This window comes from Trifolium pratense, linkage group LG4 (assembly GCF_020283565.1).
Source record: "Trifolium pratense cultivar HEN17-A07 linkage group LG4, ARS_RC_1.1, whole genome shotgun sequence".
Lineage (NCBI taxonomy): Eukaryota > Viridiplantae > Streptophyta > Magnoliopsida > Fabales > Fabaceae > Trifolium > Trifolium pratense.
The window spans coordinates 29,339,045-29,409,664 of NC_060062.1; the positions used below are offsets into that span (position 1 = coordinate 29,339,045).

Sequence of the window (70,620 nt, forward strand, 5' to 3'; positions counted from 1 at the left end):
ACTCCCGGAATAAAGTTAAACATTTTGATCCGACAGCCTTCAACTTCTCAACACCATTTAGTTCATTTTGGTTCTCATGCAGATCATCAAGTGCTCCAACTTCGTCTTTCAGGGGAAGAAGATTTTCATATATCCTGATTATTCGATCATTTGAATTCGTTAGAAGATACTGTCCATTTCTGCTGAATACAATGTTCTTCACTATAGAACCACCAGAGATAGGAACCATGGCACGCACTTCACCATCTTGCCAGTCGATTACAACAATTTCCCCTTTTGAGTTTCCCGCGTAAACCAGGTTTCCGTATTTACTAAAACATGCAGCAGTAGGTGTGAAGGAGGTACTTCCATCAGAGCACTTGTTACGCATGGCAAGGTTTGGTCCATTTGATTGCTCTGACACGGAAACTTTAAGAAAAGTTGTATTTCCTGTGTTCAAGTCAACAATCATCGGAGTACATGAGAGAGGACATGTCAAGCAGATGGATGGTTTTGAAGAACCTGGATGAAGACGAGCTTGTAGAGGGGTTTGTTGCAAAACTAATCTTGTTATTTTTTTACCACTCATAACATCCCACAGTGATAACGACTTGTCAGCAGCAGATACCAGAATTCGATTACCACACTTCGACCAACAAATACTTGTTATGGGGGAAGAACATTCATCATCTCGAAGCTCTTTAGCAATGCCCCTGGTTTCAAAATCCCAGATAATGCAACTTCCATCATTGCACCCAGCTGATTCAGTTGATCAAATCAAGCACCAAGAGTGAGAATGTAGACATTGTATAAATACGCATACAGGGTGTATAAATAAGAGTAATTCATAAAAGTTCAACACTTGCTATAATATTTATTCAATCCACACATTCAATATAAGTGTATGCTTCGACAAAAAACTGAAATGTAAGCCAGAAAGAAATACATTATTAATAATATCTCTTGGAATCTAATCCCAAAAGAAACAAAGCTGTGTAAATCAAATCAATGAACTTTGCTTTTCCATATAGATTACCTGCAGAAAGCATACATCTTCACCAAACCCACAGTAGCAGAAGTTTTAATTCAGTAACAAAAAAGATGCAAGCGGCATATGAAAATAAGTATAAATGTTACAGCTAGCACATAATTAAAATAAGAAAAATGAACTAGCAGGCATAATACATATATCTCCTTATATTCGTAAACATCAACTTATAACCAGATAAAGGTGTAACTAACTCTCCCCTCTTACGGAAACTGCTCTGCACATCAAAGTAATTGCAGGAAACTACTGTACATGACAGTTTATAAGGACTTACTATTCCGTGTGGAATAAACCTTCCAAATGGTTGGTTAACTTGGACTTAGATCCAGGAATTAACCCATTTAACCCAACGTCAGGGTCCATATCATTATCATATTGTGAAACTTTCCAACAGAACTTTCAAGTTTCACCCTTATGCATTCTACATGATATTGAAACCCCCCCAAGGGTGTGCTAATGAGTGCCATCTGTATAGCTTAAACCCCACTTGCATCAGCATATATCTTGTCACAAACCAAATTTCTTCAAAGAATTAGCATTTCCATTTACCCAATCCCACTTAGTGGAAAAGGCTTGATTTTATTGTAGAGAAATTAAATAGAGTATCACTTGCAAAGAAAATCTGCTTAAACATTTTATGGTACACTAGTTTCTCTTTTCACTTGAATAGCAAAGCAAACCCATTACATTACCCATCAATACAGCTAAGGAAAATTTCTCTTTTATAATTTATAATGATGAAATCAACATCTCCAGTGGTTTCATGATCAAATATTGACTTCTTTGGTAGCCAGAAAAGCAAAACCATGATAAACAATTTGCGGAAACTGAAATCAGGCAGGGAAATTTTCCACTGGGCAGTTAGTTAGCACAACAAATTATTAGGTTTTTCCAGTGGAAACATGCCTAATACTACCAACATGAAAACAGAGAGTATGCTGAATTCTGCAACAAGTATAGCTAGAATTAGAAGGATATTAATCTGCAATCATCTCCTAACATTGTTTTAACTAGGCAAACCAATCGAACTTACATATCTTACACACAACACAACAATTACCAAGACATTCAAACAATATCCAACAAACTAAATCATTCATACCACGTCTCTCCATAACACAAGAAATAAAAAATTGGAAAATTAAAAACTAATGATGTGATTAAGCATCACCCGCATACAAAGTCAGCTTACATTCTCCACAAAAAGTTTATCAGCTGCTCTATTTGCCAGAACAGAAAAGCAAAAAAATAAACAAAGCATTAACTTGAAATCAAGTCAAGCTACTAGAAATTAAACACCGACTCTCGTCCTCTTAGGTAAAACCCTTAAGACTCTACATAACCACCACATACAACAAAGCCTATTTCTTTTTGAACCAACTAAGGAAAAAGTCTTTTTTAGATAAAACCCAAATGTATCCTCCTACACCGGAGACCGCTCGAGATCAACACCAATTTTTCACAATTTATAGAATCAGAACCTCCCACTAAAGATAGAAAAAAAAAAAAAAAAAAGTAATTTACTCACTAATTCTCCATTCAAAAGAGACTAACCAATGTGCATTTATGGAACAACCCATTATTCTAAACCATGATTATTTGCATACATCAACACAACACCCAATTAAAAAAATTGAAAATAAACATGTAGCACCAAACACTTCAAATTTCACATGGAAAGGTGTATGTATCTGCTATCGGACACATGTAGTTACATTCAATGACTTGAATTTTCACAAATTATTAGGGACAGAAAGGGGGAAGAAATAGTTACCGGCAAGAAGGGTACCACGACGATTAAAAGCAATACATTTCATACACCCATATTCCAAATACTCCTCTATCACTTCGGGGAAATCACCCTGCAACGGATCTTCAACATGATAAATAATAAGAATGTTAGAATTAAGAACAGATCAGTACGAAATAAATAAAATTAAAGCTAAATAAATATTAGGTCATTATTATTACATTTTTGTAATGGTTACGGTAATGAATGGAATGAAAATGCGGGAAAGGGGAAAGAGTGGAAGATAGAGAAATCGGAAGAAGAAAGTAGAGAACTAACCGATAATGGAGGCGTTGAATGTCATGAACGAAGGTAGTAGAGAGAAGAATGAAGAAAAGTGAACGGAGGGAGGGAAAAGGGATGGAATGGAACAGAGGAGAGAAGAGTGAGAGAGGGAAAGCGGAAGTAGGAAAGAAAGATGAGAAATAGTCAAATACTAGAATACGGAAACTGTGTCTCTTTCTTTCATGTTTGATATTTTATCCAATAATTTATGTATTTCATCTATAAATAAATTAATTATTAAACGAGTTTAAAAGGATAAATTATCCAATCGAAAAAAGGTGAATTTTATTTTTAATTTTTTTAATAAAGGTGAATTATTTTTTATAAAAAATGACTAGAGAGTAGAAGTTATTTTTATAAAAAATATCTATCATAACTATTTAATTTTAATTGTATTTTCATTTTTTTAAGAATTTAATTTGTATATATAAATAAACTGTGTGAAATAAAATTGCATGTGCACTCAATCTTTTATCCGAATTATTCCTCTTCGTCATTTTTTCTTATAATTTATCAAAATAAATGTTATATTTAATTTTGAGCTTTTTTTTTGTGTTTACACTTTTTTTTAGTATGTTGGAAAAATGCAACATGTGTATTCACGTGTTCCCTCCCAACAATACGTATTACTTCCTTCCTTCATTCCAAGTAATATAGCATAGCTTTACACAATATGAAAAACAGAGGATTGTGATTATTTTGAAAACACTCATGTTACAACTAGCAGTTTAGTCCTTTGTTTGTAGCCATAATAAAGACAACTAAAATACCAAACCTTCACATCACTTATGAGATTAGCAAATCATGAAAACTCTATCTAACAACTAAGATGACCGCGCTTGAGGTCGACTCTTCCAACACCATAACAAACTGAAGGCCAAGTTCATATTTAATTCGCCAAAAAGCGACAATGAATAATACCCCAACTCCAACCACATTGTTGCCTCCAGTTTCAGAACAGCCGCATCAAACTACGCAGATCGGTCTACCTCCAATACCATCATAAACATTAGATGTACTTCATTTCCACCACCCCAACTTGCTTCCTGAGCTGAAGATTTTATAAAGGGAGGAGAAAAAGGGCAAAGAGATGGGAGATAAAAGCAAATACTGATGATGGTATACCAATACCATTGCACAACCAACTTAAAATGTGGTGCACCTTATACCACCTCATATTTTGATCTTGTTCTTTCTATTTTTCATGTGTTCTTCACAGGTTAGAATATCAAAATGTTCAAATGCATGTAGAAGAAACCCTTAATGCAATTAAAAAAACTATACAACAATTTTACACCTGATAGATGGTAGGTGTCTCTTATACAACAGAACATGACAATAAGAAAATGTAAACCAACGTTGTCATTCTTCACTTAATCTCCTCTCATGTACAAGTAATTGAACTGTACAGTTGAACTCTATTTAGCTTCCGGTACTCGTCAGCCAACTGTACAAAGTTAGAGATACATTGTCATCAGCAATTTACAAATGAACAGGAATCAAACAACTATTACAACATGAAACAGAAATCCATGTAAACCATTTTTTAATATAACAAGAATATTATGTAAAACATGCAAAACATGCAAGTGTGTGTAACGCATCATGAGGTTATTAAATCTCTCCAAAAAAAAAACATTTAGCACCTGGATAGAATAAAATCGAATATTTATACCCCAAAAAAAAAAGAATAAAATCGAATATTTTGGTTTTTCTTAGTTCCACTTAATGTAGGAAGTGCTTGGTAAACATATTAGAACATGATAGGCATAACATATGAAATCTAATGTATGTTCTGGACATCTTATAAATATAAAGTAGAACATGATATGGGGATTAAAAAGTCTTATTAACTTTTAGTTTATAAATACAGTCACAATTATAAATTTCATGAATTTGCAAGGTCCAAGTCCAAAGAAAAAAACTGACAGAGACTAAAACCAAAAAGTGTTATATTTGCAGGGACTAACATCATATTTAAGCCGAATTATTTTCCTGTATTCCGACATTGTATAAAATAGATCATTTATAACTACTACATGAATTGGAGAGAGAGAGAGAGAGAGAGAGAGAGAGAGAGAGAGAGAGAGAGAGACAGACAGACAGAGAGAGAGTAATTAAAAAACGAAACCGTATCGACACCGTACACATATAGTGTCAGACAACAACAACAACAATGTTGTCAAAAGAACATTTCTCATTAAAAAATGAATAAGCAAATGCACAGCACATGAGGGTTTGTTTATTATTAGATGAGATGTAAGAGAGCAGATCTTTATCATACAAACATGCATAAATGAGTTGAAATTAAATGTCATTAGAAAACCACATAGCTTTATATTTTTATTTTTATTTTAATTATTCAAGTAATCAAAAATATTCATGATTGATCCCCTACATATAATAGACTCTTTATTTCATCGAGAAGAGAAGAGATTCTTCAGAAGGTGCTGAGTAATGCTAGCAAGACCATTCTCAAAACTCATAGAATGTCGGAATACACAAATCCCAGACTAGTATTTCCCAACTAAGTTCTAGATAAATTTTCAAGTTTAAAGGTAAACATACTGGACACTTATAGTTATACTCACCAGGATCATCAAAATTTACTCTTTCTCCTGTAGAGAATTTGCAGTAGAAAAGGGCAGCAAGAAAATATAAGAGTGATGTAAGCAACAGAAATCCTCGGAATGAACCAAATAGCTCAACAAAAAAGCCAGCTCCGACTGTTCCAATTATAGCAGCAACTGTTCCAGCAGTATTTGCCATTCCTAAAACAAGAAATCAAGACAGTATTCATTGTAAGGAATCTTAATCTAGGTACAAAGACAATTATTTTCTCACCTGTTACAAAATTTTGCACATATTTCACCCTATTTTACCCATAGTCATACATGCCACTACCAAGAGTAAAAATTCCATATAATCTAATAGTTCCAATGTGTTGTATGTATTAGCCCAGGTTTCATAAAATTCCACTGAAGGGTTTCGCCAGTGTTTATAATACCACCAAAGTAAAGATTGGCCAATTATATTCAAATAGGTTCGTTCAAATGTCCAACATAGAAGCTCGCCAATTTAGTTCCTATACTAGCAAATGGAATTACCAAATTCTAAATCAAACATATAGCTACCAGATTTATCTTTTACCAGCTGCCACACAGGGTGATGTAATACAGGTTAACAATTTCAAATGCGTTTACCAATGAAAAGGTTTGGTAAATGTGATTAAATGTGTTTTGAACGTCAAATTATATATTGTATACAGTATCAGGAGGTTCTCAAGATACAGTGGAAATCATACCATGTATAACACCAGAATACTGTGGTGCGATCTCCTGTGATAAAAAAATAAAATGAATATAAATTAGAGTGACAAGACTTCTAAACATGTATATATATATATATATATATATATATATATATATATATATATATATATATATAAAATATATTACATGACAGAAATCAGAAACCTGAAAGTTCACAAGAAATCCAGAGTGACCGAAAGATTTCAAGCCAAAGGCTAATGTAAGCCAAGCTGAAGCAACCGAGGGGTTTCTTGCTGTTGCTAAACCAATGAGGCTAAGTCCAGGACCAACAAAACCAATCGACTGCAGTGAAAGCTCAGAATTAGCATTATCCGTTAAAACTAATGCACAGTTAGAAGAATCAATACCCGACTGTAAAAGGAGTAATGAAATCCTAAACAATAACAACCAAAGCATTACCCTATTAAGTGGAGTAGTTACATGAATAAAATGATGTCATTGAACTTCATCTAAAGCCAAAGATTTAAAATTTAACACAATATCTTTATTTTAAAATACACCAAGTTTTTTCATGTTTCAAAAGCACCTAATTCGCATTGCTTTAAGCCACCCAGTAAGGCAAACTGATAGTTTAACTGCTTATTTCTTGATGCTTACACTTAAAAGACAAAATTTAAGCAAAGACAATTAAAAGTTTGAAGGATAAAGAAAGAAGAATGCTATTGGAAGAAGTTACAAATTGAGATAGCGACAGAGCTGGTATTTATTTATACATAAGTAGCAGACATACAACAGTAAGGAAATATTATTTTAAACAAAATCAAACATACAGTTTCAAAATTCATCAAATCAAGGGATAAATTAGAAGTCCACAGTCTCATTTGTTTTCAACTGTATTGACATACCTGCATAATCTTACGAGTCAAAGTCACACTGGTACCACTTTGTATCATCATATCTGACCAAAAGCCAGCAAGGTAATTCATGATAGCCATCACAACCCATGGAACGGCACTAAACCATGCCGCCTGCCTGATATCCACACGATATACCTATAATGGAATTTCATTTGTAGACGTTTATGTGTTGATTTCTAAATATTTTTATGGCTTGAAACTTGACAATCGCAAAGCTATATATAGTAAGCCTTACTGAGTTGAAGTATATGGGCATCCAAGAAAGAACAACAAAAAACCCCTGTGAAGTAATGAAAAATAATGTTAAAAAGGGAAACAAACATGAATTTGCATTTGCATGATTAAGATTCCTGAGTCGCATTTAATTTAAGAAACATGCATTATATTTTTCTATTCAACAAATGAGAATAGAAGGTGAGGATTACCTCATGCAATAAGTGAATCCAATTAGGTCATCACAAATGGTAATTTGCTATATGACTATTGTCAGCTATAATTACAACATCAGCAGCAAAAAATTAAACAGATGGTATGAATGTGAAGCATTACCCAGCTATGCATGGCGTTTGCAACAATTAGAGACCATGTTGGCATCTTTGAAAGCAAGCGTCTGAAGGGAGGAATACCTTTAACTTTCTTTGACTCTACCGGAAAAGAATGTTGTCTTTTATTCAATATATACTCCAGCTCATATTTTGATATCTGAGGACTTCTGTCAGGAGTGCTTGATGCCGCTGACAACCACACCAACACCCAAAGAAACCCAGACAAGCCGAAAATCACAAATGGACCAAATATACCTCCTTGTGACATTAGAATGGGAGCAAGCGTGAGCCCTATCGCACATCCAAGCTGAAATCCAGCCATTGAAATTCCAACAGCCCTTGCCCGTTCAGTTTGAGGAAACCATCTAAACAGAACGACCAAATATTAGTCATTAATCATTATCCATTTCAACTATCAACCCAATTAAAAACACATATAAGGCATATGTACAAAACAGAAACCATATTGAGACAATCTAATTACCATTTCAAACTTTAAAACTGTACAAACCAACCCAATCGTCTAAGAAACATGCCTCTCTTTCGCCTGTCAGGCTTAGAGCTCGAGCGACTGTAGACCATTTGAAATATATGTTGAATACACAACCAACCGGAACCGGGTCAAGGGAACAAATCATATGCAGACACATTTCTGGTGCATATATGAGAATCATGAACATACTTGTGCCTTAATATTCCTAATCAATACCACCTGACATCAAGCCAATATATTCATTCCTAAACCTTAGCCCGCATTAATGAGGCTCACATATTTAACAGTTTAAAAGTGGAACCATGGAAAGAAAAAACACGCACTGGCTAGACATGATATCTAAAACTCTACTCTTATCATTGGTCAAACTTCGCTAGAAAAACAACCAAAATCCGAATACCTGGCTACCATGTTATTCATGGAAGGAAGAGCTACACCTTCAGCAAGACCAAGCAAAGCACGGACCGCAAGTAGAGCCAAAAGTGAGCTCTCTGCAGCAAAGGGAGTAAGAAAAGTAGCAAGTGACCACAATGCCACACCCCAAGCCATGACCACTTTGCCACCATAGTTATCCACCAACATCCCTCCACCTATAGGCGATAACAAATACCCCCACAGAAATGAAGACTGCATCAAAAAACCACCAAAGCATCAAACATCAATAACACAGTCAATTCTTCAAACACTTGGTGTGTATGTGAGAATAGAAACACACACAGTTACAGTTATACACCTGAACAATTCCAGCAAAAGCTCGGCTCCAACCATTAGCGAGCGATAAAGGAACAATGGCAACGGACATGACTACACGATCAGCGTTGCAGAGAGCGAGAGCAAGAGCGAGCATCGCCACCACTTTGACTCGTTCAGAAGTGATGAACTCAGTGAAACTCGGTTGCAGTTGTTGTTTGTGTTGGTTGTTGTTTTCGGGAGCTGATTTGAACTGAGCGTCGTTGGAAGAAACACGGAGGCGGAGAACAGGGCGGAGAGAGGCTGAGCCATTGGGATATTGGATTCTCTTCTGAAATTCGAAACGTGTGAGGTTGGGTTTGGGGGAGTGGAACTTGGCGACTGCGCTGAGGTGTTTTTTGAGTAATGTTGGTGGTTTTGCGGCGGTTGCTCCGCCGAAAACGATGGCGGAGGACATTGATGTGGTGGTTGAGACGGAGTTAGTTGTGGCGGTTGACGTGTTTTTCTGTTACTGCGTGATAACGGGTTGTCACTTGTTAGTTGTTAGGATGGTGTGCTAGTTATGAATTACCGAAAGGGTTAGATGCAATTTTGCCAAATTTTACCTACTGTTTTGATTAAATCGAAATTTACCCCTTTTTTAAAACGCGGACTTTTATCCTCCTGTTTATAATTTTTTGGATTTTGCTCCCTCTAAAATTCTGTTTTCGAGTCACAACTTAAAAGCTTCTTACACAACTCAATTTGGATCAATAATTCACCAAACTTATACCGAAATGACTGTAATCGAGTTATATTTCCACATAATCAAACCCTACTAAATTTGGAGTTACGAAGAGAAATTAATTACCGTTTTAGTGAAGGTATGTCCCCAAAATTTTGCACAAAATCTGCTTTCGAGTCACAATTTCAAAACTTCGCACAGAATTTCATTTGGATCCTTAATTCACCAAACTGATACCGAAATGACTGTAATCGAGTTATATTTCCACATAATCAAACCCTACTAAATTTGGAGTTACGAAGAGAAATTAATTACCGTTTTAGTGAAGGTATGTCCCCAAAATTTTGCACAAAATCTGCTTTCGAGTCACAATTTCAAAACTTCGCACAGAATTTCATTTGGATCCTTAATTCACCAAACTGATACCGAAATGACCGCAATCGAGTTAGTTTTCCACGTAATAAAACTCCACTAAATTTGGAGTTACAGAGAGAGATTAATTATCATTTTAGTGAAGGTCTGTCCAAATTATTTATTGTACAGAACTACTACTGGTATTTTTGTCATGTCTCTCCCCTGTAGCTTATTTTTTAATAGTATTTACATGTCCGGAAAGCTAACGAAATTACCCTTGTTGTCATTTAAATTTCCTCAAATTTGGAGTTACGATGTGTTTGGTAGACGATGTTGAATTTGAAGGTCAGAAGTAGATTTCTATAAAATTAGTAATTAGACAAACCTTCACTAAAACGGTAATTAATCTCTCTTTGTAACTCCAAATTTACTGGGGTTTGATTCTGTGGAAATATAACTCAATTACGGTCATTTTGGTATCCATTTGGTGAATTATTGATACAAATTGAGTTGTGTGTGAACTTTGAAGTTGTGACTCGAAAGCAGAGTTTTTGCAGAATTTTGAGGGACATACCTTCACTAAAACGGTAATTAATCTTTCTTTGTAACTCCAAATTCAGTGGGGTTTGATTTTGTGGAAATATAACTCGATTATGGTCATTTCGGTATCCGTTTGGTGAATTATTGATCCAAATTGAGTTGTGTGCGAACTTTGAAGTTGTGACTCGAAAGCAGAGTTTTTGCAGAATTTTGAGGGACATACCTTCACTAAAACGGTAATTAATCTCTCTTTGTAACTCCAAATTCAGTGGGGTTTGATTTTGTGGAAATATAACTCGATTATGGTCATTTCAGTGGGGTGTGAAGCTTTGAAGTTGTGACTTGAAAGCAGAATTTTAGGGGGGGCAAAATCAAAAAATTATTAAACAGGGGGATAAAAGTCCGTATTTTAAAACAGGGGGGACAAAACTGCATTTAAGCCTTACCGAAATGACCTCATCTTTTGCTGCTGAATTTAAAATAGTTTTTAAATTTTTTCTTTTTTTGAAAAAAAATAATATAGTAGGTTTTTAATTTTGGTAAATGGTAATAGCTGAATTTGACATATAGTGGTGAAAGATTTTCGTAGTATGTTAAAGATCCTATGTGCAATCTTCAACTTCATTTTAAATTTAAAAAAAATAGCTGAATTGTACATAGTTTTTTTTTATTTTTATTTGGGTAACAGCTTAGTTCAAAATAGTTAGTGTATGGTTAAAGGATAATCAATCATTCAATTCCACTAAGTTGAGCTTGTCCTAAATGGTTATATTGGTTGAGCACGTCTTGAATGATCAAGTTACTTGAACTCGTCCTGACAAAATAAATTGGTGTTGAGTTCGTCTAGAAGGACCAAGATGTTTTTCAAAAAAAAAAAAAAAAGACCAAGATGGTGTTGAGTTTGTCTGAAAAGACTGAGTTGATTGAGTTCGTCCTGAATGGTAAAGTAGATACAAAGTGTGACTTGGCTGATTGAGGTGAGTCAGACATGACCTAAATGGTTAAGTTAGTGCTTAGTAGAACATGGCTGGTCAGGTTAAAATAGTACAGGTCATGTGGTATGACAATTCATAGCAGTCCACTAAGCGCCAAACTTATTAGTATTAAGGTGTAGACGTTTATACTTTATCGGGTCTTCCTGTAATAGTCCATAATCTAACCAAACATTGAGCTTGTAGGCGTGAGCATTTTTTCTTCATCAGGTCAACATAAACCTGTCCACAATTCATCAACTGTCATGCTTGTTAAGATGTACATGGTCGGTTATGTCTATTTAGATATTTAGGTAGAATATTGAAAATAGACCCAAATAAAAAAAGTTTAAAAAAAAAGAATAATCTTCTATTTAATTTCCAAATAACATCACTAACATAAAAAATAGTCATATTATAATCATGAACATCAAAATAACTTCTGACAATTTAAAAAGGCTCATCCTTTTAACATTTTTTTTTACTCAGATTACTTTTATATTTTTGAGAGTGGACCTTATTAAGTTATTATCCTTATCAGCACATATATTTCTCTTTTGTTTTTATTTTTTATTTTTGTGGTTGTTTAAGTATAACTATAGGCAAAATTACACTACAAGTCCTTTATCTTATTTTTTTGTAACAGTTTGGTCCTTTATCTTTTTTTTGTAACAATTTGGTCCTTTATCTTTTTTTTTGTAACACTTTGGTCCTTATCTTATTTATTTATAAAAAATAAAGGACCAGCGTGTTACAAATAACAAAAGATAAAGGACCAAATTGTTACAAAAAAGAGGATTAAAGTGTTACAAATAAAAAACATAAAGGACTAAAGTGTTACAAATAAAAGATAAAGGATCAAAGTGTTACAAAAAAAAGATAAAGGACCAAAATGTTACAAAAAAATAAGATAAAGGACCTGTAGTGTAATTTTGCCTATACTATACTTAACAACAATTTATGCCCTAATTTGAGAATTTCTTTTTGACACCCTACTATTTTTCTCACGTGTCCGACTAATTTACAAAAATACTCATGTTTGCTACTTAAGTAAAAGATATAATATGTTCCTTATGTAGTGGATGGGTAAAAAAAATTCAAATCCACCAATGTATAAGACACCCTCAGAACATGTGAACTTTTTTTTCCCATCTGCTACTTAAGTAGCAGGACGCATATGCAGGTCGTCCATTACTTAAGTATCAGATGACTTTGTCGCAGTATTTTCAAAATAACAGGAAGATATAATACAAAATATGTCAAATGTTATTAATTTTCATTACAATACATTGGGATATATCTGATAGATAGAAAAGTTACATCGTTAGTTTCTATAGTAGTTGGTTGGTCTTGAAAAGTTACATCAAAATTAATAAAAAAAACAAACCCAAAATAATATATACGCTAAGACATCCCCTTTTACAATTGCAGGATGATCGGCTTTAACTTTGGGCGCATAACCACTATCTTGTAAAAAAAAAACCACTTTATGAGAAGATATGGTTATCGCAAAACCACTTTCTGCAACAAAGGCAAGGATATTTCGGCTAGTCATATCGTTCCCAAATTGGCCATAAAAGTCCATCGTTGATGAGTATAACGATCTCAAACATTCTCTTTAAAGGAGACCGAAGGGATCGTTATGTCTAATCAACGATGAACTATGCGGCCATTTACACATGAAATAACAAAAACTAAACAAACTAAAATTACTAAAAAAGAAAAGGCTTAAATGCACTTTTGATTCCCCTATTTTCAAAAAAATGAAGTTTTGGTCCCCCTATTTTAAAAACCAACTTTTTAGTCCCCCAATTTTAATTTTTTTGGAGTTTTGATCCCCATCCCATTTTAAGGCTAATTTTGTTGATGTGGCATTGCCACTAATGCATTTCAGCGTCCACGTGGACAAATTTAATATCCATGTCATTATTTATTTTTAATTCAATAAAACTTATTTTATAAAATATTATAATTATTAAAATTATAGTATTTTTTAAAAAGAAATAAATCAAAAAATAATTCAAAAACATCAAAAACAAACAATCACAACATGGAAATGATCCTCTTTGATTCAAATCGTATAATTGCATATTGAAAGCAAGTTTTGTGTTTCAAGAACCTCCAACTTTCATCATCATCCAACTTTATATAAAATCAATCTAGAATTCAACTTCAAACTTAAAACAATTTATGGGTTTTCATTCAAACTCATCCAAAGTCATAGATAGTTTAAAGAGTATGAGTAATTTCTATTGAAACACAAAATCATCTCTAATTTCTTTTCGTTTTTAAAAATCCAAAAATTGTTGAGTTTGAACGGAAACGATAGGATTGGTGAAATCCATAAGGAAGGATTCTCTCTGACGGTGAATAAAATTCTAGTAGTTGAAAGTTTGATAATTAGGTTTCAAATTTCATATTTTATAAGATTTAACAAATATTATTTCAGTTGAATATATAATTTTAATAATTAAAATATTTTATAAATAAAGTTTTATTGAATTTCAAAATATATAATAATGACATGAATATTAAATTTGTTCACATGAATATTGTCACATCATTAGTTACAAGGTCACATCAACAAAATTAACCCCAAAATGCGATGGGGGATCAAAACTCAAAAAAAATGAAAATAAGGGGACTAGAAAACTGATTTTTAAAATAGGGGACCAAAACTTCATTTTTTTTTTTTAAAATAGAGGGACCAAAAGTACATTTAAGCCAAAAGAAAAAAAGCAGAGAAGAGAAGTGGGAGAGGTGTGAGACCTCAAAAAACTGAAGGGGTCTATTTATTGCTAAGACATCCCACATCGGTTGAGAGATGACCTGAATATTTGTTTATAAAGTAGAGACAATTCTCACCTTACAAACCGGTTTTGTAAGGATGAGTTAGACCCAATACTCAATTCTAAGATTTATAGCCACTTAGCAAGCCTTTGATGGAAATAGAAGACTTGTTTGGTAAACTTTTTTTTTTTTAAAAAAAACTTATATCTTATTTTACTAGCTTATAGATTATTTTCAAATGTTATTTCAAGTAGTTTTTGAGCTTATAACTTATCATTTTTTCTTCTAATTTTACCCGTGCCAAACATATATTTTTTATGTGATTTTATGCTTATAAGCTACTAAAGTTAGTTCAACTGTTAATTTTACCAAACACTACAATTTCAATCAGTTAGCTTATTTGCTATAAACTAGCTTATAAATTATTCGCTATAAATTCATCCGCTATAAACTAACTTATCAACTACCCGCTACTTTTTATCAAGCCTATGCGATAAAAATACTGTAAAATAAAAATGAAGAGACAAGAGCAAACAACGCGCCCTATTTTTACAAATACATTCCTTAATAGCGAATATTATATGAAGAGAAATTTTGGAGAAAACCGTATTTGAAAAAATGCAATGCGGTATAATAGGCCATGTGTTTGCAAATACTAATAAAAAAATAACCACCGGGCCAATACGTGTATTCATTCCCCCAAATCCAATTAAAACAGATAATCGAAGCTGCAACGGTGAAACAGACAAACACAGAAATGGAGAAGGCAAAGGAGATCCTTCAACGGAAGCTGAGTCAACAAGAATCGGAAGCCATGTCACGACTTAACTCTTTTCCTTCCATCAGACCCGGCGATAACTCCAGCTTCTATGAACACTTCGCTCTTACTGGCATCAAAGTTGAACAAGTCCAACCCGGTTTTGTTTCTTGTTCTTTCATAGTTCCTCCTCGCCTCATCGTAACTAATTCTTCTTCATTTCATCATTGTTATTATTTTCTAATTTGATTATAAGCACATTGCTTTCAACCGTAATTTCACTTTCAAATATTGTCTCTTATTTGGTAACAACATTGATTTCATCATATTGGTTCTAGAGGGGTCAAATTCTAGAGGTATACAATTCATTTTTACATGTTTGGTTTCTATTGAGGAGAATTAATTTATTTTTTTGCAATGAGAGTATAATTAATTTTGTCTGGTTAGTAATTGTATCTTAGAATCTCAAGGTGAATAAGTAGTGGAGTGTATAGAGTTCCAACCCCGACTCTCCATAAATAACACGATAATCCTACCAATTAAGTCAAGCGCAAGGGGACATAAATACAATGAATTTATTGATCTTAAGAATGTCAACAGGGTGAGGAATTGATTTTCCCCCTCGAATTTATTGTTCAACTTCACTTTTACTTTACTTTCAACTAAATTTTAGTAACAATCAATTTTACATATTCAATTCACTTAAAATCTATTTTTCTCACCGCTAGAGCAAACATACACCGGAAAAGTAACAAGATTTATTTACTTAGGTGCTATTAATCTCCTTGTTTTCATTAAAAAATATGTGGATTCTAATAATCCTTCATATGAACTTTTCAATGAGAAAAATAAGCAAAAAATTAAAAAAATTCTGGTTCAATTAGAACAGGAACCATTATATAATAACAGTTATATTAATTGACGGATATTTTAGGAATCACATACATAATTAAATGGAGTGAAAGTTGTTAAATTTGCTTATATTTGAGACTGCAAAACAGGAGTAGTTTTTTGCTTATACTTGAGATGAGAGTGAGTACCTATGTAACATCCACACTTCTAATTGAATGCATGTTAGTGCCAACACTGACACGACACAACACCGACACATGTGATTACATTCAATTAAGTCATTTTGTCAAATAATTGTGGTCGGTATCGACGTGTCAGTGTCATGTCCAATGTCCATGTCTATGATAGTACTTCATACTAGGTGAGTAGGGGATATGTAAATATGATAATTATTGATACTTATGTATAAACTGAGAGTGAAAAAGCATGGTGAAACTGAAAATTGAAAATTTTGCCTGTATAGTGAAGTGAATGATAAGTGGATGTTTCAAACATATATCCATCAAGTATGTACATATTATTTTCATGGTAATTGTGAAACTTAGCATGTATGATTGTTTTTTATTATGAAATAGTTAAAGAAAATTGTCTATTTGAAAACAGTTTTTTATGTGAGGGAACAGGATCTACAATCTACATGAATAGAATTTTCTCCATAGACTTAAGAATGTGTGTGGTCAGAATATCTTGAATGTTGAAGATTAGATTTAAGGAATACTAGTCATGTCATGAGTAATCTATATAGGATTGAATGGTCAAAATTTGTTCCTTTCACATTTTATCATAGATTAAAATCACGTCTTTTTCTTAACTTGTTAGAATTTACTGTATTTAGTTAGGTATTATCATTTTAGGGGGAACAGGGAAAGGGGGTCTAAGAAGGGAAACGGATGATTTCAATTTCTGGTGTTATATGCTTCCTTCTTTGTCTGTATAATAATGTTTGTTGCGTGTCTAACTTGTTGGTTTTGTTTCTCTTACAGGACAGCACTGGAAAGTTGGCTAATGGTGCAATTGCAACTCTTGTGGATGAGGTTGGAGGTGCTTTAGTCCACGAAGAGGGTCTTCCAATGAATGTTTCAGTTGACATGTCTATTTCTTTTATTTCAACTGCTCATGTTAATGTAAGTCTGTCATAAACCTCTTTTGTTTTTTGTCTTTTTTAATTAATGTCAAACTTCATACACTTGGTTATACTGTTTTGCCAGTTTGAGCTTGGTTATACTTAAAATTGTGAAAGCGAGATTAAATGGGGATGATAATCAACAATTGATGTGTATCAGGCCCTGCTTTCTATCAGAATACATATATTATTTTTATTCATTGTATACATTGGAAACTATGTAGCACAAACACTTCCGATTGAAGGCATGTTTGGTGTCAAACATGTGTTGGTTTTGACACCGACACTTGTTACATTCAATCTCTTTTATTTTCTCAAATTATTGCTGATTTATACGTGTCGGTGTCAATGGTTAATTGGTTGGAAATAAGAAATAAAATAAAAGACTGAATTGATGATCCTAGTTTCTATTAGCATTGGGAAAGTTTGTGAATTGAAGATCCTGAAATGGTAATCATTATTACTCGCTTGTATAGCTTGCAATGTAATGCCTCTAGATATACTATCCATCATTTTTGTTATATGCTTCAAAATTATTCTTAGCCTGACTTTTATGCGCCGGAGACATACTCACATACCCTACCATTTTGTTTAGGTTACTTCAAATTTGTACCGTGTTCTTTATGTGTATTGTTTGTAGCCACTTGTAGCAGAACCTGTTCTAAGTTTTTGGCTTCAGACTTAATGTTCAACTGGGTACTTTGCACCAAAAGTACAACCCATAATATACCAACTTCCACGCTATGCATCAACACGCATACGTGCAATAATATGAACCTTGATATATACTTTTGTGTACGTTAAATGTTGTGTCTTAAATCTTTACATCTGTTATTTTGTTGCAGGATGAACTAGAAATCACTTCTAGGCTTTTAGGAAGGAAAGGAGGCTATTCAGGAACAATTGTTCTCCTAAAAAATAAAGCTACTGGAGAATTGATAGCAGAAGGTCGGCATTCATTATTTGGTAGACATAACAGCAAAATGTAATTCTTATATTGTACATGTACATAATTCCCCTTTGGATGGTGTGGATTTAGTGTATATATTTGGATTATTTTTGTGAAAGATGATTCTAAAAGTATCAATTTGAATTTGACATATATTGTTTTCAAAAGAATTCCTTTTAAGTATAAAATTGGCCTTTTCGTACAAAGTGGAGGTGGGAGACTAGATGTGTGGTAGGAAAAAGAAACCAATCCTTCACTTTTTTGGCTTTAAAAGGACCTCTTTCACTTGAAAAACTATAAAAAGGAGTTAAATCTTAATTAGGCAACTTCACAAGGTCTTGTTACGGTTCAAAATCAAGTAGTGTTGAGCTCAAAGGAAGGAGGTTCCCCATAAATATATATATATGTAGATTCACTGCCTGCATTCAAATATTCAAGCAGTTCTCAACCTTTCATGTATTCAATGGTTCGGATTGAGTTGTTTCATTTTTTCATCTCAGCCCAAAACGATGTTCTCATGTCTATTTAGAATACTGTGTCTTCCATTTTCTATTCTCTTCCTCTAGAACGAAGAAGTCATTCTCTCCACCAATGTAACCCATATCAAGCTCATAGACGGCGCTTGTGTTGGAACCATTCACGACTCGTTTGTGCTTGGTGACCAAATCACAGGGAGGTGGATGTTGGTTGTTTCCGTGACCAAATAGCAAGGGAAACAATTGCTTCATGGGATGCAACTAAGGGGTAATATCCAGAATGGTTAACACAATAGAAAATGGTGAGTGAGAATCACAAACAAGTCAAAAATCCACCCTGCTATATAGTTTTTTTTTTGAAGAAGCTAAATTAGCCCAACCAAATTGGCGCTAGAGAGAATCGAACCTCAGACCTCAAGAGGAGCACACTACTAGGACCCAAGCCAATACCAATGCACCAACCCAAGTGGATTTTGGTCAACCCAAGTGGATTTTGGTCACCCTGCTATATAGTATACCGATAGAGAAGCAGCCATAAGAGCACCAATGTTTATTTAGAAGTAGAACCAATTGAATAAAGGACTCTTGTGTTCTTTCTCAATTTCATCTGCATCATCAAATATTCAAATTGATATGCTCCAAATGATGAAACACATGGCTTGATTCCACCAGTGTCTAGAGCTATAAGGTAAAGAGCTATAAATAAAAAATATATGCATATGGCTCAAATGAATTTACCACACCAATAAATCCCAGATTTGCACTATCACACAGGGTGCCAAACTGCCAATTTACTACCGACTATAACTGATCGCGGGAAGTTCATTTTTATGTATAGGATAGTAGGACTCGTCGATTTAGGGAATCCATTTATAGAACTCAAGAGTTATTGAGCTTGTAAATCTCTCTGTTCTCTTCTCAATAAGTTTTTGTATGCACCTCCCCAAAGCTTTCACTACTGCAGATTTGAGTTGAGGAAGTAAACCAGAACCTAATGACCATCTAAACTCTTAAGTAGAAATTTTCTTTACTCATTCTATACCCTTAAAAATTGGGGGATGAGTTTTATGTCACCATTGCAAGAATGTGAAATTTTTCCATGTGTCATTACTAATTAGGGAAATTGTTTTCTTAAATAGAAAGAAACTCATCCTGAATTTACACCTCCATTTTAAAGTTGTAACTGAACTGAATATTAAAGTTTAAAATTTTAATGCCATTAAACTTGGAAACCAAAGATATATATACTTCCATTACACCATGGACAATTTGAAATACTACATATACTTCCAATAAATGTCTTCATGTTATTCAAGAATTATACAGCAAAAAAAAAAAAAAAAAACTGTACCTAGAGAAAACAATATTTGAAAGACTACATAAAATAATCAAAGTTATTTAGCAAAGAGAGCTTTTCAACCAAATTTTTAACTACTACAATCAAAGTTATTTATCAAAAAGAGCTTTTCAACCAAATTTTTAAACTACTACAGCAGTAGTTGTTTTAATCACAAAAACAAGCTACCCCAAATACATAAACAAAATTGGCTAATGTGCCCTTAATTTTTAGATAGAAAGCAAGAATCACCCTGTTAACAATGATACATTTCAATCTCATTCATTAAAGAAGCCAAAACCAACAAGGGAAAAAGCAATATAAGATACACAAGTCATATATAAATAACACCTCATTATACAAGAAGAACAAATAGATTAGTCTTTTCCATCTACCGCAACTTATTGAAAGCATGAACAATCAATATTTACCACCACAAATGTAGTAGTTTCCCCCCCCACAAAAGGGATTCAATGCAATCATTTATCTGCATCAAAACCCTTCTCTTGAAGCTCAGCAATGACTTCATTCCTCATCCTCAACCAAAGCTTCTGAGCCTCCTGCTCAAACTTCTTATCATTAAGCTGCTTCATGTAATCAAATTCATCCATATCATTCTCAAAGTTCCCTTTAGGTCCAATAGTTGTTCCAATCATTCCACCCTTTTTAATAAACTCCTCCATAGCTTCTTGGTCGCCGGGATACGGATACTCACGCCGCTCATACAAATGTTCCAGCTCTTTCTCTTCCTTTGGCATTGGTTTCAGCGTCCACCAACCCAATGGAGACGTCTCATTGTAATACCACGCTGCACCCATCACTGCATAAGTGCATCCGAATGCCTTCCCCATTTGTTTCCAGAAGTAGTAGTTATTTGGCCCCAACCCCATTTTCTTTAGAAAATATTGGGCATATTGTAGACCTGCAATAAAAGATAGAAGATTTTTTGTCAAACATTTCATCAAACACCTTGTGTGCAATTTTGGATTGTGTAATAGTAAGAGAATTTGTGATGATGTTAATGGTTAAGGTATTTATTGGGTAGTTAGAAAGGTACCTGTTTTGGGTTCTGCCGGTGTTCCGAAGCGTTTACGAGGCATCGATTGAGAATGTCAAGTGAGACTCCGATGAACAAGAATGATACTGATGATGGTGTTTGTGTTTCTGTCCGGAAATCTTTTTTTTCTACCCCAACATTTATACCTTTACCCTTACAAACAATTTTCTTTTCCAATTTTACCCTTTTATCATTTGACTTTACCCCTACAATTTTTTTTTCCAATCTGTATTTTTTTTTTGTATTCAAAAAATCAAACCAGAACATTAAGGGGGTGTATTGGATTAAGATTTCACAAGACAATTTTAGCAAAAAAAATCTTGAAGATTTTAAAAGACCTTGTGAGATTGTATTGATTTTATGAGATTTTAGAAGACTTTTTTGAATGACTTTTTCAATCAAGATTCTTAACACAAGAATTTGTTAGACTTTATGACACAGACTTTTGAGATTTTGAAGTACTTTATAGACTTTTAAGATTTAAATGAGTCAATAAATTCGATATAATTTCCTTCTAAAATAATAATGAATCAATCAATGAAAATTAATTTTTCCTTAAAAAAATCAACAATCATTAATATAATAAAAAAAATCAATGAATAAAATTCTATCAAAAAAAATCAATGAATAAACAAAAAAACAATTTATACAAAATTGTGTATAAATTGCCGTAAAAAGTATGAAAATAAATAAATAATATGTTTAGGCAGTTGCCGTAAAAAGTATGAAAAGCTAACAAAATGACAAAATTTGTTTGTGGTTAAAATTTTATTTATACATTTGTGGTTAAAAAAAAAATGACGAACAAGGTTCTGTTGCTATTGTTGAAACATGTTGTTGTATATATTTTCAATGTCTATATCTTATAATGAATCGTGACACTATCTATGGTAGCAGGACAACCATGAAGAGGAAACGTGATAGAGAGGTAGGGAGAAAATATAAGTGATTATAAAAAACATGAGATAATCAGGAAACATGAAATAGAAATATGAGGAAAGGTGAAAGAAATAAAAAAAAAATGAGAATCCATCAAAATCTCATGATATGAGGAAAGACTTTTTGTAACTCAAAATTCACTAAAAAGTCCATCAAAATCCATTCAAATCCTATTTTTTAAACAATCCATCGAAGTTAGAATACTTTTGAATACCAAAAAACTTTTTGTAAGTTGTAAAGAGTCTTGATTGAATACCACTAGACTTTTTTAAAGTCTTTTAAAATCCTAATTGAATACCACTAGACTTTTTTAAAGTCTTTTAAAATCCTAATTGAATACCACAGGATTTTGTCATCATAAAAAAGTCTTTTAAAATCCATTGAAATCCTAATTGAATAAACCCTCTAAATGTTTTTGGAATGTTACAAGCCAATATGATTTAGGAACCGGAAAACTCTAAAATCAATTCCGAAAGAGTTTAACCGTGGCTAAACTACAAAATCTGAAAATTCCATCAGAACGCAAGTCATTCATCATCAAGTATTATCTCACAAATTAATCCTGCAATGACCCCATCCAATTGGTAGGTAACAATATCTCACAAACTTTAATTAGATCTCTACCTAATATTTTGGATCTTCAATTTGTTTGTTAATATAATTATTGTTGTAAATTCAATTTGAAGTTTAGGTGAAAAACTAGGGTCGATGGAGGAAGGTATCAAGCACTATTTCTCTTCCCAAATGCTGTCATTCCCATTCAATTTAGAACACTTCGTGTGCACCTTGTTTTGCCTCAAGTCAATACAAACCCATTATTGTTACCTCTTTTTGTCAGCATCTTTCTGCAAATTGACTTTCTTGAATTGAGATTTTGTGTCGGTGTCATTGGGTGAATGAGGAAGTAGTTGTTATTGTGTAGTTTTAATGGAAATGAAAATGGGGGATTCAGATGTGGAGCAATAAATTGTTGAATCCACAAGAATGAGATCAATTTGTAGCAGTTCTCATAACTCTTGCCTGGATAATCGAAATTGAAATCTGGAATTCTTTCTCATTCTATTCCGGTAGTTAACATTCATTAACCTTCCAATATTCTTTTTTATTATGTTCTGGTGCATTGTTACATTCCAGTGTTCTTTTTCAATGTGTTCCGGTAGAAAAAATTTGTAGGGGTGAAGTTAAATGATAGGAAGGGTAAAATTGGAAATAAAAGTTATTTGTTGGGGTAAAGGTATAAATGTTGGGGTAGGAAAAAAAATTTCCCTTCTGTCCGTGTGTTTAGTAGTTGTCGTTTGGGTATGGTCCAAATCTACAATTTTTTTGATTAAACTAAGGTAACTTATATGCGACTAATTTGACCCCCAAAATTTCTCGTATAAATTTTAGTAAATTTGGAGGGGGAAAAGATGAGAAAAAAGAATATCCATGTCCTTAAATGACAATCATATATTTCGTCACGTCACCTCACTTTTTTAGTATGACATGAAAAATTGGCAGTTTTTTATTGGATGATCGTGTAAAATTATTTTACATTGTTGATGCATCTTCATTATCTATCGACTAATTTTATTAAAATATATTTCTTGTCAAGAAAATATCTTTTGCACTTTTTTTTTTGTCAAGTAACCTAGTGGCTAGAAAATCCACCTTAAAGGTAAATAAATGGAGTGTCATGAATTCGAACCCGAACTCCTACACATATAGCGCGATGTCCCTACCAACTAAACTAAGCTCAATGGCACCTCTTGCACTTCTCTATTCTTGAGAAATTAATTCTATGGACTTAATTCTTATACATTGTCCACCTAAAAAAATAATTTTTATTTTTAATGGTTGTAATCTACAGCTCAACAATGAAAAGAAAGAAATAGTTAGATATTTTTTTCGTTTCAATTTATAAGCAAAAAAATTAATTTTTCTTGTCTCAAAATATAATTAAAAAAACTCTAACTTTCATTATTTTTAAGATTTACTTTTATTTATTTTATTTTTTTGAAGCAATTTTACTTATTCTTATGAAATTGCATTTAATCTACTCTCTCTTATTTTAAAAAAATATATAAAATCATATTTTAAATTATTATATTTTTAAGTGAGATCTTTTTTCTGCTTGGCAGAAAGGGAGTATGTTAAAATCAATATTTCAAAAGTCACTTTCACTTCTAACAAAAGTCTAAATATGCAATAAACTTATTGAATTTGAATATCTAATTAAAGCATGCTAATGAGAAATATCTGACACATACTATGCATGTTTACAGCACACATCAAAAGATTTGCAATCACAAATAGTGAGGCCTTTTTATACATTGAATTTAACAATAGTACAAGATGTAATCCAAGATGAAAAACAAAGACCTAGGAAAAAACATTCTATTTGCAGTGTACTTTAAATACTCCATCTTATTACAAACACAAGAAAATAACACTATAATAAATAAAGTGCATAATTTAAACACTCCGTGTTGCATAAATTTTCTATCTTTAAATGTAACAGTATTTACAACTATTACACTATAAAATAGCTACAGAGAATCCAAATCTTGTTTTCTTATGAGAGTACCAACCGGTTTTTTATATTCATAAAACTTCGATACCACAAGAAACACAACAAAATTCACCACACTCAACCCCGCCAAAAGCCCGAAAAATAAATCAAGTCGACCATAGTTTAAATTATCAGGTAACCAACCAGGACCGCCATTCGCAGTTGTAACTTTTGTCACAATAGTAACAAGCAAAGAACTCAAATATTGTCCCAATGCAACAGTGAGTAATGAAAGAGCAGAACAAAAACTTCTCATTGCATCAGGTGCTTGTTCATAGAAAAATTCCAATTGACCAATGAATGTGAAAACTTCAGCACAACCTATGATAAAATAAGGTGGAACTTGCAAAAAAATTGACATAGGAACCTCTTTAAGTTTATAGTAATTATCTCTTTTCACCATTCTAAGTCTAAAATGCTCCAATGTTAATGCATATAGCATTGAAAATATTGATATGAAGAGACCAATTCCCATTCTTTGAAGTTGAGTTAAGCCATTTTTCTTGCCACTAAATTTTCTAGCTAATGGAACAATGATTTTGTCATATACTGGTACCCAAAATATGACACTGAGTGTATCAAAGATCGAAAGTGAAGCCGGTGGAATTTTAAATTTTCTTAAATGGGTGTTCATGGTTTCTCCTTGTAATACAAAGTAGTTACTCATTTGACCATAAACTGTTGCAAATATTATACCTGTTGCCCATATTGGAAGTAATCTTATAATTGCTTTTAGTTCTTCTACTTGTGTTATTGTGCAAAGTCTCCAAGGATTATTTGTGTCTCTTGCATTGTCTGAATTTTCTAGTACCGCTGCTTTGTCAAAGAATCTGTAACACACAAGAAGGAAGTGTGGATATAAACTAGACAAAGTGTTGTTTGGATAGAGAAATTAATTGAGTGCTTATTGCATAAGGACTTATGATATGAGCGTTGAGTGTTGATGTATAGTATATGTAAAAACTAGCTATTTCTATATCAAAAGATGAAATATTCGTCGAATTTTTTTTCAATGATATAAGTTGTTTTCATAACATAAGCTATCTTGGAGAGTATAAGGAAATATGCTGAAAATAGCTAATAGACATATCATAAGTTGTTTTCGTAAACTCCCTCAAACAGTTTCACAAGTGCTTATGTGAGTAGTGTTAAAAAGAAAGTGATGAAAGAATGTTCAAAAATTGTTCATGTTGGTTTACCTTAATCCATTTGAGTGGCCAAGCTTGCGGCTTCCTTGGATAGCGGACAATGTCTCTTGAGTCTCATACAAGTGAGATTCATCTTCCGGCACTTCAACATTATACTTTCTTATCGATGCGACAATCACCTGACATATGCGAGTGATGGGGCTACCTCCAGGCTTTTGATTCCGATACAACCTTGTGCCTGAAAAGAAACTTACTACGGCAATAGCCATGGCGACTGCTGGAATGCCGAATCCTAATCCCCAACTCACATTGTCTTGTATCCATACCAATAGAGACGCGGCAATAAGAGCACCGATATTGATTGAGAAGTAGAACCAATTGAAGAAAGAACTTTTGTGTTCTTTCTCAACTTCATCAGCATCATCAAACTGATCTGCTCCAAATGATGAAACACATGGCTTGATTCCACCAGTGCCTAGAGCTATGAGGTATAGAGCTACAAAAAAGATTGCACTCTGTTCATGAGTAGCATGGCAATCATCTTTTGTGTAGCAGGTTGGTTTCATGCCAGGGACTGATGCAGATAATGTCAAGAGTGTCATTCCCTATGCAGGAAGAGAAAGGTTTTTTCAGATACTAATGAAACAAGAAACGATTATTGATTGAGTTTTCTTAAAAAAAAGACTACAAAACCGATTTGTAAGGCCAAGGATGTCTGCCACTTGTAAACACAATTTTAGGCCATACATTATTCAATGTGTGACTTAACACACCCCCTCACGTCGGGATTGGACATCTCAAGTACGACCCAAGTGGTCCAATAGCGAGTGGCCTGATAGTGGTGGCCCAATAAATTTTAGACAGACACTAATTACGATCTTAAAATTTCGATTGAACTTAACACATGTAAGGTGATAGATGCTTAACATGTATTAACACATTTTTGACTATCTCGTTCAATATGAGATTTCTAACACACACCCTTACACCTTAAAATAGATATTAGACATATAGATTATGGCGTGTGAACCAAGTGGTGGCCTAATAGATCTTGAATAGATTGTGATATCATTTTAAAATTTGGATTGAGTTTAACTCAACTCTAAGAACCCGACTTGTAAGGTGAGAGATGTCTGTCAGGTATATAATATCTTATTCAATTATCACAACATAAAGGTTGCAACATTGTGACGGGAGGTCGTAGGTTCAAATCCTACAAAAAGCCTCTCCGTTTGCAGTAAGGCTGCGTACATATACCCTCCCAAATCTCATCTGGTTGAAGCCTTATTCATTTGGCCATCCCTACTATTGGATCTTCAAAACTCTCTTTCCCTCTTTAACAGTAATCAAGTAAAGATTAAAGAAGCATACTCACAATAACATAAACTATTGAAAAACAAAAAATCGTCCAAAATCTTCCAAGATAGGCATCAGCCACAAATGCTCCTATCAATGGAGTGATGTAGCATGTTCCACCCCAATCTGCAGCATTTTTGGAAGCAGTAGCACTGTGTTGATGCAGTTGATACTTAAAGTATCGCACTAAATTTGTGCTCATCCCATAGAAAGCCAATCTCTCACAACATTCATTTCCTGTGAATTCAATAAGTATTTAGCAGTTAATATCTTAACACATAAACCAATATTTTAACAACTGGACTAAAGATCGAACTGGTGACACCTCGGAGTCATGATTCAATCAGCCCGACTATGGTTGGACCAAATGTCAAATAAAGAAACCGATTGAACCAATCATGGTTCAACCGGTTTAACTAGACTACGGTACAACAGAGATCAAACCAACTGGCAAACTGGTTCCTAGTTCAACTGATATAACCGGCCTAGTGTAGTTGGAGAATGATGGTACGCAAAAGTATTACCTAAAATAAAGGGGCATGCTTTCCATGTTCCAGTTTTTCTTTTGTTAGCTGGGTTTCCAAGATAATCTACTGTTCCATCTTTTGTGCAAACATCATCTTCAGCCATTGTGATTCAGTTAACAGATTGACTTTCAACAAAGAAACCTAGCAAAGGACATGTTACAAGGCAATAAACAAAATAAAAAATCATGAAATAAATTTTGGCCACTGTTTTGATTAGTGCATGCAACTTGGCAGTAAAATTGACACTTTTGATGGAAGACGTGTTAAGTGTCTAACACTAATGTGTGATTACATTCAATTAATTTAATTTTTCAAATTTTTAAATGTGTCAACTTGTCTGTATCCATGTCAGTGTCATGTCCAGTATAGATATTATTTGTGTCAGTAATAAAGGTCAAATATGACTCAATCATAAACATACACAACTCCATACATTGAAAATTTTAACAATCAGAAGAGAATTTAAATAAAACTAGTAAAAATTAAAGAATAATGCTAGCAACACACTCTTTAACAAACACACTCCAACACACTCTTTTTTATTGGTTGAAATTCACATGGGTCCCATAAAAAAATGTGGACCCATATAACTTTTATGAGACCCATATAAATTTTAACCAATAAAAGAGAGTGTGTTGGAGTGTGTTTGTTAAAGAGTGTGTTGCTAGCACTCCTCAAAATTAAAAAAAAAAACTACTAAAATTTAGATTGATTCATGTCTATTTACACAGTTTCAAGACTATGAGCTTTTGTAAAATTACAAACTTTGAGATGGATGAGGTTGGAGGTGTCACCCAAAATCAGAGCAGGCAGGCCTTAGATTCTAACATCAAATTATGGATGTTATAATGTTAACTAAATTGAAAGAAAAATGATTGTATTTAGTGCGTTTGGTATGAGACAAGGAGGACGTTGTGTTCAAGGACTTTGCCTTTAACGCAAGACAACTAATCAACATAGTATACTGTATAGTAGTATACTCCAATAGTAGGGGTGGCCAGGGGCGGATCTACCTTAAGCCCAGGATGGGCTACTGCACCCCCTCAATTGTTAATAACTACACCTGTTATTCTAATTTGTTAATTTTTGCACCCCCTCAATAAATTAAGTTGCACCCTTTGCAACAACCCTCTCCGTTGGATTAGTCTTATTTACTCTCATCTTGACTTTTTTGACAGCATTTCACTTTATTTATTATCTTCTTGCTGTTATTTAAATACTGTAATTCTTAAATCAAAAAAATTTAGCTTAAGTGGGATCGAACCCAAGTTCACGGGTTAATATGTAATGAGATCGCCAAGATGCTATGATGATTGATGAATTTATTTAGTGCAAATTTGATATTTATTGAGATAACCACACTATAATCTAATTTGAATATTTATATATTTTTTACTAAGTTTTTGTTTTAATTTATATTTTATAAAAATTATTTGTTAAAATTAAAAACTTTGCAGTTTGGACCCACTGACCTGAGGTCCTGGATCCGCCACTGGGGGTGGCTAAATGAAATAAGGCTTCAACCAAAGCTTTGTTGGATCATCGTTCTCAAATTCTGTTCAAATTCTGTTTTTATGGTGGGATCTCTGTGCCATTTTTTGTTGGAAGCTTCTCACAAGCCAGATGCTTTAAGACATATTCGGCTTGATATTGCTCGTGCTAGACACTCCGTGATGACAGAAGTAGTTGTTGGTCGTGCTAGTGGGTTGACTTTTATATATATATATATATCTTTGGCTCGTGGCACTCGGTCCGATTGATTCACCATCCTCGATCTGGCTTTAAATTGTCTTTTAGGTTAGGATTAAATAGGAGTTGATGTGCTTAATTGTTCTATGAGCTAGGGGTAAGGCCTAGTCCCCCTTTGTAATTATCTTATTTTTCTTCTTTTCATTAATAATATGAGTTATAGGCGGAGGACAAGGAAGAATAGGGTGCCAACAACATTGAGATATCTATCCCTACCTTGATATAGTTGCTCTTAATTTATCAACAAAAAAAATAACATATGTGATGTCTTTCGAAATAATTAGAATTCCAACTTTTTTTTAAGGTGAATAAGGGTCTGTTTGGTAAAAATAAGCTATAAGCTAGCTGATAGCTGAAAAGCTAGCTTATAGCTGATAGCTGAAAAGCTAGCTTATTGAAATTAAAGTGTTTGGTAAAATTAGTTTTTAAAGTGGTTATTAAATATAAAATTACATAATTGATAGTTGGTAGTTTTTTTTTAGAGTGGGTAGTTATTAAATTGAAGGGTAAAAATGGAATAAAGTGTAAAAAGCTATAAGCTATAAGCTCAAACGCTACTTGAAATAGCATCTGAAAAAAAGCTATAAGCTAGTTTAAAAAGCTTGTTATCAAACACCTCTAATTTTTTGAAACAAGCTTATAAGCTCATATAATAAGCTATAAGCTAGCTTATTTGTGTTACCAAACACACCCTAAGTGGAATGTCTGAGATTCGAACTCCGGCTCATACATATAATATGATGTTCCTACCAATTGAGCTAAACTTATGGAAAATGTTACATCTTTTTACTTAGTTTGGTTAGATATGAATTGGTTGAAATTAAATTATACTATTTTAATTTTAATATTATAATGTGGAAAAAATTTATTTATTGATTGATACTAATAAAAAATTAACCCAATTTTTTTTCTTTGGATATATCGTCACGATCTCCAATTATAAGTATCTATTAAAATTTATTTGTCCCTGAATGTATAAGCTCGAATTTTCAAATTATTAGATACATTTATTATTATTTACTCAAATATAACCCTAATTAATAGTATTCTGAATAATGTATAAAGCTCATTTTTTCAAATTATTAGATACGTTTATTAATTTGCTTTGGGGGCGGTGAGATTTTTAGAGTTCAGAAACACATTATGAACACCTTAGGTAGTGAGAATTCATTGGAGGAAGGATTAAACCTTTCTCTCTTGTTTTCTTGTGTGGTTATCATTGAGGTTGAGAGAAATATAGTAAAATTTAAGATTTTCTCTTGTTAAACTCTTGAAACTAATTTCTTATAACTCTTTTTCCAACTCTTATAAAGACTCATTGATCATAAATTCAGAGAGATGTTATCTCTTTAGACATATGTCAATTTAGGTTGAACCGGAATAAACAATTTTTAATTTGTTTGTTTTATTTTTTTTATTTATTTTTTATTTTTTGGTGAATATTTGTTTGTTTTATTTTATTCTCTTTATCTTATTATTTGATTTATATTAATTGTTCTAACCGTTTATTTGGTTGTCATTTACTTTTTTCCCACACACTTTGTCTTGGTGTGTTTTGTTTCTTTCAATTTACAATAGGACCTATTTCCCAAGACAATTTTAGTAAAGAAAGATATATGAAAATATAATTATTTTTTGTCATGAATATACGAAAATTTAATCTAATAATAGTATAAAAGCTCATCTAAGCCGTATTTCAGTTTTCCATCTTATATAGTCCATATTTTATGACAAAACTGATTAAGGTGCCGCTGTTTCAATTGAACCCAAACAAACCCTCCCATAGATACTACTTGTCACAACAAAATTCATAATTAATTAGATTAATGTTTGTTTGCTCTATTGGTAGCCTTGACCATATTGCCACTACGATACAAACTTTTTTTTGTATAAGATATACCTTGTTTTACATATACGAAATTGGATTCCATCACAATCTTTTAATTAAGGAAATAGGAAGAAAGCTTAGAAAACAAGGGAATTAGAAGAAAAAAAATGAATAATCAATTGAGTATTACCACATTAGCTTTGTTGTTATTATTATTAGCTTTCAATGTCACTGCTCAACTTGGCGTTTTCAATATAAGAAAATATGGTGCACCTAATGGAGATATAACCAATGTAAGATAATTTTTATTAAATTTTGTCGACCGCAGACTGTGGAATATGGCAGATTTCCAAAAATCTGTCATATAAACACGTCACTGTAGCCTATGGCGTAGCCATGGCAGATAGACATTTTTTCACAAATTTTCTAGAGTTGTTTTTTAAAAATTTGTTTACCATTCCGCCATAGAGACACCATGACTGTCATTTAAGAACATCAGTTATGACAACTCCTACTCTAATTTTTTTATATAAACAAAAACATATATGTATCTAGTACAAATTTAGAATAGATACGTGTATATATATATATATATATATATATATATATATATATATATATATATATATATATATATATATATATATATATATATATATATATATATATATATATATATATATATATATATATATATCTTTGCTTATTTAAAAATCTGATCGGAGGAAAATTAATATTTTCATTACTTTGTATTATAAAAATTGAGTTGAAAGAGACATATGATGATTTGTTTTTCATACTCTCTTGTGGTTTTTTTTTGTTGTAAAGGCTTTGAAGAGTGCTTGGAAAGACGCATGTGCATCAACAAGTCCAAGTAAAGTTGTGGTTCCTAGTGGTTGGTACAAGTTGCAACAAATAGATCTTGAAGGACCATGTAATTCTCCAATTGAGGTTAGAGTTCATGGGAAAATTCTAGCACCAAAAAATCCTTACCACCTCAACGGACAAGATCAATGGGTTAGATTTCAATATATTAATTTCTTTACCTTATCTGGTAGAGGAATTTTTGATGGCCAAGGTGAAATGGCTTGGAAGCAAAATGATTGTGGAAAAAATACAAATTGCAAAAGGCATGCCATGGTAAGAAAAGTACCCATTTTCCTAAAAAATACAATAATCATAATCTCTCATGTTAAAATTTGTTTGATTTTCATTATGAAAAAAATTTATTTTGTATTAATTAATCATTTTATTTTGTATCATTTTTGTTATCAATATTGTTCTTCCTTGTGAGGGTTTATCAAATTTCTCCCCACTTTTAGTTTTCATTGCGAAAATGGGTATTCCTGTTTTCTTCCAATTTTACCCTCAATTATAATGTTTCAAATATTGTGATTGTACAATTTTCATTTGCTACATTTCAATTGCACGCAATTGCGATGTTTGTTACGGTAAAATTTAAAATTGTACAATAAAGGTACTAAAAATGGGAAGAAATTGAGGGAAAATATCGGGAATCCCTTTATTTCACATGGAAAATACATTGGTGATCAAAATTATGCAGTTGGATCGTGGAAGCTCAAAATCATGAAATTGTAAAGTGGGTGAACAAAATTGAAATTTATAAGCAAAAGTTCACTTTTTAGGTTCATTCAATAACTAATATATCTAGTTTATATTACTAGAGATAAAAACATTTAGTTAATTACTTTATAAAATCATGTGAAATTTGAGTACTTATTCTCATCATTTTCTTAATCCAAAAGCAATGACAATACATTTCAATCAACTTAACAAATTTTACTTTTGACAGAATTTCGGTTTTTCATTCCTCAACAATTCAATTATTCAAGACATAAACTCAAAAGACAGCAAATATTTTCATGCCAATGTTTTTGGGTGCAACAATATAACATTTAGAAATTTCAACATTAATGCACCAGAAACTAGTCCAAATACTGATGGAATTCACATTGGAAGATCAACTAAAGTGCAAATCATCAACTCTAACATTGGCACCGGTGATGATTGTATCTCTTTAGGAGATGGTAGTAGACAAATCACGGTTCAAAACGTGACGTGTGGACCGGGACATGGTATTAGTGTTGGAAGCCTAGGAAGATATCCAAATGAAGAACCTGTTGTGGATCTAATTGTCAAGAATTGCACACTAAATAAAACAGATAATGGTTTAAGGATCAAAACATGGCCTGGTACCTCGGTAGTTTCTATTGCATCTTATTTGCATTTTGAAGATATCATAATGGTTAATGTCACCAACCCTATTATTATTGACCAAGAGTATTGTCCATGGAATCAGTGCTCAAAAAAGGTATTTCTTCTACTAAAGATCACTTTAGTTTTCAATTATTTGGGGAATAAACTATCAATTTCATCATTAAACATTAGAAGTATAATTAGTCTTTAAATTAATAAAAATATCATAATAATCAATAAAGTATATGAAAATATGTCAGGTTACTAATAGTCCCTAACATATTATGATATTAATATCATATACTAAAGTGACTTATGGATTACTGTTATTTGGTTAAATATATTTTTGGTCCTTTTAAATAATTCATCTTTTATTTGAAGTTCTTCTAAAATTTTCCTTCGAACATTAGTCCTCTAAATTTTATGTTTTCAATTTTTGTCTATCATTTTACAAAAGTTTATGCCACATATTCCAAATAATTTTTTTTTGACATATCATTATCAAGACCTTAAAATATCATTATTTTAAAAATTTGACTATTTAATCTTTAGTTTAAATTTAGATTAAATAGTTAAATTATTAAGTTAATGATATTTAAAGTTCTTGTCAATCAATCACCTGTAATCAAATAAATGCATTTCTAAATGCAACATGAAATTTTGTAAAAAAAAAACTAAAAAACTAAAAATGAAAACAAGAAATTTATAAAATAAAAATTTGAAGGAAATTTTTAGAGGAACTATGAATCAAAGTTGGTTACTTTAAAGGGAAAAATTGATATTCTATTTGGAGGGATTAAAAACATATTTAACTTTATTATGCTTCCAAACGTATAGTTTCCAGACAAAATTCGAAAGATGATAATTTTGCCCCTAATGATGGTTTATTTTCTTTTTCAACTTTTGTAGAGTCCATCAAAAATTAAGATAAGAAAAGTGCTCTTCAAGAACATTAGAGGAACTTCTGCAACACAAGAAGGAGTGGCTCTGGTTTGTAGCAGTGGTGTACCATGTGAAGCTATTGTACTTAGTGACATAGATTTAAATTTCAATGGGTCTAAAGTAATTGCTAAATGTGCAAATGTAAAGCCCACAATTCGAAGAAAAGCACCCATTTGTATGGTTCCACATGTATAATTAGGGTCTCCTTCATTTTGACTACAAGTAATGTAAATAATTTTTTCCTCCATTTTCATCATCAAAATCTATGTAGGAATTACTCCTTTAAAATTAAAATCTAAACTAAGCAGTAATGACACTAATCTATATATATAAATCCTAGATAGTTGTCCAATTGTCTATCTAAACCCTAATCCACAAACCAATCAAAACCTTTCATTTAGCCACATCACTTACATCCATTTAATGTGTGGTACTAATTATAATTATTATTATTATTATTATTATTGTTTTGGGTTTTTATCCATTTTAATTTTTTTTAATTTTATTATTTTGTGTATTTTATTGTTTTTTGTTCAAAATAGTTAATGTTCAAAATTTGTCTATTCTTTGTGTATATAAGGAGTTGGTCGATTGTTATGACTACTTCCTAATGTTAGTAAAAAAAAAAATACTAATGGTTGGTATGCACCGCATAATTTTAATCATATTCGATTTTGAGTATGAGTTAAGTTGGTTTATCGTTGCTCCAATGAGTTTCAAATTAATATAAATGACAAATTCAATAATAAAGTAATTTATCCAACTCATAATCATGCCTTATTCAACGTCAATTGTTTTTCATGGTCAATTATATGTTGTCATTTCCAAAGTTATTTTAAAGAATGAGTTAAAGATATTGCTAACCAATGTTAACGAAAAAAATACCAAAGTAACTTCAAATGTGATGTATAAATAAATAAGTTTTTTAAATGTATAAACACATATTTAACATCTATATCACATTTAGATAACTTTTATTGTTACTATTATTTTGATAATACCAATTATTTCAATTTGAAATTACTACTTATACAAATAATTTTTTGACATTATAATATAAAATAGAGCATAAGACCCGTGCATCGCACGGGTAAGCGTCTAGTTAATAATTATCGTATGTTACTCGCTCTATCATATCCTAAATAATAAGTTCTTTTGATATTTTCATATAAATTAAAAAATATAGTTAAATTTATATGGTAAAAGAAATAAAAATTATGAGCTTTATAAAACTAGAATTTATTACTCCCTCCGTTTTTAGAAGAAAAAAAACAAGAAATTAAGAAAGTGTATTTTTTCACCTTATTTTCCTATTATACTCTTATTTTAATTCACCAATATTTTGTTTTGGCACACACTTTCACTTTCCAAAATATTTAATATGTTATGTATCAATTTTTTTTTTTAAACAAATTATACAAGAAATTAGCAATTTATTGGGGGCTAAAAACCCTCTATAAGTGATAAAAACCGCCACTTTCTTTCCATTTTCTGGCGGCCAGCTGGCGGCCTCAAAACGCCAAGAAATAGGGCGTTGATAAGTGTTGTGGCGGCCAAAACCGCCAGAAAGTTGCGTGACGAAAATTATTGGCGGCCAAGACCGCCACTAAGCAAGCAACTGTCATATCAACTTTTTGAGACTTACTGGCGGTCTGAACCGTCAGTTTCTGTTTCTACCGCAAATTAAAAAAAAGTACCATTTTTCTGCCTTTTTGCATCGATCGGTTATTATTATTATTATTATTATTATTATTTGATGGAAAGATGGAAGAGTGGTCACAGAGAAAGGCCAAGAGCAATTTCAACCATTGTTGCAGATGAAGAGATCCAAAGTTTAATTATAACTTCCATATTAAAAGGAATATCACATTCTTTGGCTTTAGGAAAACAAATATCACATGTTGGAGTTTGGATCCAAACTTCAAGAGACACAACAATATCACATGTTAGAGGAAGCTCAACGAAAACGAATATGATACTCACTACTCAGATCTAAAAAAACATAGATCTAAAAACGTAGATCTAAAAACACAGATCATAGATGGACTTGTGGTGATTGCAAACTACTCCAAAAAATGATTTAATGGTGAATAAGGTGAAAAAAGAGGAAGTAAGTAAGGTGGAGTGGTGGTGGTGGTGTGGATTTGGAGGGGTTAGGGCGGTGTGAATTTGGTGGTGGTGGTGGTGGTGCGTGGATTTGGAAACCGAAAAGGTTTGAGAGGAGACTGGAGAGAGACATGAGAGCTTCAGTTTTTGAGAGAGAAATAAGAGTTTATGTTTTGATTTTGAGAGAGAAATGAGAGATATGCTTTGGTATTGGTATTACTAGTACACAAGTCACGTGGATCTTCTATTCTAGATTCTCATTTTCTCTTTTTATATTGGAAACCTTTTCTTTTTATAGGTCTGTTTGTTTCAAGTGATCTTTTTAAATATGCATTCTCTTTTTGGAAATATGAGGATTGGAAAATGCATTCTTATGTTTTTTAGAAGTTCATTAATTTGTATTCTTGGTATGATAGAGAAAACATAATGTTTCATTCTTGTGTCAAATTAGTTGGAGTAATTTACAGAAGCATGTTCTGTTTTTGTTTGAAGAAGAAATAAAGCTGCTCCATATATGTGAGACATGTTTTTACTGTCTCTCCCTCTTCTCAAGCGTGTGTATTTCTTACATACTCTAGGACCCTCCATACAATAATAATCTGGAATTTTAGATTATTGGTAAGTGATTGGGGTTTATTTTTTGTTATGAAAAAGAAAAAGGAGTGTTAGAATGTTCTTGTTGGAAATTTAAAACAAGGTTCCCTTTTGATTTTTTTTTTTTTAAAAAAAAATTTTAAAAAGTTTTTTTAAAGCGATTTTGTTATATGTAAAAAAAAAATCATTTTCGAAAACCACCTAGGTTTCGAAAATCAAATAGTTAGTGCAAGTTTAAAATACTTCAAGGCGGGAAATTCGAAATACCGGAGAAAAAGCGGCAAAGAATATATTTTCCACCAAAATTCAAATTCAAACATAAAATGAAGATTGGAGCGAAGTGTTTTTACAAGGACGGGTTTCCTCCCACACGTGGCAGACATGCAAGATCGAAAATGATTATTCGGTTTTCACATTTCTCCTATAAATAGGAGAACCTAGGATTGTTTTAGGGAGTTCCAAAAGAGAAAAACATTGCCTAAACAAGAAACTCATCTATGTGCTAACACATAAAATCATAGAATGATACACTTCTTATGTGACTTTTGATTTTTGAATCTCGATTGATGTATATAACTCAATTTACTGTTAAAATTTCTATAATTCACAAACGAAATTCAACCTTAAACATCGGAAACGAGATTGAAATTAATAGCCGAAATACCTCCAGCCATTGCTTTTGTTTCAAACTTATTATTGCTTGAGAATTGCTCCTTTTGGGATGTTGAAGCTCTTCTAAACTCTCCACAGTCTCACTTTGATGGTTTAAGTTTTTGAAGGAGATTGTTAGGCTTAGGGAACCAAAACAAGGGTTTGCACTCTATAATTTTTGTCCATCACAAAAATATTTTAAGTGCAATCATAACTGTCACACTATCTTTATGGGCGGTTACTATATTTGAGGGAAAGAATAAAGACCATAATTTAGGCTTAATGGATAATTACCACAATGTGCACTTAGTAGTAATTATCCCTTATTTAAATTAATAAATAAATAAAAGGAGATAAATGTAACATTTACTTGAATTGTTTTTACTTTTACATAGTAATTTAATGTAAAGAATCATGCTATTTGAATTGTTTGTATTGTTTGTACCAATTAGGTTCACAACATACACTAGCTGAACCAATCCAAATGCCTTGTCGTAACATCATTATTCTTAATCAAAACTAGAATGCAGATGATGTCTTAGAGTCTTACAGTCGATTAAGACAAAACACCGATGGAAATTAAGTCGAAAACATGGTTGAGAGAATTGTAAATAGACATGGTTTCAATATTGGATACATAAATAGGTTATATTTGGTATTTTTATTTAAAAAAAATTAAAAGCCCAAAACTATTTTGTTTCAACAATATATATTTTTTTAAACAAGAAAAAAAATAGAGGAAAATAGTTTGGTACCCCTATTTTCAAAAGTTTAATACTTAACTTAAAAATAAAAAGGCTTAAATGCACTTTTGGTACCCCTATTTTCAAAAAAATGAAGTTTTGGTCCCCCAATTTTAAAAACCAGTTTTTTAGTCCCCCTATTTTCATTTTTTTTTAGTTTTGATCCCCCATCCTATTTTGGGGTTAATTTTGTTGATGTGGCCTTGTAACTAATGATGTGGCAACATTCATGTGGCCAAATTTAATATCCATGTCATTATTATATATTTTTAAATTTAATAAAACTTTATTTATAAAATATTTTAATTATTAAAATTATATATTCAACTGAAATAATAATTGTTAAATCTTATGAAATATGAAATTTGAAACCCTAATTATCAAACCTTCAACTACTAGAATTTTATTCACCGTCGAAGAGAATCCTTCCTTATGGATTTCACCGTCCTATGGTTTCCGTTCAAACTCAACAATTTTTGGATTTTTAAAAACAAAAAGAAATTATAGATGATTTTGTGTTTCAATAGAAATTACTCATAATCTTTAAACTATCTATGAATTTAGATGAGTTTGAATGAAAACCCAGAAATTGTTTTAAGTTTGAAGTTTAATCTAGATTGGTTTTATATCAAGTTGGATAATGATGAAAGTTGGAGGTTCTTGAAACACAAAACTTACTTTCAATATGCAATTGTTTGATTTGAATCAAAGAGGATCATGTTCATGTTGTGATTGTTTGTTTTTTCTTAGGTTTAATAAATTAGAGGTTGTGAATTTTGGGATTTTCTATTTTAATGAGTTTACGATGATGATATGATGATGAAACGTGATTATTTTGTTTTCTGGGTTGGTAAGAAGAGTAAGGATAACTGGATAAGTGGATGATGATAATCGGAGCTATGGATTGTTTGGTGTGATTTTTGATGTTTTTGAATTATTTTTTGATTGATTTCTTTTTAAAAAATACTATAATTTTAATAATTAAATTATTTTATAAAATAAGTTTTATTGAATTAAAAACAAATAATGACATGGATATTAAATTTGTCCACCTTAAACAAAATTAGCCTTAAAATTGAATGGGGGATCAAAACTCAAAAAAAATTAAAATTGGGGGACTAAAAAGTTGATTTTTAAAATAGCGGGATCAAAACTTCATTTTTTTGAAAATAGGGGGAACAAAAGTGCATTTAAGCCAAATAAAAATTAACATATGAATGTAATTTACGACTTTGTTGGATTTTAGTTTAAAAGATGTAAAATATAATTCCAATATAAGTGGGGCGGATTCAAGGTGGGCATCAATATCTCCATTATCCGTCATACCTCTATATTTTAAAATTGGGCAAAACTCAAATCCAATTAATTCGAATTTTCCCAGTCAAATCGTGGCAGATTCAGCTGATTACCCATTAACAATATAAAAATAGGATGCAGGTGAATGTCTAAATTTAAAAATATAATTGAGTTATTTAAATAATAATTATATGTAAAACGATATAAAAAATTGAGTGGATTTAAAGAACCCAAATGTTTGTAATGAAGGTAAGTGTTATTGTTTTTTTTTTTTTTTACAATATTTTATTTTTGACAGTAGGTGTTCTTAGGGCATCGTTTAATGAATCAAACGAAAACGAAATAGAAAATTATACAATTTTCACTTTGACCAATATTTCATTTATATATTTATGCCAATTTTTTGTATGGATTCCCTATAAATTTATATGTTTTTATGACACTAGTTAACTAACACCACGTTAATTATAACAATCAAATTTTTTATTTTTTTTCCAAGTCAATTTTTTTTTTCCGAGTCAAGTAGCCTAATGCCCTAGCTAGAAATTCCACCTTAAATGTGGATAAATGGAATGTGCGGAGTTCGAACTCTGGCTCCCGCCTCCTGTACATATAGCGCGATGCTCCTACCAATTGAGCTAAGTTCACGCAGACTAGTCAGATTTTTTACTTTATTGGTGAGATTAATGGGCCAGCTGTAACTCATATCCGATGAAATCAAAATCATTAAAGGATATGATAATTGTCTTTGTTATTATTAGAAATAGAATTATGTCTTATTGTCAGTTACAATTAGCCTTATATGTTGCAGTTGTATAGCTTAAGTTTAGGCATAACAATAGCCTTTCAAGGCGCATAGTGTGCCAATACTGTGAGAAACCAGGACACTCAGCCAAAGTGTGCTACAAGCTGCGTGGATATCCTCCAGGAAGGAACCAGACTCCCACTGCTCATCACACTAGAGCCATGCCACCAGGTGTCTCGGATTAGATTCTAGACTCAGGAGCAACCCATCACATCACTAATGATCTGGATCAATTGCATCTCGCTCAACCATACACAGGTTCGGATCAGCTTGTGGTTGGTGATGGTTCAGGACATACCATCTCTAATATTGGTAAAATTATTTTGCACACTCCCTCTAAATCACTTCATCTATCAAATGTTTTACATGTGCCAAAAATTATACAAAATTGTTGTATGTTTCATCTCTATGCCACACTAACTCTATCTCCATTGAATTCTTTTCTGATCATTTCATGATAAAGGATTTGAAGACAAGGGAACCTCTTCTAAGAGGGCAGCATAGCAGCGGACTCTACCACATGCCCAATCCATCATTCCCACCAAAGTCATACATCAAAACTACATTCATTCCTCCACTATGGCATCACATATTGGGGCATCCTTCTGACCGCATTCTAAGACATCTCTAATATTGGTAAAATTATTTTGCACACTCCCTCTAAATCACTTCATCTATCAAATGTTTTACATGTGCCAAAAATTATACAAAATTGTTGTATGTTTCATCTCTATGCCACACTAACTCTATCTCCATTGAATTCTTTTCTGATCATTTCATGATAAAGGATTTGAAGACAAGGGAACCTCTTCTAAGAGGGCAGCATAGCAGCGGACTCTACCACATGCCCAATCCATCATTCCCACCAAAGTCATACATCAAAACTACATTCATTCCTCCACTATGGCATCACATATTGGGGCATCCTTCTGACCGCATTCTAAGACATCTACTTCCATCTTGCAAAATAAAGAGCCAACAAGAACCTTGCATATCCTGCAATAGTGTTAAGAGTCATAAACTACCCTTCTCTGTCTCTAGTATTAAAACAGAAAAACCATTAGAACTTATATATACTGATGTATGGGGTCCAGCCCACATTAGATCTATAGATGGTTTCTCTTATTATGTAATTTTCGTTGATCATTTTACTAAATATGTATGGCTCTATTCATTAAGAAATAAATCAGATGTCTCTATTTTGTTTCCCGCATTTAAAAATCTTGTTGAGAATTATTTCAAAGAAAAAATTGTCACATTGTACTCTGACAATGGAGGAGAATTTATCAAACTAAAATCATTTTTACACACTCATGGCATATCTCACCTCACCACACCACCATATACACCTGAACTGAATGCCCCAGCTAAAAGACGCCACCGACATATAGTTGAAACTGGAAAAGCATTACTACATATGTCAAAATTGCCACCCGAATATTGGTCATTTGCATTTAGAACTGCAGTGTACCTAATTAATAGGTTACCAACACCTGTTCTTCACATGCAGTCACCATATCAAACTCTTCATAAGAAAACTCCAACTCCCTCACATCTCCATTCATTTGGTTGTCTATGTTTTCCATGGTTGAGACCTTATGCTTCCAACAAACTTCAACCACGGTCTCAACCATGCATATTTCTTGGATATGCAGAATCCCAATACAACTACATATGTCTTGATCCCATAACTCACAAAATATACACTTCCAGGCATGTCAAATTTTTTGATCACATATTCCCTAACATTCAACTCACCAAACCCACACCATCACCATCCTTAACTACAACCGACACACCTCAACCTCTTCACACCAACATTCCAATCCATAACAATGACCCGCCCACGTCATCTGCTATGTCCCTTGAAGATCAGGAACGCATGCCTTCAAATGCTATGTCAGGTAATGATGTCTCTACACCTTCTATTGATTCTATTACTACTATCACAACTGGTAACTCTGCAGTTCCACCACCCTCTCATGAGCCAAACCAAATTATCACAAGGTCCAAGAATAACATATTCAAACCAAAGAGGATGTACACTGTATCCAAACATCCCCTACCAGAAAACATGGAACCTTCCAATATTCGTGAGGCCATGAAACATGCTCATTGGCGCAAGGCAATTGCAGATGAATTTGAAGCATTAATCAGAAACGGCACATTCTCTCTCGTGCCTCTAAGGGCTGGACAAAATATTGTTGGATGCAAATGGTTATTTCGTATCAAGCAAAATAGTGATGGCTCCATTGCTCGTTATAAGGCACGTCTTGTTGCAAAGGGATTCACACAATGTCCTAGTATTAATTTCAAGGAGACATTTGCCCCAATTGTTTGGCCACAAACAATCAAAATTATTCTCACGCTTGCAATCTCAAATCAGTGGCCAATGCATCAACTTGATGTAAACAACGCTTTTTTATAAGGAGCACTCACTAAAGAGGTTTTCATGGATCAACCACCGGGTATGAAAGATGTGGAACATCCCACCTATGTTTGTAAACTTCACAAAGCAATTTATGGTCTTCGGCAAGCTCCACGTGCTTGGCATGATTCTCTCAAGGCATTCATTCTATCTTACGGATTCCAAACAAGCAAAAGTGATCCATCTCTTTTCACTTATCACAAGGGTGAAATTATGGCTTACTTCTTAGTCTATGTAGATTATTTACTGCTCACAGGTAATAATTCCACAGTTCTTCAACACTTCATCAAGGCACTCTCTCATAGATTCTCATTGAAAAATCTGGGACAACCTCATTATTTTCTGGGTATCGAAATAATTCCTACCAGTAATGAAATTTTTCTCACACAACACAGATACATTCGTGAGCTCCTACAAAGGTTTGACATGGAGGGGGAGAAACCATCTTCCACTCCACTTTCTTCTACAGCCGTGCTACAACTCCATGATGGCACAACATCCACCGATGCCACCGAGTATCGCAAGAAAATTTGGTGGACTTCACTCGTCCCGACTTGTCATACGCCATCAATAAATTGTCACAGTTCATGCATAAACCAACATCTCTTCACTTGCAGCATTTGAAACGTATTCTTCGGTACATCAAACAAACAATGAATCATGGTCTTATGTTACGAAAAACAGCTACAAACAACCTGGTTGCATACCCGGATGCAGATTGGGGGGGGGGGGGGCAACAGCGATGATCTAACATCAACTTCAGCATACATCATCTTCTTTGGAGGCAACCCCATTTTGTGGCTCTCACGAAAGCAACGAACTGTGGCACGATCTTCCACCGAGGCAGAATATCGTGCAGTTGCCACTACAACTACTGAGTTAATGTGGCTCCAAAGCTTGCTTCATGAGCTCCAAATTCTGATGAATGACCCTCCTCTGAATGACCCTCCTCGTTTATTATGTGACAATGTGGGTGCTACTTACCTTTTCTCCAACCCTGTACTCCATTCAAGAATGAAGCACATATCCTTGGACTATCATTTTGTCAAGGAACAAGTTCAAGAGAACAAACTCATTGTTACACATGTGTACCAAGGACTAGCTGACGGATTTGCTTACTAAACCTCTGCCTACGGCTAAGTTCACTGAACTCACATCCAAGATAAAGGTCATCGATGGAACCTTAATCTTGAGGGGGCGTAATGGACCAGCTGTAACTCATATCTGATGAAATCAAAATCATTAAAGGATATGATAATTGTCTTTGTTATTATTAGAAATAGAATTATGTCTTTTATTGTCAGTTACAATTAGCCTTACATGTTACAACTATATAGCTTAAGTTTAGGGCGGATGCTAGCGTGGGTGTGAGTAACATATCTCTCACTGGTGAGAGAGTATTTCAACCGGCTATCAAAGGTTGTTCCTGTATTTTTTTTTTTTTTTTTTAAGTAATTATTAATTATTAATTGAGAATTGAGAATATAATATTTTAATTATTATTATTAACAAAAACAAATACTTTCTCAGGATCCACCCACCGCAGGATCCACCGCGTTGCTCCTACAAATCCTTCCATCTTCTTCCTTCCCCCCACCGCAGGATCCACCGCGTTGCTCCTTCCTCCAGTCCATAACCATTGTAGCAAATCAAACGAGCAAAGACAACTGGTTTGGATCGATCGAGAAGCAGAGCAAAGTGAAGACAACGGAAGGTTCTTTGAGGTAAGTTTATCCGGCTTAATTATTTCCCTTAAATCCTTCATTTTTTGTCGACTATTCACGCTAGAATCCGCCTCAAATTCATAAAGATTTTCATAGATATGTTTATGAAATAGGGATGGTTAAACATTTGCTATGTCTGTTAAATATGTAGGCTTTGAGTCATGGAGGGTAGACCAAACAGTCAAAATCCATTGTTCGTGAACGTAGCTTCAGGGGAAGTAAGTGAATGTTGCTATTATGTTTTAATTTTTTAAATTTTGATAGTATTTTAAATAGTAACATTCAATCAAAATTTTAAAATTTTCTTGTCATATAACTACATATTATTTGGAGAATTGTTTATATAAAAAATTTGGATTTTATTTTTGTTAACGACTAAATTGTCCGGTAAAAAATTTGTGAGGATCAAAATGAGTCTTCACTCTAAAATTTATATGCAATGACCCTTTAAAACTTACATTGTTGGAATTCTCAAATACAATTTTATGCACAATCTGGTTTACTCAATTTTGCCCACCAAGTGTTTGCTGAAATGTGTGAGCAATGTGTTCTCTCTCGCAGTTTTTGGTAGGTTGTGTGTTTCAATTGTGCGAGTTAGGTAAATATACAGTTCATGGATTGGAAATTTTATAGTTATCTCCTAAACTGTTGATTATCTATGCAGATGTTGTTAGAGAGTTGTTGAACAAGTGGCCAGATCTTACTCAAATGATCGATGAGAATGGGAATTCTGCATTGCATCATGCTTGTAATAAAGGACACAGAGAGATTGTATGGATACTACTAACACGCGATTCAAATCTTTCTTTACAATACAACAACAATGGTTATACACCATTGCATCTTGCAGTGATGAATGGGAAAGTCTCAATCCTCAACGATTTTGTATCGGGAAGTGCTGCATCGTTTCACTATACCACAAGAGAAGAAGAGACAGTATTTCATTTAGCTGTGAGATATGGATGCTATGATGCTTTGGTTTTCTTGGTGCAGGTTGCAAATGGTACAAACTTATTGCACTGCCAAGATAGATATGGCAACACTGTCTTACATCTAGCAGTTTCAGGCGGTCGCCATAAGGTAAGAAATTGATGTGAGTTTTGAATATTGGAACCAAATTTTGGTACATATTATCCTTCAATATTATTCTATTCAATAGTTAAGGATTATTTTTCATCACAGTTTTATAATCATTGTAGATGACAGATTTCTTGATCAACAAGACAAAGCTGGATATCAATATTAGGAATAGTGAAGGGATCACAGCACTTGACATTCTTGATCAGGCTATGGACAGCATAGAAAATAGGTACCTACAAGCAACATTCATCCGAGCTGGTGCTAAGAGAAGCCTCCAATCTTCCTCCTTTTCACTTGAACTAGACAAGACCAATTTTCCCTCACCACCATCTAGGCGTTCTCCGTCGCGAAGGTATATATCTAATGAAATGGAAGTGCTAAGCGAAGTGGTTTCTTATGATTGTATTAGTCCTCCACCGGTTAGCAAAAGCACTGAATCTAGATCACCTCAGCCTCAAATAAGTGAGAGGTTTGAGAATGGAACCTATAATCCATATTACTTCTCACCGACTAATTTAGTGAAACACAAGCATCATAATAACAAAGAAAAAACGGAAAATATGAACCATACTAAGAGGAAAAACTATCATGAGATGCACAAAGAGGCAATACTAAATGCAAGAAACACTATTGTATTAGTGGCTGTTTTGATTGCAACTGTAACTTTTGCTGCTGGTATTAGTCCACCTGGTGGTGTGTACCAAGAAGGACCAATGAGAGGCAAATCAATGGTTGGTAAAACATCAGCTTTTAAGGTATTTGCAATAAGCAATAACATAGCACTTTTCACCTCATTATCTATAGTTATTGTTCTTGTTAGTGTCATTCCATTTAGAAGAAAACCACAAACAATACTATTGATCATTGCTCACAAGGTTATGTGGGTCGCTGTTGCGTTTATGGCAACTGGTTATGTTGCAGCTACATGGGTGATTTTGCCACATAATCAAGGGATGCAATGGCTAACTGTTGTGTTAATAGCACTTGGTGGTGGCTCTTTAGGTACAATTTTCATTGGTCTTAGCGTGATGCTTGTTGAACATTGGCTTAGGAAATCTAAGTGGAGAAAGAAAAGAAAGGAAAGTGGGGATGGAAATGCAGATTCAGATAAGGAAAGTGAAAATTCAGATTTTCAAAGCTCTTATCTACAAGGTTACCATTCATATTGATTCATTTGTTGGCTCCTAAGATGAAAATATTATGTACTATGTGTAGAAAATTATTTGTACATTAAATATCACTTCTTCAAGAATGTTAACTATGTATATTCCAAAATATTTTCTAAAACTGTTTCATACAGCAGAATCAGGCAGAAAAAGTTATAGCACGGTAACATCGGAAATTCTAAACCACTATCTTCATATCTTATCGTGATGTTTATCGAATCTTATCAATTTGTTTTAACTGGAAAGAGATCAGTGACAACAATATTTAGGAAGTTAGTTTTATCTTTTCCTAGTCATCAAATGCATTTGCTGTTTATGATTAAGTATAAACAATGAATACTGATTCGTGGTAGGAACGCCTAATATATGAACTAATGCAATGATTCAACCCATAAGCCAACGGTTATAAAAGAGAAAGTCAAGATTTGAACATAAATAGTAGTTCAATACAATACAAAAACCATAATGAAATCAAATGATACTAGACTAGTAGAAATGGGAAAAAATTCAAATGGTAATAATGCCTAAACAACTCAAATTTCAGAAGACTCGATGAAAGAAAAACAACTAGTTAAACACCATAACAAGACATTTTAGAGTGCTAACATCATCACAATTCCAAATGTGATCAAAGTAGACAGAAAACTTGAAGCAAGCACCATGGTGGAAGATGAAGTAGCCTGATCCACGGAATCAGAAGAATAAGGTGAATCCGAAGGAGCCATGATCGGTGATGAACCTTCAGGCGGAACTGCAATGGTGGTAGGTGGAGATGCTGGAATTGAATGCGGCGCCATAACTTCAACGAGCAATTTTTGGCCATGGTTGCAATGATCATCAGTTCCACTTATGAAATAGAAAGGTCCTGATCTGTCAAGATTAAAAGTGCTCTTTCCATTGGTGAAAGTAGTGATTGGTGCACTTGTGTCACAGTTGAAGTAATCAAATTTCTCCACACTAAGAACCTAAAAAATTGTCGTAAAAATAAAATTGGTTTTTTCTTAACCCTTACAATTACAATAATAAAGGTGCATCAAGTTTTGAAATTAATACAGTTTCTTTATATATATTTTGATTTTAAAAACTTAGAGTGTGTTTGGATGAGGGATTCTAGAAATTCAAGGGATTTTAAATACTAAGCAATTCAATTGATTCAATTGAATTCCCTTGATTTTCAAATTCCAGTGTTTGGATAAAGTGTTGAAATTCCATCAATTGTAAAATTCTTTGTTTGGGTAATGTAATTGAATTTCCTTCATTTAATTTTATTTATTTTAATAAAATCGATCCTAAACCCAAAAATTGGCCGAAAAACCGAAAAATCGGTCAAAAACCATAAATCGGCTGAAAACCTAAAATCGACTATAAATCCTAAAATCGGCCGAAAAACCTAAAATCGGCCGAAAACCATAAAATCGGTCGATAATCCGAAAAAATTGAGTTTTTTGGGTTTAGGGACGATTTTAGATTCTTCGGCCGATTTTTTGGATGTTGGCCGATTTTGGGTTTTCGGTCGATTTTTGGTTTTTTCGGCCGATTTTTTGGGTTTTCGGCCGATTTTAGGATTTATAGTCGATTTTAGGTTTTTTTGCCGATTTTTTGGGTTTTCGGTCGATTTTTGGTTTTTCGGCCGATTTTTTGGGTTTTCGGCCGATTTTAGGGTTTATAGTCGATTTTTTAATTTTGGCCGATTTTAGGTTTTTTTTGCCGATTTTTCGGGTTTCCGGCCGATTTTAGGGTTTATAGTCGATTTTTTGGATTTTGGCTGATTTTAGGTTTTCAGCCGATTTTTGGTTTTTCGGCCGATTTTTTGGGTTTTCGGCCGATTTTAGGGTTTATAGTCGATTTTTTAATTTTGGCCGATTTTAGGTTTTTTTTGCCGATTTTTCGGGTTTCCGGCCGATTTTAGGGTTTGTAGTCAATTTTTTCGATTTTGGCCGATTTTAGGTTTTCGGCCGATTTTTTGGGTTTTCGGTCGATTTTTGGTTTTTCGGCCTATTTTTTGGATTTTCAGCCGATTTTAGGGTTTATTGACGATTTTTTAAATTTTGTAATTTTTTTAATTTTTTAAATTTTATAAAAGAAAAGATAAATTTAAAAAAAACCTACTAATACACTGTAGCAACAATTTCCCTGTAAATCATCCACACCATTCATTGTATTTCCAACACATCTAGTGGTGGAAAATTAGTCTTCACCAGTGGGAGACATCATCCACTTACCCACACTAGAATCCCCCTAAGTTTAGGCATAACAATAGCCTTTCAATTACTCAGATGTATATTTCGTGTAATATATATAAACTATATACTTGTACATGTTTCAACAATGCAATATAATCTATCATTCATTTATAGAGATTAGGAGAAAAGGGAATGTTTATAATTCAGAATTAAAATGGCGGCAGATAATTTGTAAAATAAAAAAGGCGGCGGCAGTGTTTAGAAATATGTGTGCTAATTTAGGTTAATTAATTAATTAATTAATAAATCTAGTAGTTTAATGATATGATGTGATACCAACTCCTCAAACTTTTGGCTTGGTTCTAGTACTAGGAAGAAGAAACTTCTTTTGATCAAATAATCTCTCACTCCGCCTGCAATTAGTGAAAACTGTACTTGACCAATATTTTTGTTGGGCTAACACAACATCCCAAGAACTTACATGTCACCCACCATCTCCACTATGTACCTGCCTCATGAGTGCTCTCTTGATTAATTAAAAGACATAGAAAAATCTTTTTTCTTTCTTTTTCTTTCTTAATTTTTGCTTTGGGTGAGGCCTCCCCCCCACCCCAATTGTATAAATATATTCTTTTTCCTTTTTATTAATATATATTTTTGAGCTATAGACATAAAATGAGGATGATTAGGGATGCCAATGTAGTTTGAAGTCTCTCTTGATGTCTAAATGCTAGTCCTTAACCAAAAAAGTTTTGCCTATATTTTTTCTTCTTCTTTTCTCTTATAAACATAATATTATCTTTAAGGTTAATCATGTTTGTACCCACGTTTCTATATATTCATCTAAACCAGCTATTTTTCCTTCAAACGTTAACTATTGTATAGCAAAAGAAAATCCATATCATACATTTATTTATTTTTAGGGTGCGTTTGATCTGCTAAAAAATAAGCGACTGGACAGAATAACTTTTGCCGTACTGTGTTTGATTTTAAAACTGTTCCTGGTACTGGACAAACTGGGGTCAAGGGACAGGACAAAAATTGAAATTCTTGTCCCCCACAAAATCACGGGACAACTTTTTGTCCTCAGCACAAGTTGTTTAAAATAGCAAAATAACCTTTTGTCGACCAAACATCGTACAACACAAAGTTTGTTCAATACCTTAAACCTTTGTCATGTGTTGTTCTATCTTATATTGTCCTGTACTGTTCTGTCCGGTATTTATATTTTGCAGATCAAACGGACCCTTAATACAAATTATTGCGAAGAGCATAAGAGATAAATGCCCACTACTAATAAATTCGTCTTTAGAGAAAAAAAAAAACTTAAAATTAGTTACTAATCCTTTAGCTTGTAGTTTATAAAAGCAATGAAAGTTCTTATAGCCATTAGCCATATAAAATGGGGCTATAGTCAACAATATAAAAGTTACTGTCAAAAAAAAATATATATAAAAGTTGTTACAGTTAGATAAAATATGGTGCTATAGTCGTCAATCATAGAATCATTTTTCTTTTGACGTTGATCCTCTAGTTAGCAATTCAGAATTCGATCGTGAAATAAATAAAATGTAGTAAAAAATTATTTTCACCATGAATCGAACTCGCATTCTCTCAAACAATTCGTCCTACGAAGTAATCGTTAACAACTTAAGCTTAATATCTTGATTAACAGTTATCACATAATCTTATTTTGATCTATATAGATTTTACAATGACCACATCATACCATTTTTTATATTTCAAGCACCCTCACCCGATTTTTCTACGAGAGAAAAAGGTTAATTTCTTTTAATGATTTTTTTTTTTTATGGAACTTTTAATGAAAATCTATTATTAATTAAAGTGATGTTAATGAGCTTTTGACGACTATCATATCATATAGGAAGAAAAGTTACATAAACAAAAGTGGTTTGAAATTGTGCCTAATAATTTGAATTTTGGTAAAAGAAAAAGAAAAAAAAATCTGTTTGAGCCATTTTATAAGAAATGTTTTTTTTGTTACAGGAGAGGAAACTTACACAAACAAAAACAAAAAATAAAACTAATCTCTGATAAAAGCAACTCCTCAAACATTAACAAAGAGGAGGTTAGACAACTCAATAGGACCATAGGAGGGGCTTCAAGCTTCACAAGAGGGGAGATAGAGTTGTTAGCTCCATTCTTGGTCAAAATATCAGCGCACACGTTGCCCTCACGGAGCGTGTGATTAACAACAACAACTCAATCTCTATCCAAAAGTTGTTGAATGCTAGTAACTTCATTTGCAAACTAATTATGATAAGACGAAACACCGTTTTTGACAAGAGTAACAGTTTGTAAGGAGTCGGAGAAGCAAGAGACACTCCGGAATCCCTTTTCCCAGCATAGCTCTAGTCCGTGTAGCATAGCCATGTGTTGGGTTTCAAGTGTGAGTGTTTAAGTCCCACATCGACTATGTGTGGGAAGAATGTTGGATTTATAAGAGAGGTGACCCATTAACCTAACACCTTAAGGTTTTGGGTTGGGATGTGGCGTCTCCCTCTCTTGTGTGGTCCTGGAGCATTGACCCATTGTTTCTTCCGAGCTCCCCCGGTTTTTCCCCAATAGTGGTATCAGAACCTAGGTTCGGCTTGGTGAGGGAGCAGGAGGGGATCCTGGTTTGGATCAACTATAGTATATGGGAAAACTCACACTTGGGCGAGAATGTTGGGTTTCAAGTGTGAGTGTTTAAGTCCCACATCGACTATGTGTGGGAAGAATGTTGGATTTATAAGAGAGGTGACCCATTAACCTAACACCTTAAGGTTTTGGGTTGGGATGTGGCGTCTTCATCTCTTGTGTTGTCCTGGAGCATTGGCCCATTGTTTCTCCCGAGCTCCCCCGAACTCCCCAACACCATGATCTCCGCATACAAAATACTCGGCTGAGACGCAACACCATAAAAACCTCCAAGAAAAGTTCCATCATTATTGCGGATAAGCTCGTCGAAACCCGCAGATTGAGAGGAGCCCATTAAACTACCATCCACATTCAGATAATTACAGTACCCTCGAGTGGTCGGGAGTCGGGACCATAACAAGGTTCTGATGCAACACATGATCAGATATCTGTAGGCGGTTATTAAAGGACACAACTCACAGAGCAGAAGTGCACCTTAAAATGGTTTTTTTTTTTAATGATTCGTAGCAATTTATTTATTTTTATATGTCAAGGTCATTCTGGTCAAGTATCTTGACCTGGGGAATCTGTTAGAAACCTCTATATTACAACTTTTAGTCAAAAAATAAAAATAAATAAATTACCACTTATACCAATATAACATTCATTTCAAATTTGTAGAACAACTTTGTAATCAAGGTTTGCTAACAACCAATCAAATGACCAGTTACCAATATTCCAATGACAAACTTTAAGTTTACAATTTCTTCATAATTGGTTGTGGTGTATATGTCATCTCTTTGACTTTAAAATCTACATTACTGTGCATCCAATCCATTGATGAAATGGTACATATGTTAGATGGGAATCGTTGTACTTTACAAAAAATAGTTAGACCAAACCCAATATCTCATGTGGTCACAAGTCCAACAGAAAGAATAAATAAATAAAATTGTGACATTAAAATATTGCAACTATCTTAGCTTCAAAAAGTGTCTTGGTTGATGATGGATGACAACTTTATGTGTCCCACAAGAAAAATATTAGAACTTTCTGCTCAGCTTCTTTTTGTTTTTTGGTGTAGACTATATATTTTTAATCTTGGTGTAGACTATTTATTTTACATTTTATTTAATTTGTACTATCATATTTTTAATCATGGTTTTAAAAAAAAAAATTGACACTGTAATCTGGCCCTCGGCATAACTATTTTTTTATCCAGCGGCTAAACTCACACTCTCCATTAGACACATGAAAAATTCGAGTTTAAACTCTAACCTTTTCATTAATGTGTTTAGTAGTCTTATTAAGGTTTGAAGTGAGTTTATCTTATAAAGAGAGGAGAGACGTTACTTTACGAGTATATTTTATAACAATGAATTAGGCTTAATATAAAGAAAAAAAAAACTCAATATGTTGGGTGTGAGAATGTTATTGAAAGAAAACAAACTTGAATCGCTACACTGAATAGAGATAAGTCTTCAAATATTTTTCTTATAAAGAAAGACATTGATCTTCTTAAAAGTCTTTTAAAGAAAATTTCTATTTTTTTAAAAAAATTATTTAGATTTAAAGAAAAGGTAGACAAACAACAACTGCTAAACTTTTATGTTAGCAAAATCTAATCTTTTAAAAACTACAACCATAGACCTAGGTGACACAACGTTATTATGCATGACCTTTTGAACTCTTTTATAAGAATGAGTTACATCAAATATAAAACAAAAACCTAATATTTGAATTTACGGACCGCAATAGCAAATATTGTTATGCAAACACAATTGTTATCTTGACTTCTATTTAAAATGAGAAAGGATAATTAAGGTAATGAGCTCAAGTGGTTAATGAGTTCTCTAGGACGAATCATATAGGAGAATCTAAGTTTGATTTCTGATAAAAATAATTTTTGTCTATTTTTTTAAAAATCAAAGGGTTAATGTAAAAAAAAAAAAGAAGAGAAATAATATTTTTTTAATATCAGAATTTTAATGTCAAATACGACGTTTTTTTTTTTATTTGTGTATTTTTGAAATGTTTGTATATGATAGGAGGTGAAAAGTAAGAAAGCGGTGTCATATGGTATTTGTATTTTAATATTCAAACATGTTTAAAACTAGGTAAATTCTAATATGGATCACTTCATAAGTGGTCCATGGTGGATCAGTTATGAATAACATTATAACGAATACGAATTTTACAAAATCCACCGTTTGATTGAAAGTTTATATCATATAGATCATCCATAGAAAAATTTAGAAAAATTGAAAATTATTTGATATGTTATTGAGACACATCAAGATTAACGGTTTATTAAATAACGTAAATCTTGATGGTCTCAATAACATATCAAATGATTTTTAAAAAATTTTAAAAAATTTATGAATGATCTATACAATATAAACTTTCAATCCAACAGTGAATTTCGTAAAATTCATATTCGGTAGATCACTTATCCACGGTAGACCATTTGTGAAGGTGGTCCACTATAACATTAGCCTTAAAACTATGCTTATGCATGATATCTTTATGAATTTTTTTCAACCAACTAATTAAAAGGACTTGACAACAAATAATACCATACTATATAAGGTTGTTCCATCCCCACTCAATTTACATTGTGCAATATTGGTTCCACCAAGTATATCTAACTACACGTTTTTGTGGAGGCAAAGAAAATTCAAAGAGGTTATCATGGAGAGGATGTGGATTAGAACGATCATATTGCTACTAGTTGCTTATTGCCTGTTTCCTCTCTCTGTGGAAGCCATTGTTCGCCACTACAAGTTCAACGTACGTGCATTCTTTACATTAATTTTAGTGTTATAATTATAGATAGATTATAATTATCATGTCATGATAAAAGAGTATTATCAATTATGTAGTCAAGCTTTTTTTTTTCTTTTTGAGCAAATTATGTAGTCAAAATAAAAAATGTCATGATAAAAGAGTATTATCAATTATGTAGTCAAGTTTTTTTTTCTTCTTTTTAAGCAAGTTATGTAGTCAAGTTTATTAAGGATAAAATACGACATTTATACAAATAATAAATGTATGACTATTTGCTTAGAAAAACATCCATTGTGTTTTCGGACTCTAAATATGTTTCTTGATAAAATGCACCCATACAAAACATGAGGGTCTTTGAGAATACTAATTTAGTTAGGATGTCTAAAGAAAATAATGTCGTCTATTCTTTTAGCTTATCTAAAAAAAAAATCCAGATAATAATATTTTGATTTCCGTTTCGGTTTTCTATTTTTATATACTTTTTTATTTTAAAAAATATCTCTATTATGATTTTTCTAACTCATCAACTTTAGGAACCAAACTATACTTATATCAAGCCATTGTGGAGGGTTTGGATAGTACGGTATAGATCCTGGGTACGATCCCAGTTCATTGTAAAAAAAAAAATATATTATTATCAATATTATTAAAAAAAAAAACTTTATTTATGTACTGTTCTATTTTACTTTTACTTTTAATGTTTGGTTTAGTTTGTCTACCAAACTCTACCTATTTATGTTCTTCAAAGTTTTTTTTCTTTCTTTTAATTCAATTAACTAATCCACTTGGAGAATATTGTATTAAGCTTGTAAATTTCATAGTAAACCTACTGTAGTTTAAGTTTAAACAATGTTTTAAAAAAACAAATTAACGAAATCTAAGAGGCTAGTGTCTATACATGAGCATGCACAGTTGCATACCTTCATCAAAGAGCAAAGTTCTTGTTGTATTATTTAGCAATTCAAGGCACTCAAAGTTTGGTAGATATATGTCACATAAATGTTGTCATGCATGGCCATTAAATATTGGATGATTTTGTATACAGGTGGTGATGAAGAATGCCACAAGATTATGTTCAACAAAGCCCATTGTTACCATAAATGGGAATTTTCCTGGCCCCACCATCTATGCTAGGGAAGATGACACTGTTCTTGTAAAGGTGGTTAACCATGTCAAATACAATGTTAGCATCCATTGGTGAGTGTGTTACTAATGACTATAAGTCATCTAAACTTAATTAAATGTTTGGCTTAACCTTTCAAGTTTTATAATTGTACGATTTTGGCCTCATAAAATTCAATTCTGCGATTTTAACCTCCTAAGTTTTACAATTATTTGATTTTAGTTCTCAAGTTTCAATTGTACGATTTTGACTCATCAAATTTATCCCCTTTTACATTTGATAGCCCTCCATTAATTTTTTTGACTAAAAATTGCTTGTGTAACATTTTGAAATTTTAAATTTATCCCCTTTCGCTTTAGATCTATAAATTTATTAGGCCGACCCAGTATCACAGTGTAGCTATATTTATATAGATATGTCAGAAATTAATATTAGACCTTGTTGTGATGGTGAGATATACAATTAATCATGTTATTAAACTTTTTAAATTGTCAATATAATTATTAACCAATTTTTTATTTTATTTAATGATGAATGAAAATTGAATAGGCATGGAATCAGACAATTGAGAACAGGTTGGGCCGATGGGCCAGCATACATAACCCAATGTCCAATTCAACCAGGACAAGTCTATATGTACAATTTTACCCTCACAGGACAAAGAGGAACACTTTGGTGGCATGCACATATACTTTGGCTTAGGGCAACTGTACATGGTGCTATTGTCATTTTACCTAAGCTTGGAGTTCCTTACCCTTTTCCTAGACCCCACATGGAACAAGTTCTCATATTGAGTTAGTTCTTCTACCTTTTCCTATATATTTTTGTTACAAAATATTTAGTCATGAAGGAATTATAATTAAAAAATCTTAGTCGCTTGAATTTGAACTTTATACTTTAAATTTTATATTTTGAAAAAATTGATTATTTTCATTATTTGCAAAAATGAACACATTGTGCTTGCATTACAATTAATCACTTCAACATTAATCTCACATCCTTTTATTAATTAACAAACTAAAATGAAGACGTTTTAAAAAATATAAATAGAAAATATTTTTACAAAATAAATGTTGACAATAAGTGAATTGAGCTCAATTCACTATTACTTGTAACACAAGCTATTAGTTAGTTTACTGTTATGAGTAGTTTAGTTGGTTGTAACTGATTTGTTTAGTTAGTTATGATCATTAGTGTTGTGATTCTGAGAACCAGAGGGTCCCCCACCATTGACACTACCAGTAGTGCTATCCACAGACATTGTGTCAAGGAATATGAAGGAGCAGAAAAGAATCAAAGAAAGTTCAAAGAATCAAAGATTCAGATGAAATTGATGAAGAAAATAAAGATGGAAAGAGAATTAACAATGGCATACCCCTGTTATAGGTCTGATACCATGTAAACAGTACTGAGCATTGTGATCTAAGTATGCCATGAAAGAGATCCTGCAAGGTACAGGATGAAGGAAAGTTGCAGAGAGAATAGGCGCAAGCCGCGCTCGATGAAGAGAAAGGAAAAAATTGTATTAGGCAACTCAATGTTTACAAGCTCTATGTTACACTTTATATACAAGTTAATGATCATAACTAACTAGACAAATCAGTTACAACCAACTAAACTAACTCATAACTAACTGATAGCTTTTGTTACAACTTACAAGTAATATAGTGAATTTAGATCAATTCACTTATTGTCAACAATAAACAAAACCTTATTATTTTCAATTTGGTTTAGGTGAATGGTGGAAATCAGATACTGAAGCTATAATAAATGAAGCTTTAAAATCTGGGATGGCCCCAAATGTCTCTGATGCCCACACAATCAATGGTCATCCAGGACCCGTTCAACATTGTGCTTCACAAGGTGAAATCTCTATTAATCTAACCCTTCAATGTTTAATATAATTTGAGAAAGTCCAATATAAAGAAATAAAAATCGCTTCTGAGTTTTCACTCATTTGGATAAAATAAATCACTTTTCTTTTTGGTGATCAAAATATAACTTCATTTTTAGTTACTAGCAAAAAAATTATTCACCGATTTCATTTTACTTATTACTTAGGATGCTTTGACTGTACTGCAAAATTTGTCATATGCGATACATGTATTTTTTGTTTTTTTCACCAACAGTATCCAGTCCACTGGACCATCTAATCTGGTTCAGGGGTCAGTTCTGGCATCAAATGATTCCAGCCCCCTTCCGATCATAGTTGTTGGGGATCGAACCGTGGTCTTCCCTACCAAGTTTAGCGTCAATCATCACTAGATCAACTAACAATTGGTTGCGATGCATGTAGTTTGATATTCAAATAACACAATTGTTTCATTTATGCAGAAGGATTCAAACTCCAAGTTGAACAAGGAAAAACCTATTTGCTAAGAATAATCAATGCAGCACTTAATGAAGACTTATTCTTCAAAATAGCTGGTCACAAACTAACAGTTGTTGAAGTTGATGCTACATACACAAAACCATTCACAACAGACACAATAGTAATAACACCTGGACAAACAACAAATGTACTTCTCAAAACCAATCATGCATTTGGAAAATACATGGTAGCAGCTTCAACATTCATGGATGCACCAATTGCTATAGACAATGTAACTGCCACAGCTACATTACATTACTCAAATACCCTTGGTTCAACAATCACAAAACTCACTTCACTTCCTCCAATAAATTCCACAAAAATTGCTAACAATTTCACTGACTCATTAAAAAGTCTGAATTCCCAAAAATACCTTGCTTTAGTCCCTAAAAAAATTGATCATTCATTGTTTTTCACTGTTAGTCTTGGTCTTAACCCTTGTGCTAGTTGTCTTAATGGTAATAGAGTTGTTGCAGCTATTAACAATGTTACATTTGTTATGCCTAAAATTTCTCTTCTTCAAGCACATTTTTTTAACATTAGTGGAATTTTTACTGATGATTTTCCTAAGAAACCTGAAATAGTTTATGATTTCTCCGGAAAAAAGCAACCAACAAATTTAGCGACTAATAGAGGGACTAGGGTTTATAGACTTGCTTATAATTCAACTGTACAATTAGTTTTGCAAGATACTGGAATGATTGCACCAGAAAATCATCCTATTCATTTGCATGGATTTAATTTCTTTGTTGTTGGTAGAGGAGAAGGGAATTTTAATGCTAAAAGGGATAGTAAAAAATTTAACTTGGTTGATCCTGTTGAGAGAAATACAGTTGGTGTTCCATCTGGTGGTTGGACTGCTATCAGATTCAGGGCTGATAATCCAGGTAAAGTTGTTAATATAGTTATGTTTGAAAATTTGAAGAGTAAATGATTTATTGAAATTGTAGGTTTGTACCAATCTAATTATATCATATTATTGATATTTTAACATGATCGCTAAAATTGCTAAATTTTAATCTAACTCTTCTTTATGTTATGTTAGTATTTTAAAATGAATACGTCAGTATGTCATGTGAGTCACTGTCTATATTGACTTGTTGAAGTGATATGTGAACCGTACACGTGTACATTGATTTAGTCAAAATAAGTGAGGGTCGGCCTTTTGTAAAAGAGATTAAAATTAGGGGGCCAAAAGTTCTATTATAAAAATTAGAGGGTCAAAATCGCAAGTTTATGAAAGTTAGAGGATCATTAGTGCAATTTAGCCTTTGTAATTTCATCAATCATTTTTAAATATTGATAAGTTGGATATTCATAAATACAAACCTATAATTTCAAAAACCAACATTGATATTTACTCTTCATAAAAGGATCAAAGTATTGATATATGGTTTTCATTTTGTTAGGGGTGTGGTTTATGCATTGCCATTTGGAAGTTCACACAACATGGGGACTAAAGATGGCATTTGTTGTGGACAATGGTAAAGGACCAAATGAATCTTTAATACCACCTCCAAGTGACTTTCCCAAGTGTTGAGAAGATTAATATAAATCTTTACTTAAGGAAGAAGGATTAGGGGATACATAGAAGGGAAAACTCTACACAATTAAAGGAGAGTAAACTATCATAGCTAATAATAACAAGATTTTTTTTTCTTGGAGAATATGACAAATAACATGTCCTCACTTTCTCTTTTTTTTTTTTTTTTTTTTTTTTTTCATTTTATTTGTATTGTTTGTTGTATATCTCTTCTTTGTCCTTCTTGAAGAATAATTTTGTTTACATGTAACTAGACAGTGATAAACAAAATGTAAAAGAATTTAAAATTCATTGGCTCACTGATTATGCAAAACACATGAAATTTGGTTTTAATTTGATTAATGATCAAATTGTGTGGCCATTCAAAAAACAAAAATCATCAAATTGTGTGGTTCTACAAAAATAAATAAATATGAAGTACATTTTATGTGCAAAAAAACGATTAATGTGAGTTCAAACCAGGCTCATCCTTAAAATTTTGAATGTAGTTAGAAAATGATATACTTAAATTGCATAGGCTGGAAATTACTAAAACACCCTTCGTTAAGATGAAAATTGCATAATTACTTTCTCACTTTCCCCTTGACTCTTCTTCTCTTGCGGAGGAGAGAGACAAAAAAAAGAGGAGAAGGAAAATAAAGAGAAAATTGAGGTGTGAAAGAAAAACAAATAAGGAGAAACTTGAAAGTAAGGTGAAAGAAAAAAAAATTATTATCAAAGAGGGAGATAAAAAAGAAAGTCAAAGGAACAAGTAGAGAAGGAAAATTGACAATGAGAGGAAGAAAGAGAAAAGCGTTAATAAATCATGGCCACTATTACAATAATACCTTTCTCTAAGTTGGTTTGTCTAACATTTCTTGTTTGTGTCGTGAAGGGTCTTAGAAATTGAGAGTTGGTCTAATTTAATCATACAAAATTGGCATATAAAGTGAGAATTGTCGCTACTTTATAAACATATATATTAAGGTCATCTCGTAACTGATATAAAACTTTTTAACATACCCCATTGCGCCTAGCACTATTGGGCTTGAGGCCCGGATATAAATTCTGGATGACTCGATCAGAAATCTGATAGCAGACGGCCTAGCGGATTGTGTAGGAAGCTCTTAATTATACCATCTTAAAATTCTGAGTTGGACGCAACAAAAAAAAAACTTGTAAATTGAGGATTGTCTCTTCTTTATAAACATATATTCAGATCATCACGCAACTGATGTAAGATCGACTTCTTAACAAAGGAACAAAGTGAATGAAAAAGAATTTTCTCAATAAGTGGAAAACAATTATAAGCTTTGGGATGATTTTTATGAATCATAGCGGGACGAAAAACACACACATTTCTTTCCAATCAAAATGGAAAGTTCTCTAAAGTGGAAGTTGTTACATATCATGAATTATTTAGATTTATATTTTTAATTCAGGAGATATTGGTGCTAGAAATTCGACGTCGAATTCTCTTGAAGTAGGAGAAAATGTTGATGAGATCCTAATATTATGTTGCACGGGTACTCTGTCTTAGACGGAGTACCGGTACCGGGTACCGGTATACGTATGGTACTTCTATGGTACGTACCTTCAAAGTACCGAGTTTTTTTTTTTTTTTTCATGTGGGTACACGTGTGGTACTTCCGGGGTACGCGCGTGGTACTCTCAGGGTACACACATCGTACATATTTCATCAAAAACTATTCTTATTTTTTTTGCAACACTTTTCAATCCCATTCTTTTTTTATTTGTTTATTTTTTTAATAAAAATTCACTTTATTTTAAAATTAGAATCGATTCAGTCTCCTACCCTTTTTATTTATTTTTAAAAGTAGAGTCGCATAGTCTTACTACTACTTCTAATTTCCTAAACGTGTAAAACACAATATAACTATTTTTAAAGATTGCTATTTTTTATGTTTAATTATTTGTTTTAAGAATATAATTTTTTATTTTAACTATATAACTATATTAAAAAAAAAATTATACAAACGTACTCGTACCTTAGTTATTTTAAAAATATCGTAACATGTACCGGATACCGGTACCGTACCCGCACCTATGCAACATAATCCTAATATGATCTCTTACAAGAAGAATGGTTGAAGTCATATAATATAAAGAAATAAATTAATAATGGTTCAAAGTATAATTTTCGTAGATAATGAAACCTCAGTCTTGTTTTGGTCATACATTAAGTTTTAGAAGTTCGATTTGCGCAATTCTGATGAGAGTTAGAAATCCAAGAGACTCATCTAAAACTTGTATTTCAGGCATTTAGTCCAAATTTTGTTTGCATCTTGTCACCCTTCATAAAGATATATTTGTATTGAAATATAAGCTAATGCTACGGTGAATCACTTTCACAAGTAGTTTATCGTGGATAAATTATCTACCGAATATGAATTTTACGAAATTCACTGTTGGATTGAAAGTTTATATCGTATAAATCATCCATAAATTTTTTAAATTTTTTTGAAAATCATTTGATATGTTATTGAGACCCATCAAGATTTACGTTATTTAATAAACCGTTAATCTTGATGTGTCTCAATAACATATCAAATGATTTTCAATTTTTCTAAATTTTTCTATGGATAATCTATATGATATAAACTTTCAATCCAACGGTGGATTTTATAAAATTCGTATTCATTATAATGTTATTCATGACTGGTCCACCATGAATCACTTGATGAAGTGATCCATATTAGAATTTACATTGAAATATAAGCAAATAGTATAAAAGTAAAAGGCTAAATTTGGACAATTGGTCCATACTAACTAATTAACTTTACAAATTGATCATTCAACTTTAATTTTGTTTGTCATATTGGTTTTTTTCTTTAGTTTTTCTAAAAAAACGTTAACTTTATTTTCGGTTATTCATTATATGTACATATAAATGATTTATTTATGAGTAATATTGTTAAGTGTGCTAAGGAATATGATTATGAGTTTAGACGCTTTTCTTAAACTCGAGATAAAGTTAACATACATTGGCATGCTAAAGAACTACATTGGGCAATTCATAAGACTACTTTTGCGCATTACGTAATATTAGTAGGATATATATCTCGGATGAACTTGTTCAACATCAACGGGGCGGAGCTCCCTATGGGCTGGGGAGGGCCGCGGCCCGTCCCGAAATTTTCGATTTTTAATAGGTATATATATAATTATACTATATACATATTGTTATATAAATCGTTATATATATATTATTAGGTTCGATTGATTACTTAAGTTTTGTCTAGCCTAGTGGTAGTGTTGCGTGATTTTTACCAAAGGGTGGTGTGTTCAACTCCCTATGTCATCCATTTTCAACTTTTTCTTACTTTTTTTTTTAAAGCTTTTCGTTAAAACTTATTTATATGATCTTACTAAGATTAAATAGATTAAATATTTATGTCATTTTATTGAAATAGTAAATCTTTATGGGTTTTAAAATTTTATTGAATGGTCTATATAATACAAACTTTTAATCCAACTATGTATTTTGTTAAATTTGTATTCGTTTAGGGCCCGTTTGGTGCACAGGATAAGAGATAGGATAGGATAACTGTATCATATCATGCCGCAATCCAGTGTTTGGTGATACAACATGATATGATAAGTTAATCCTGAAGCTTATCCTATCCTGTCTCTCTAGTTATAATTCTTATCCTGAATTTGAGCTGGGTTACCAACAGGATAGGATAAGAAAAAAAAAACTGATTTATTTTATAAAATATATTTTAAAATACATAAAATAAAATTAATAAAATATAAATAATAAAATAATTAATTTTTAAATATATATGTGATTTTCTCACAGGGGTAATTTTGTAATTTATATATTCTAAAAAATCAAAATTTTACTAAAATTACAATATTTTAAAGTAAAATGATTATTAAAAAATTGACAAATAGGAATATTAATTTAAATTTTATAAAAAATTAAATATAATTCTTTTGCAATAGTAGTTTGATTATTTATGTATGAGATATATCATATATTTATTTGGCTTATCTAACATGTATATATTATTGAGTTATTTATTTGATCATGATTCATATAAAAAATTAAACTTGATTATTTTCTCATAATTTTTATTTGAAATTATATAAAGTTGTTTGATTACCTATTCATATTTTTTATTTATAAAATTAAAAGTATTACAAAATAATTTTAAAAAAATAACAATTGTTTTACAATAGTAATTTTGTCATTATCATTTAAATATGTTATATATCTTATCATATTATTATGAGCTATTAAAAACAAAATATAATAGTTATCATGTTTGTTATCCTGTGTGCACCAAACACAGGATATGATAACTGAGTATAATTGTTATCCTGCTGTTATCATATCCTATCCTTATCTTGTTTTATATCCTATCATGTCACTATGCTATCATGCGCACCAAACGGGCCCTTAAATTATTAAGTAACGTAATATTGATTATTGTCAAAAAAAGTAGTGTAATATTGATAAAATATTATACAAGTGTCGTTTAATCTCTGTTCATATATAAATGGCCCCTAAAACAAAAAATTCATACTACGCTACGGCCCACCCCGACATTTTAGTCTAGTTCCGCCACTTATCAACGCACTAAATATATTGTAATGTATTCATCCAGATCGAAAGACTAAAAAAAGGCAAAGCCTAATTAAAAAAAAAATGAAAAGGGAGCTTTTATATGTCATTATTTTCAATCATTTGATATATAAGAAAATAATAATATTATTTGAAGAAAAGATAAACATTGAGTTGGTGAAAGTAGACATGTAATTCAGCAAAGCATATGGGTCCTTCTTGGCTGGATTTGCACGCTGGCGCGTAAGCAAAGACTGAATACCTTTAAACCAAACCCAGTTCACATTTTCTGACTTTTATTTCCTTTTATTATGCAGAGAATCTTTCCATTATTGGAAACCATTTGGTGGTGAGTGAATTATGAGAAATCGCATTTACTCATTTGTATAATTTATTTAAGATTCTTTTTCCCTTTCCGTATTTTTTGGTCAAGCATATTAATTATTCCTATTTTGCTTTGATTATGATTATTATTCTTTTATCTTTTTGCGATAATTCTTGGAGAAGTAGTAATTTAGAGTTTGATCGCGAGGTAAGTAAAATCTGATTAAGAGTTGTTCCCATTAGGAATTGATCTCGAGTTCTCCCGAATGATTCGTTCTAGGGATAGCTCATTAACCATTTGAGTCTTGCTGTAATACAGGAAGTGATATCTTTACCAAGAGTTGAAGTAATTCCCCTATCCAGTCCCAGTTTAGATATTTAGTCAATGAGGACCGTACGTAAATCCCTTAACTTTCGAGAGATTCAAAGAGGTCTACGAACCAACCTGTGTTTAGGCTTTTGCTGGCGGACTTTCGTCATCCATTACTGTTTGGGCCATCGATGTAAAGACGTGCATCCGTACAGTATCCCTAGACTCCTTTAAAAATGTCTTGGTTGATTATGATTATTATTCTATTTAATCTTTTTTTTTTTGACAGTTATTCTATTTAATGTTAAATATAAGTAAAAATTAAAATATATTTAATAGTTTAGTTGTTAAAATGTTACCTTAAAATGAATAAATAAAAAAATAGATTTGGTTTAAGTTTGTGCCAAATATGTTTTAATTTATTTTAGTCAGTTTGTTCAGGGGTTAGAAAATTTCACTCTTAAAATGAATAAATAAAGTGTCTGGGATTCGAACTTCAACCCCTAGATATAAAATACAATATCCCTTATCTACTAAGCTAAGTTCATAAAGACAACTTTTATTATATTAAAAATATAATATAGAGTATTATTTAAAAAATGTTGACAAGTTTTATAAGGGTTCTAGTTGAAAAATCAACTATAGAATTAACATCTTAGAAAAGATAGATACATATAATATAGATTGAGCAAGAAGGAGAGAGTAATTGAAAGAGAAGATTCTAATACTTAAAATTATGCAATCAATTTCTTTTGAGTATTAGAATTCTCTTTTACCAATTATTATTTTTAAGCGGATTAAAAATACCAAAGGTATCATTACAAACTTCCATGAAAGATGTGTGTGCTGTGCTTTAAGGAGGTAGAAGAAATTCACCATATTTTTTTCACATGCAGTGTTACAGTTCAAGTTTGGAAGCATATATTCAATTGGATGGGATCAACGTATTTACCCTTTGTTGATGTCTATAATCATTTTAATCTATTTGGGGATTTGTTAAGAGGAAACAATAGCAATTAGCAAGAAGTTCCATCATATTATATGGTTGGCAACAACATGCTATATTTGGCGTAAGTGCAATAACATCATATTTAGAGGAGATCAAGTCAATGTATCTTCTCTAGTGGAAAAAATATTTACATCGCGTGGTTTTGGTTAATAGGTCGTTTAGGGAGTAATGTTAATGTAGGTTTCTCTGACTGGTGTAACAATCCCTTAATTTGCTTACATTGCATCTGTGTTATTTCCATTGTATTGTAAGGGTTGAGTACCCTTATACTTCTTATAATACAAACTTTGCTTATAAAAAAAAAAAACAGATTAAAAATACGCGTTCATTATATTTTTATTTTTTTTATTTTGTATGAATGTAATTTAAAAACACATGTTTATGTCTCAAAAAAGCATGTTAAAAATTTCAATATAAAAATATTTGTTTTAATTAAAATTATATATCCAATTTTTTAAAATCAAAACATTATATTTTATGATGAAAATTTTCCAATTTAATAACACACGTATTCACAATCACATGACACAAATTAATAATAGGATATTTTATTTGTATGGGGTCGTTTTCTTTCCTGCGTCCCAATAGTGTCCATGCCCATCCAGCCCTACAGGGCCATTAAGGGACAACATGTACTGACACCAATGCACATTACTCCATTATAAAACTCTAAAATAATAGGCCTTTTTATTATGCTGAACTTATTCACTCTCAAACTTGTGCACAAATACATACGTCAGGTGCAACATGAACAACTAGCAAATGATTTGCAATTGCAAATAGGGGGAATGAATCCTCTTATATGTTTGATCTCTCATGTGTAATTTTTATGAGATGACAACTAATTTTGATCAAAATCGCAAGATACATAAAATAGAAGTTTGATTTTAAAAATACTATTTTTAAAATAAGAGGTCAAAATTGCAAGATTGTGAAATTTAAACGAACAAAAATGCAATTTAACCTAAAATTAATAAAACTCAACACACTTATTGTGATCCATAAAGATGATTTTGAAAGTTGGAGTTATTCATAACTGAAGAGCCTTAATGAACCAACTAAGGGTCTTCAAGCGTAGCAATGTAGCATAAGGAAGAGCATAAAACTACTATAAATGGATCGAAAACCTCCCAAGTACTAAGTCACTCATTATAGGCTTCACTAAACTCGAGAAGGGTGCATTATTGGCGTGGTTATGGAAAAACTATGTACCATCAAAAGTAATTATATTATCATGGCAATTGTTATAACACCGATTATCGACGAGATGTAATTTGTTTTGGCGTGGCGTGGCGGTGGGAGTGGCGTGCCAAGGGTGTCAATGGTGTTCGGATGAAGTCAAAAATCCCAAACACATTTTTTTCTAAAGTGCAAGATCACAAGTGCAATTTGGTCGGGAGACATTTTCACCCATTGGAGAGATGTTATTTTTGCCTCAATCATAAGAAGTTGACTAAGGGATTGTTGTTAATTGATTTCGCATAACACCGTGTGGGTAATATGGCTAACTCGAAATGACGACATTTTCTCATGGAAAGGACAAATAATAGGGCAGCTTGTTAATAAAATCAAAACCATTTCTTGGCAATGGTTTTTAGGGACAAAGTTCGGGACTCCTTGTTTATTTTATGAGTGGTTTATAAATTCTTTTTATTGCATCATGAGATAGGGGCTAGGAAGTTTGTTTTCTCATTTTGTCCGTGGGGAGTACCTCTTGTACTTTGTCCCAAATTGTAGGTATAATACTACTTGAACATTTTACTATGTCTATTTTCAATATTAATTTCAAAAAAAAAAAAAAAAACCTTACCTTACTTTGGCATCAAAAGGTTTTTCCAAATACAACACTTCAAATTGGAGGAGCAACATAGGAGCGAAGGTTGTAGTAGAGCAAAAGCATATCAACCAAGGCTGATTTATTAAATTACATGATATTTTTACTAAATTGAGTACGAACATTAAATTTTATATGCAATAGTCTGAGTTCGAACTCCGAACACTTCACTTATTCACTCTAGTCTTGTAATAAGGGTTAAATATGTATTTTTGTATTTTTGTAAGAATTGAATCCCTTGCCTTATTCATTGATCTGATATCCAATATATACAATGTCTATATTCGGAAGCTAATAATATACAATTATGATTATAGTAAATACAAGGATATTCTAATATTCTAATAAAACTCACGTACACTCTCCATTAGAGAAGTGAAAAATTCGAATTTAAACTCTAACTTTTCCATTAATGTGTTTAGTAGTCTTATTAAGGTTTGAAGTGAGTTTATCTTATAAAGAGAGGAGAGACATTACCTTACGAGTATATTTTATAACAATGAATTAGGCTTAATATAAAAAATAAAATTAAACTCAATATGTTGGGTGTGAGAATGTTATTAAAAGAAAACAAACTTGAATCGCTACACTGAATAGAGATAAGTCTTAAAATATTTTTCTTATAAAGAAAGACATTGATCTTCTTAAAAGTTTTTTAAAGAAAATTTCTACTTTTTTTAAAAAAATTATTTACATTTGAAGAAAATGTAAACGGACAACAAGTTGTGCCGCTAAATCTTTATGTTAGCAAAATATAATCTTTTAAAAACTACATTCATAGACCTAGACGACACAACGTTATTATGCATAACCTTTTGAACTCTTTTATAAGAATGAGTTATTAGAATATTAGAATATCCTTGTATTTACTATAATCATAATTGTATATTATTAGCTTCCGAATATAGACATTGTATATATTGGAAATCAGATCAATGAATAAGGCAAGGGATTCAATTCTTACATGGTATCACCTTCTCGATCCAAACCCTAGAATACTACTTGCCGCCGCCGCCCACCCACTGCTCTACCATGGCAGCCATCCCTCCTAAAACCTCTGATGACACTTCATCAGCCCAATCCTCTCCTACACCAGCGGCGCAAAACAAATTTCACTCTGCTTTCGCTATTAACAACGTCAAAACTATCATTCCCGTGACGTTGGAAAACGACTCTAATCTCTACATCTCCTGGTCTGCTTTGTTCAAAGTCCAAGCACGTGTTCATAACGTGCTCGACCACATCATCACGCCAACCGACGCACCGTCCATTCAAGCATCTGCCGACCTCAAAGCCTCTGATCCTAACCTTTGGAATCGACTTGATGCTGTTGTGTTGCAATGGATGTACGCAACAGTCTCCACCGATATACTTCAATCCATTCTCGTCGCCGATGACTCTGCCGAAGCATGCTGGAAGCGTATCGCTGCCATGTTTAATGACAACAAACATGCCCGCGCGGTACAGCTTGAAAATCAATTCGCCAATACCAACCTTGAAGACTTTCCTTCCACCAAGGCGTATTGCGATCGTCTCAAAACTCTCTCCAATCAACTGGCCAACGTTGATGCTTCCGTATCCAACACAAGGCTTGTTCTCAAAATGATCTCCGGACTCACCGAAGCATATTCTGGCTTCGTGACCTATATCCAGCAGCACGACCCCCTCCCTCTGTTTCCTACTGCTCGTTCTCGGCTTGAACTCGAAGAATCCACTATGCTCCAACGTGCGACGCGTGAATCACGCTCATCTTCCGTGCCGACCGCGCTGCACACCAACACAGTGAACTCGGATAACACCAAACGTGTTACTGCCGACGAGGGAGAAGGAAGGACCAATCCTCCGTCGAACCATCGCGGTCGTGGCAGGGGCAGGAAACAGCAGTCCGGCGGTCGCACCTCTGGACGAAATAGCAGGAACAGCGGTGCTCCGCATCATGGTGGTCGCGGTTATCGTGGTCAATTGAATTGGCCACATTGGAATCCGCAAAATTGGCAGGCTTGGTCGACTATCGCTCCTTGGATGTTACCTCCCTGCCCTTACCCATCGGCTCGGCCTAACAACAATACTCAGCCTCAACAAAATGGAGTTCTTGGACCTGGACCACAACAGGCTGCGTTTAATGCTAATACCACCAGCCCAACAGACATTGCAAGTGCCTTCAACACACTCAACCTTGCTCAGCCAGACCCTACTTGGTACATGGACACCGGAGCTACATCTCATATGACAACCTCGCAAGGTAATCTCTCGTCTTATTTTAAATTAAGCAATAATAATAAAATCATTGTCGGAAATGGTCATTCCGTTCCAATTTACGGTCTTGGTAGTACACATTTAGCAAAACCTCACCCACCACTTGTCCTAAACAATGTCCTTCATGCTCCACATTTAATCAAAAACTTAGTATCAGTTCGTCAATTTACTACTGATAATCAAGTCTCCATTGAATTTGACCCGTTTGGTTTTTCTGTGAAGGATTTTCGGACGGGGATACCTATCATGAGATGTGAAAGCCAAGGCAACCTATATCCCATCACCAATCACACATCCACAAATAAGACCGAGCATCCATCCACCTTTGCAGCTTTGTCATCGTCTGTCTGGCATAATCGTCTGGGACACCCTGGCGGACATGTTTTATCTTTTCTTTGCAAAAATAAGTTGATTGATTGTAATCAACCGAATAAGTTAAATTCTCAGTTTTGTCATTCGTGTCCTCTTGGTAAACATATCCAATTACCATTTTTCAGTTCTAATAATACTAGTTTGATGCCTTTTGATATTTTACATAGTGATGTATGGACATCTCCTGTTTTAAGTTCTACAGGTCACAAATATTATGTTTTGTTTCTGGATGACTATTCAAATTTTTTATGGACTTTTCCTATGTCAAATAAGTCTCAAGTTTATCCTATTTTTCAAAAACTAAGAGCATACATCAAAACACAATTTCAACGGGAAATTAAAACAATACAATGCGATAACGGTGGTGAATACTCATCTCATAATTTTCAAAAGCTATGTGAACTTAATGGCATCTCCATTCGTTTTTCTTGTCCTTACACCTCCTCTCAAAACGGCAAAGCCGAACGCAAAATCCGGTCTATTAATAATATTATGCGCACA

General features: G+C 32.6%; 9 protein-coding genes across 12 annotated transcripts in view; 4 read left to right on the top strand and 5 right to left on the bottom strand.

Moving 5' to 3' along the window:
* Window positions 1-3,279, bottom strand: part of LOC123881764 (protein RBL-like) — a 5,181-nt gene extending 1,902 nt beyond the window's left edge. Inside the window, exons 1-3 of the mRNA XM_045930500.1 lie at window positions 3,096-3,279; window positions 2,802-2,900; window positions 1-738 (exon numbers count right to left, since the gene is read on the bottom strand). The exon at window positions 1-738 is cut by the window's left edge and continues 350 nt beyond it. Of these exons, the coding sequence (XP_045786456.1) occupies window positions 1-738; window positions 2,802-2,900; window positions 3,096-3,120 (862 nt within the window). The 5' untranslated portion in view covers window positions 3,121-3,279. The remainder of the gene's footprint in view (window positions 739-2,801; window positions 2,901-3,095) is intronic.
* Window positions 3,280-4,247: 968 nt separating this feature from the next.
* On the bottom strand, window positions 4,248-9,578 carry LOC123881765 (probable anion transporter 4, chloroplastic). Of its 2 annotated transcripts, XM_045930501.1 has the most exons (9): window positions 9,062-9,578; window positions 8,729-8,955; window positions 7,840-8,200; window positions 7,526-7,570; window positions 7,279-7,425; window positions 6,578-6,715; window positions 6,406-6,439; window positions 5,693-5,872; window positions 4,248-4,548 (listed from the first exon to the last, which is right to left on the bottom strand). In XM_045930501.1, the coding sequence occupies exons 1-9, from the start codon at window positions 9,473-9,475 to the stop codon at window positions 4,541-4,543; spliced, it is 1,554 nt and encodes a 517-aa protein (XP_045786457.1). In that variant the 5' UTR covers window positions 9,476-9,578; the 3' UTR covers window positions 4,248-4,540. The 2 variants fall into 2 exon arrangements, with proteins under 2 accessions (XP_045786457.1, XP_045786458.1); XM_045930502.1 differs by lacking the exons at window positions 8,729-8,955; window positions 9,062-9,578 and adding an exon at window positions 8,320-8,689.
* Window positions 9,579-15,066: 5,488 nt separating this feature from the next.
* Window positions 15,067-18,245, top strand: LOC123881766 (acyl-coenzyme A thioesterase 13). Its single transcript, XM_045930503.1, has 3 exons — window positions 15,067-15,355; window positions 16,990-17,130; window positions 17,975-18,245. Exons 1-3 carry the CDS (start codon window positions 15,155-15,157, stop codon window positions 18,116-18,118), a joined length of 486 nt encoding a protein of 161 aa, XP_045786459.1. The 5' UTR covers window positions 15,067-15,154; the 3' UTR covers window positions 18,119-18,245.
* A 1,853-nt stretch (window positions 18,246-20,098) lies between these two features.
* On the bottom strand, window positions 20,099-23,254 carry LOC123881767. Of its 2 annotated transcripts, none has more exons than XM_045930504.1 (3): window positions 23,163-23,254; window positions 20,948-21,061; window positions 20,099-20,812 (listed from the first exon to the last, which is right to left on the bottom strand). In XM_045930504.1, the coding sequence occupies exons 2-3, from the start codon at window positions 20,988-20,990 to the stop codon at window positions 20,370-20,372; spliced, it is 486 nt and encodes a 161-aa protein (XP_045786460.1). In that variant the 5' UTR covers window positions 20,991-21,061; window positions 23,163-23,254; the 3' UTR covers window positions 20,099-20,369. The 2 variants fall into 2 exon arrangements, with proteins under 2 accessions (XP_045786460.1, XP_045786462.1); XM_045930506.1 differs by having other exon boundaries at window positions 20,948-21,048; window positions 23,156-23,235.
* Window positions 23,255-24,282: 1,028 nt separating this feature from the next.
* Window positions 24,283-27,679, bottom strand: LOC123881768 (protein NRT1/ PTR FAMILY 8.1-like). The gene is made up of 4 exons (XM_045930507.1): window positions 27,466-27,679; window positions 26,961-27,178; window positions 25,637-26,190; window positions 24,283-25,267 (listed from the first exon to the last, which is right to left on the bottom strand). The coding sequence occupies exons 1-4, from the start codon at window positions 27,569-27,571 to the stop codon at window positions 24,415-24,417; spliced, it is 1,731 nt and encodes a 576-aa protein (XP_045786463.1). The 5' UTR covers window positions 27,572-27,679; the 3' UTR covers window positions 24,283-24,414.
* A 3,533-nt stretch (window positions 27,680-31,212) lies between these two features.
* LOC123922426 (polygalacturonase-like) lies at window positions 31,213-34,399 on the top strand. The gene is made up of 4 exons (XM_045975142.1): window positions 31,213-31,338; window positions 31,874-32,185; window positions 32,859-33,377; window positions 34,172-34,399. The coding sequence occupies exons 1-4, from the start codon at window positions 31,213-31,215 to the stop codon at window positions 34,397-34,399; spliced, it is 1,185 nt and encodes a 394-aa protein (XP_045831098.1).
* Window positions 34,400-44,169: 9,770 nt separating this feature from the next.
* LOC123881769 (ankyrin repeat-containing protein ITN1-like) lies at window positions 44,170-46,980 on the top strand. 2 transcript variants are annotated; one of them, XM_045930508.1, is made up of 5 exons: window positions 44,170-44,246; window positions 44,358-44,551; window positions 44,703-44,769; window positions 45,216-45,631; window positions 45,751-46,980. In XM_045930508.1, exons 4-5 carry the CDS (start codon window positions 45,260-45,262, stop codon window positions 46,798-46,800), a joined length of 1,422 nt encoding a protein of 473 aa, XP_045786464.1. In that variant the 5' UTR covers window positions 44,170-44,246; window positions 44,358-44,551; window positions 44,703-44,769; window positions 45,216-45,259; the 3' UTR covers window positions 46,801-46,980. The 2 variants fall into 2 exon arrangements, with proteins under 2 accessions (XP_045786464.1, XP_045786465.1); XM_045930509.1 differs by lacking the exon at window positions 44,703-44,769.
* A 410-nt stretch (window positions 46,981-47,390) lies between these two features.
* LOC123922427 (early nodulin-like protein 1) lies at window positions 47,391-48,954 on the bottom strand. Its single transcript, XM_045975144.1, has 2 exons — window positions 48,907-48,954; window positions 47,391-47,762 (listed from the first exon to the last, which is right to left on the bottom strand). Exons 1-2 carry the CDS (start codon window positions 48,952-48,954, stop codon window positions 47,391-47,393), a joined length of 420 nt encoding a protein of 139 aa, XP_045831100.1.
* A 5,251-nt stretch (window positions 48,955-54,205) lies between these two features.
* Window positions 54,206-59,883, top strand: LOC123881771 (laccase-4-like). Its single transcript, XM_045930511.1, has 6 exons — window positions 54,206-54,410; window positions 55,453-55,604; window positions 56,080-56,324; window positions 57,265-57,393; window positions 57,865-58,788; window positions 59,311-59,883. The coding sequence occupies exons 1-6, from the start codon at window positions 54,312-54,314 to the stop codon at window positions 59,439-59,441; spliced, it is 1,680 nt and encodes a 559-aa protein (XP_045786467.1). The 5' UTR covers window positions 54,206-54,311; the 3' UTR covers window positions 59,442-59,883.
* Window positions 59,884-70,620: the final 10,737 nt, after the last annotated feature.

Excerpts from the sequence above, each read along its gene's own strand:
- LOC123881765 (XM_045930501.1), bottom strand. The coding sequence starts at position 9,475 with ATGTCCTCCGCCATCGTTTTCGGCGGAGCAACCGCCGCAAAACCACCA. Across the intron at positions 8,956-9,061 it reads CTTTTGCTGGAATTGTTCAG|TCTTCATTTCTGTGGGGGTA; the intron begins GTGTATAACTGT and ends TTTTTGATGCAG. Across the intron at positions 7,571-7,839 it reads CAAACGCCATGCATAGCTGG|GGGTTTTTTGTTGTTCTTTC; the intron begins GTAATGCTTCAC and ends ATTACTTCACAG.
- LOC123922427 (XM_045975144.1), bottom strand. The coding sequence starts at position 48,954 with ATGAATGGTGTGGATGATTTACAGGGAAATTGTTGCTACAGTGTATTA. Across the intron at positions 47,763-48,906 it reads ATTGTTGCTACAGTGTATTA|GTTCTTAGTGTGGAGAAATT; the intron begins GTAGGTTTTTTT and ends ACAATTTTTTAG.
- LOC123881771 (XM_045930511.1), top strand. The coding sequence starts at position 54,312 with ATGGAGAGGATGTGGATTAGAACGATCATATTGCTACTAGTTGCTTAT. Across the intron at positions 56,325-57,264 it reads GGAACAAGTTCTCATATTGA|GTGAATGGTGGAAATCAGAT; the intron begins GTTAGTTCTTCT and ends AATTTGGTTTAG. Across the intron at positions 57,394-57,864 it reads TCAACATTGTGCTTCACAAG|AAGGATTCAAACTCCAAGTT; the intron begins GTGAAATCTCTA and ends TCATTTATGCAG.
- LOC123922426 (XM_045975142.1), top strand. The coding sequence starts at position 31,213 with ATGAATAATCAATTGAGTATTACCACATTAGCTTTGTTGTTATTATTA. Across the intron at positions 31,339-31,873 it reads CTAATGGAGATATAACCAAT|GCTTTGAAGAGTGCTTGGAA; the intron begins GTAAGATAATTT and ends TTTGTTGTAAAG. Across the intron at positions 33,378-34,171 it reads GGAATCAGTGCTCAAAAAAG|AGTCCATCAAAAATTAAGAT; the intron begins GTATTTCTTCTA and ends CAACTTTTGTAG.
- LOC123881767 (XM_045930504.1), bottom strand. The coding sequence starts at position 20,990 with ATGCCTCGTAAACGCTTCGGAACACCGGCAGAACCCAAAACAG. Across the intron at positions 20,813-20,947 it reads ACCGGCAGAACCCAAAACAG|GTCTACAATATGCCCAATAT; the intron begins GTACCTTTCTAA and ends CTTTTATTGCAG.
- LOC123881768 (XM_045930507.1), bottom strand. The coding sequence starts at position 27,571 with ATGGCTGAAGATGATGTTTGCACAAAAGATGGAACAGTAGATTATCTT. Across the intron at positions 27,179-27,465 it reads AGCATGCCCCTTTATTTTAG|GAAATGAATGTTGTGAGAGA; the intron begins GTAATACTTTTG and ends TTGAATTCACAG. Across the intron at positions 26,191-26,960 it reads TTTCAATAGTTTATGTTATT|GGAATGACACTCTTGACATT; the intron begins GTGAGTATGCTT and ends CTTCCTGCATAG.
- LOC123881769 (XM_045930508.1), top strand. The coding sequence starts at position 45,260 with ATGATCGATGAGAATGGGAATTCTGCATTGCATCATGCTTGTAATAAA. Across the intron at positions 45,632-45,750 it reads TTTCAGGCGGTCGCCATAAG|ATGACAGATTTCTTGATCAA; the intron begins GTAAGAAATTGA and ends TAATCATTGTAG.
- LOC123881766 (XM_045930503.1), top strand. The coding sequence starts at position 15,155 with ATGGAGAAGGCAAAGGAGATCCTTCAACGGAAGCTGAGTCAACAAGAA. Across the intron at positions 15,356-16,989 it reads TAGTTCCTCCTCGCCTCATC|GACAGCACTGGAAAGTTGGC; the intron begins GTAACTAATTCT and ends TTTCTCTTACAG. Across the intron at positions 17,131-17,974 it reads TTTCAACTGCTCATGTTAAT|GATGAACTAGAAATCACTTC; the intron begins GTAAGTCTGTCA and ends ATTTTGTTGCAG.